This window comes from Thunnus thynnus, chromosome 6 (assembly GCF_963924715.1).
Source record: "Thunnus thynnus chromosome 6, fThuThy2.1, whole genome shotgun sequence".
Lineage (NCBI taxonomy): Eukaryota > Metazoa > Chordata > Actinopteri > Scombriformes > Scombridae > Thunnus > Thunnus thynnus.
Window position 1 is genome coordinate 16,939,199 of NC_089522.1, and position 60,521 is coordinate 16,999,719.

General features: G+C 41.3%; 2 protein-coding genes across 4 annotated transcripts; one reads left to right on the forward strand and one right to left on the reverse strand.

Moving 5' to 3' along the window:
- Nucleotides 1-6,691: 6,691 nt before the first annotated feature.
- On the forward strand, nucleotides 6,692-9,445 carry sp5l (Sp5 transcription factor-like). Its single transcript, XM_067593686.1, has 2 exons — nucleotides 6,692-7,173; nucleotides 7,596-9,445. The coding sequence occupies exons 1-2, from the start codon at nucleotides 7,120-7,122 to the stop codon at nucleotides 8,628-8,630; spliced, it is 1,089 nt and encodes a 362-aa protein (XP_067449787.1). The 5' UTR covers nucleotides 6,692-7,119; the 3' UTR covers nucleotides 8,631-9,445.
- Nucleotides 9,446-10,363: 918 nt separating this feature from the next.
- arhgef25a (Rho guanine nucleotide exchange factor (GEF) 25a) lies at nucleotides 10,364-54,144 on the reverse strand. Of its 3 annotated transcripts, none has more exons than XM_067592203.1 (17): nucleotides 53,467-54,144; nucleotides 52,384-52,519; nucleotides 25,851-26,158; nucleotides 25,196-25,306; nucleotides 21,376-21,497; nucleotides 19,644-19,710; nucleotides 19,137-19,240; nucleotides 18,835-18,904; nucleotides 17,139-17,228; nucleotides 16,517-16,609; nucleotides 16,019-16,069; nucleotides 15,849-15,926; nucleotides 15,528-15,719; nucleotides 15,068-15,248; nucleotides 13,838-14,067; nucleotides 13,547-13,681; nucleotides 10,364-12,391 (listed from the first exon to the last, which is right to left on the reverse strand). In XM_067592203.1, the coding sequence occupies exons 1-17, from the start codon at nucleotides 53,560-53,562 to the stop codon at nucleotides 12,269-12,271; spliced, it is 2,187 nt and encodes a 728-aa protein (XP_067448304.1). In that variant the 5' UTR covers nucleotides 53,563-54,144; the 3' UTR covers nucleotides 10,364-12,268. The 3 variants fall into 3 exon arrangements, with proteins under 3 accessions (XP_067448304.1, XP_067448303.1, XP_067448306.1); XM_067592202.1 differs by having other exon boundaries at nucleotides 10,364-12,394; XM_067592205.1 differs by lacking the exons at nucleotides 52,384-52,519; nucleotides 53,467-54,144 and adding an exon at nucleotides 42,736-43,538 and having other exon boundaries at nucleotides 10,364-12,394.
- Between the last annotated feature and the right edge of the window lie 6,377 nt (nucleotides 54,145-60,521).

Sequence of the window (60,521 nt, forward strand, 5' to 3'; positions counted from 1 at the left end):
CAGTTGTTGTTTTTTGTTGTTGTTGTTGTTGTTTTATAACTCTGGTTTATTCCTATCTGCTGCCTAAGTAAATCCCATCTGAGTACAGTAGATTAGATCAGACGTCAATTTCACTGTGACAGGTGCTAACATTTCCCACAGCCACCGAACAAAGCTATAAGATCAATTGGCAGGGGTCCCTGTATGCTACAATACCCACATTAACTTGATGGCTGTAAATGGCATTGTCAAGTGTTACAGCTAATTATTTACCTTTGTTCATCTTTGTGTAAATGTGTTTGGAGATGCTTCATGATTGATAATCTCATTGTTTCTTTTTTCCTTTTGTCTCTGCATTTGCTTGTTTATTATTCATTCTATGTGGCATTGTACAGACAGGCAATTGTAGGGAATTCATTGTTTTAGGGAATATACACAGCAAACGCTATGAATAAACAATTCATGTTTTTTTCCCCAGTAAATTAGTTATCATTAATTTTAAATGTTGTGTTAGGGAAATGAATTAACATAAACGTCTTGCGCTCAGAAAGGTTGTGACAGTGGATATTGTTTTTTCTCTTTTTTTACCTTTATTGGACAGTGGGCCACAAAGAGACAGACAGGAAACATAGGGAGAGAGATGTTTATGACACGCAACAATGGTCCCTGGGTGCAATCAAACCAGGGACATTGTAGTCATGTGGCAGGCGCAGTAACCATTCAGCTACCTGGTCACTCCCAGACAGCGGATACTTTAAGCACCAACAGGAATTTCACAGAGGATGTCACACAATGACAGAAGCAGCATCAGTGTCTCACCTCTACAGCACCTTAACCAGAATCAGAATCACCTTTATTGGCCAAGTATGTTGACACATAACCAGGAATATAAAGTTCTCAAGTTTCAAATATAGACATATCTAAATAAAGACCACAAAGTTAAACAAATATAAGAAGATAAACAAATCATATACCTTATTATTATGCTACAGATAAAAAGTATGAAAAAAAATATTTATATACATACATAAACAACAACTAGACAACAAACAAGTGTGTATATGTTTAAGTTGTGGTTGTGGTCTGGTTGGTAGTATGCAGTAAAATTATATATTTGTAGGTATGTATAGATTTAAGTAATAAACCCAGAAGGTCTGTTTAACGGTTAAAGGAATCGTTTGACATTTTGGGAAATAGGGTTCTTGCCAAGAGTTAGATGTGAAAATTGATACCACTAATATTTTTACAGTCAGCTTAGTTTAGCATAAATAGTGGAAGCAGGGAGAAACAGCTAGACTGGTTCTGTCTGAAAGTAACAAAATCTGCAAACCAGCAACTCTAAATCTCACTGATTAACACGTTATATTACATTTGTTTGTCTTGTCATCACCTAAGGTTGCCAGGTTGCCATGTAACCAGCAGAGACTTTAGAAAGTTATTGCTCCCGCCTAAGAAAAAGTCCGGCGTATAACCTCCTGTAAAACCACAATTTGTTGTTCTTACACTTTAGTTTTCATACAGATTACCATGACTTGTGAATTAGGGACCTATAGAAGAGTTGGGAGGTGGATTTTGTTACCTTTAATTTAGCCAACCTGCTGCTACCTCCTGGTTCGATCTTCTTATCTCTCTCTTGGCAAGAAATTGAATAAGTATATTCCTCAAAATGTCAAACTATTCCTTTAACTAACTGTAAATGGCTCGATTTATTTCTCTGTTAAACTATGTAGTGAACCCTATTTCAGGCTTCACTAGCAGCAGTGTCACTTATTATATCTTGATTGACTACATGTCTTATCATGCAACTTTAGCCACAAGTCTCTTTTTCAGATCAAACGCCATATTTTATGGGCCGAAACCTTCAAAGCGTGTCATATCCTGTCGAGATGATGAAATGATTATGAAGCACCATGAAAGTGACATTTGGCAGATGGACTGTATTCATCTTTATCACTGTAGAGTTCCTGTACTACTTTCCTTTGATAAAACATGAAACATATCTTCTGCTCAGACTTTCAGTCTGTGACAAGTGTTTTAGCTTCACTGCTGATATATAAGTGAGGTTGTTGTGAATTGAGTCTGTTACAAAAAAAAGAAAAAAAAGAAAAGTGAATGTCAGTTTTGTGGTTTAATTTTTATTTTGTTGATTGTTGAATAAATTCTGCTGTGTGATCAAATGTATTGATTTATTGTAACTTGGGCTGCCACAAACAAGATTTTAGTAGATTAAATTAGTAATGTAAAGGGCATCTAAGTTCATTTTATCTAACATTCCTACAAAGGTGAGGAAGGCAGTGATGTCTTCAATCCATTTCTTTTATATGTACTTCCCAAACCCCCTCCATCTTCCCTGGATCTCTCCTTCTCTCTAACTCTCTCTAACTCTCTCTCTCTCTCCCTCTCTCTCTCTCTCTCTTTCTCTATCCCCTTTCGTCTTTCGTCTCTGGGAGTATGGGTGCATGTCAAGTGATTGTTGAATTGAAATATTGATGTGGAGTATCAAAGCGTGCGTAGCACTCCTGTGTTTCCAGAACTAACCACGAAGCGCTTTGATCAGATACTCCTGTGATCTGACTTCTGAAGTTGTTAAGAGTGCTGGAAAACAAAATGCAAACAAACTTCAAGTGCTCTTGGTATTGATAAAAGTTTTCTTTGACAAGTGGAGATGCCTGCTGTCTGCCTGTGTCTGCCCAAGACTGGAGATTTTGGGGTTTTCGTACATGCTAATGGACATGAGATGAGGGAATTATTATAGTTTTCCACTTCACACACTAAACAATGTAGTATAGGGGTGGGAACACCACAGAATCCTGCTGTGATATCAAGATACAAGAGTAGCGATGCAGAAATATTGCAATTCTATGATTTATGCCGCAATTTTTGTTTTCTTCTGATTCAGCGTGTTCGAATTTACCATTTCACTTTATTTCATTAGCAAACTAAACAGCTAAATTAAGACGCCAGCGAGTGATGAAACCTGGAAGAAAATCTCTTTCAGCGATGAAAGCTACTTTACTTTTAAGCTAAATTGAATTAAGTAGTTATTAATTTATGTTTAAGATGTTTTGGGAGATTTAGGTTCTCAAAAAAAAATCTAAATGACAGACTATATTACTTGGTTGTTGTATTCCTCCAGAATTTATTCATCATTGTGATTAGCAAGAATAAATCATCATCATTTTTCCTCATCTTCTTAGAAACAAATAGACATTTTGCAGAATAATATGAATAATTAGGAGCAGAGGAAACTTTGCAATGAGTGAGAGAACAGTTTTGAAGAATATCAGTTCAAAATCTTGACAGGCCATGCTGCAAAAAGGTGCAAATGGCCTTTTCACTTTTCCTTCTCCCTCCATACTACTAATGGAGAAGGACGTGTATCTGCAGAGATGAAGGGGCACAATAGAAGTAAAAACATGCCATCACTAACACGGAAAGCTGCAACATGGTGTCATGATCGATGTCATGTGAAAATTATCCAGTTGGCCATTGAGCAAGGCACCAGAGGCTACAGACATGAACCTTATCAATTTCTGTCCAGTAAATCTCTCTGCACCTCCCTCTCGAACACTCACACGCATTTCTAACCCAATAGGAAACAGGAAAGAGACTCCTGAATGAGGTATCAAATTGTTGCACTGTAAAGTCCAGCTGTTGATGTTGCTCCTTGTCCCAATGAAACTGAGTGTCATGCTAATTAAGCCCCATCTTGTCCTGTCTTGGATTGCTGAATGGTTAAGAGTGAAGTACTGCACTTAGCAGCAGGCTTTTACATGCTGTCTGTCTCATCCATTAGGCCACATTTGTCACATGAGGGCCATTGAGTCGACGCAGTGCTGTAAAATTGGCTTTTTGACATGGCCACCAGTACAAAGGCTGCTCTCCTCTGTGGCTGCCCTTTTTGGGTGCAGATGGTCAAGACAGCTGGGACAATTTAGTGATCTGAGGCTTTTAAACTGCCCCCCAGGCATGATAAAAACAGCTTGAGTAGCCACTTGCATATTCTATGTTGTCTTCTGAGCTTAAGAGTGAGATAATGTCTGAAACAAAAAAAGAACATTTGTTTTCTACAATAGGCAAAAAAACTGAAAACTCTTCCAGGATCAGAAGATTTTAGAACATTAAGCTATCATAAAAAATCCTTGGAGAGTTGTTAAGTCTGTTTATTTTTTTTTCTTGGATGTATTTCTGTCTTTTTTTCTGTTTAGAAATAGGTGCAGGAGAACATCTGTTTGCCTTGTTGGGATTTAGTCTGTGTCAGTTTTGAAGTTGCTGGTAGCCACCCAGTCAGCGCAGCCTGAAATGTATGACGGCGCGGGCCTGATTACCAGCAATCTCACCAGCTGTTTAATGAACACAGGGACCTCTTTCTCTGGAAATGAGTTTTCCCTTGAAAACTGTGGAAGCCGTATCCAGGTCTATTTAAATGAGGTAACATGGGGAAGGTAAGCACCACCACATGAGCATTGTTTTCACAGTTCAAAGTGAGGAGAGAGTACTTTGCACTTCAAAGCCACTCATCTGGGAGGCAGTACAGTGGGGGTGGGGTGGCGTGGGGAGGGGGGGAGGGGGGGGGTGGTGGGGGGGAGAGAGGGGACAGGAAATAAGAATCAGGGTAATTAACAACTTCTGCTCCGTAATAAACCAGAGACGTAGTATACCTCTGCCTCCGAGATACACTCCTATTTTGATGTCCTCCTTGCTCTTTTTCCTGTACTGCTGTTTTCTTTCATCCTAAATGTTCACTTTAATTTGGCATTAGACTTTTTTACCGAATGCTGTTGAAGTTACATCATATTTATTAAGATTTGCTTGGGGGATTTGTTTAACAAAAGTCAAGGCATTTTGTCTAGTTTATGTATTATAACTGCAGTATCGATCTGCTGAAATTATTTCATTTAATTATTATTTCAAGCCAGAGGCATTAGGAAACATTTAAACAATTACAATTAGTTGCAGCTTTTTTAGCTTTACTGCTTTTGCTAAAATATATATGTGTCCTAACATCCTGTGGCTGTTTCTCTATAAAGAAATAGTGTCATCATTATCTATTTTTTTTTTTCAGAGAAAATAAATCAAACATAAACATACAGATTTTCAGATTTGCTCAGTTTTATCATCACCTAAAATAAACACAATCTGAGTGATTTATTAACAGGCTGCAGCTGAAGAGCTGAAGTCTGCACGTCATTGTGAGTCAGGAGAAATCTTTTGTTTCAAGCTGAGGTGTCTGTCAAGGACATAACATACACTCTGTCTGCTCTGCTTTCACACCAGTAACTTCAAAAACCTTAAACAAATGGTTACAGTTTAGCGATTATCTTCATTGTCTTCCATTTATTTTTAAAAGCGATGAATTCTAACAATTACAGTAAAAGTGGAATACAAGAAACTTTACATTTCTGTTCAAATTCATTAATAAAGAATACATTTTTTAGTTTAATTATTTCTTACTGTAGTTGGCTTCTCCTTGGGGTATGTTTATTTAAGGATCACAGTCTCTGAAACAGGGAGCAGGAGATAAGTGAAGAACTAGGAATTTACATGAGAAACGGGTTCCCAGCCTGGATTTAAACTCTTAACATTGTAATGGTGAACAGACTTACAGAATGAGATTAAGCCTCAATCTGCATTTAATGGAGCAGATCTGAAGTGGCCTCTACTTGAACTCCGAAATGTGAGAATGTCACACAGGGCAGCCTATTTGACATGTCACCTACTGGTGAGAACTCTGAGGCTTTGATTGAGTTTTATCAATTAGCTTTGTGAGGGAAAATACTGTGACTTTCTTCAGAGTGTGTGAGCCTCACGCCTGCCGGTCCAGGGAGCTGCCAGCGTTAAGAAACAAGAAGTTTGCAGTGTGTCATCCGAAGAAAACGAATGATCAAACGGTGAATTAAAACACCTCCAAACTATTGTCTGTGTATTAATTCTTCTCTGTGTGATGTTTTATGTTCATCCTACACGAGGTGAAGCATTTTCAAGAGTGAAAGATTCACAGTACGTAATGCCACCGAAGCAGAATTATGCACATTAACTTCAGCTTCCCATTGAAAAATGCTTAATTCAATTAAACTAAAGCTTAGATTTACTCACTTTTTTGGCCTCACATTGATCTTAGGTTTTAATATTTATCCTACTTTGTTGCATTAAATGATGTAAGTTTTATGAGGACAATAAAAATCACAGTTTTATGAAATCATGTAGGTAAGAACTGATTGTTTTTTACATTGATGGTTATTTATCTTGATATTTGTTGACTGGAAATCCTTTTAATGTTACACTACATCGATGACTGTTGCCATAGATAAAAATCCATTTATTTACTATCTTTACTTGAATTCCCACAGTGGAGATGAAGTAGAATGCAAATACTCCCTGAGTGAAAAATATCTTGACTAAGCTGGCTATATCTAATCTTAGATCTTTTAACAGACTAAGCATTTTATTCTTGTGCAAAATTTAGTCCTAAATGTAGAATTGAAAGTTGCTGAAACACGAACTCTTTGAAATGTTATTTTAAATCATTTAGGATAATAAGCTGTGCAAGGTTTATTTGAATATAAAATTAAAAAATAAATAAATTACAGATATTACAGGAGACTTCTTATCATACCTCAAGTCTTTTTTTTCCCATAACAATTGGAGGAGGAGTCAGTTCTTGGGGTCAGCGTTTGGTTGATATTGAGTGAAATTATGAGTAGCCCACCCCTTCACCTAACAATCCCCCCCTCCTTCCTCCCTCACATCTTCTCTCTATTGACTGGCTCTCCTGCATCATACTGGAGACCCCGTTGAGAGGATCTTTTCTCTCTATAAAGAGAAGATGCAGCTCAGGCGCTTTTGAGATGATCGCAAGGATTTACTGCGCGCCTCTCTACGTCTAACTTCAGATCCTCGGCTTCAACACTAAATGTTCTGGACTGCTAGCACACTAAAAATATTTACCTAGTGGACTGAGGGACATTTGAATGACGCGGGATTTCCCTGTCTGCGCTGCCAAAGTGTCGGAGTCATCCAAGAGCCGAATGTGAGAGCATCTTTTTCTTCTGCGCTCAGAGCTGTAGTTTAGACTTTGTGCGTCGTCGCCTCTCGGCGCAGTTTGTGTTGCAGGTGCGTGGAGAAGGAGCACAAATACAGATGGCTGCGCTGACGATACAAAGGACTGACAACTTTTTGCACACCTTTTTACAGGTTTGTTGTATAATCATCTTTTTGACGCAGTGCCCGCGGAATTATTACATGTTTTTGTGGTGGTGAAAGCGCAGCTTGTGCGTAATGAATTAACATGCTTTAAATGTCTAATCTGTACCAAAATAATTCAACTTCTTGTAATTGCAAAATAAATATCAATCATTGGTATAACAGAAAAATTCGCCTAATATATTACAAAGAATAAAAGTAATAACATGTAAAAATAAATAAATAATAATAAATGTTTTGGAAAATGGATAATTAATTTCAATTCCTTGGGTTACATAAAGGGTCAATTTGTGAACATTTTGTGATAGTATAATTTAAAAGAAAATCCCTTTTTATATTAACAAAGATTCAAAACTTTTTTGTCCTATTGGTGGCCCATGTAGTTTGATGTGTGTTTCTGTTTCACCACACAGGACCGGACGCCCAGTTCCTCTCCAGAGGGAGCACCTAACACCCTCTCCTTCCTGGCCACCACCTGTAGCCAGGCCTGGCAGGTGGGAGGCTCAACGGGCTCAGACAGCTCCCAGTTCCCCTACGAGAGCACCGTCAGCTCCACATCTGGAATGTTTCAGCTCTGGAGCAACGAGATGGCACCCAGCACAGCCCTCAGCACACACCAGATGACCTTCACAGTGCCCAAGGTGCAGTTCCCTGGACACATGCAGTCTGGCCTGGGTCACCATCATCATCACCCCCATCATCACCACCATGAGCTGCCTCTCACCCCTCCAGCTGAACCTCCCTCATCCTACTCCTTCGAACTCTCCCCTGTCAAAGTTCTATCCTCGCAGCCACAGGCAAACAGCACCTATTATCCTCAGCACAACAGTGTGGGACAAAACTTCCCCAGCTTCCTCCAGAACTCCTCAGCCAGGCATCATCTGCCTGGAGGCCATGTGGAGGAAGGGCAACAATGGTGGAGCCTACCCCAAACCAACGCCACCCCCTCCAACCATCCCTTCTCCCTGGGCAGACAGCTGGTTTTGGGCCACCAGCCACAAATAGCTGCTCTTCTCCAGGGGACGTCCAAAGGCCTGTTGAGCTCCACGCGCCGCTGCCGACGTTGCAAGTGCCCCAACTGCCAGGCTAACGGCGGAGGTTTAGAGTTCGGAAAGAAGAGACTGCACATCTGCCACATCCCAGAGTGTGGCAAAGTGTACAAGAAGACCTCTCACCTCAAGGCCCATCTGCGCTGGCATGCCGGGGAGAGGCCCTTCATCTGTAACTGGCTTTTCTGCGGTAAAAGCTTCACCCGTTCAGACGAGCTACAGAGGCACCTCCGCACACACACCGGGGAGAAACGCTTTGGGTGCCAGCAGTGCGGCAAGAGATTCATGAGGAGTGACCACCTTTCCAAACACGTCAAGACCCACCAGACCAGGAAGAGCCGGTCTGGGCAGCCTTCACAGAGCACGGACCCTCTGCTCACCAACATCAAGAGAGAGTAATCTCTGTGGTCCATCATTCAAAAATAATAATCAGCAACGAACAGACCAGGTGACTTTACACTTACTGCCATAGGTTTGCACTAGAGGGTAAGCATCAAGCTCCCCTAACATCCTTTGTTGTCAAAGCCCTACTTCAAGTAGTATGATGAAAATATATCTAGAGACCATTTTGAGACGAGGCACCTTTAAAGAAAACTTGAAGCCTTTTTTCAGTGATTCTGTGAGAGTTTTGCTGCATTCAGTGTACTGTTCAAGATGCCACACAGACAGATTTAACCCGGAACAAAACTGATCTTATGCCTTTAACAATTCAACATTTGTTTAAATTTCAACTGATGTGAAAAATCAAAATTTTTTTCAGAGGTCATGATGTAAATATTTTATCCATGTGAAGGACGTGGATGCAAAATTCCACAAGGTTTACCTTAATATGTTATATATTATAATTCTCAAAATAATAATGTATGCCTTACTGCAGCTGAAGGTTGCTGTGTAAAAATTCTAATTTTTGCTCTCTGGAAAACAGGTTCACAAAGGAAAAATGCCAGTTAATAATTTGATTTTTATTCCAAAACATATCCTAATTTGTCTGCTTCAAGGTAGGGATCTTTTTTGAAATGTAAACATGAAAGTCTTTGATCTACAGATTTATCTCGTCTGCTTTTAAGCAGCAATGTCAAGTACCATTTCTTCAGATTAGCAAACATTTTAAATTTTTAAGTTCTTTGTAAATTATGTATAAATATCATGAACAATTTTATTGGGGTTATGGCCGCATGTAAATTTTAATAAACATTGTCCTTGCTGAAACAATTTCCCTGTTTCCTTAATGTTATTTTCTTGCATCTTTACAACTGATTGTGACGTAAATATCTCTGCCTGACAGTGAGAGTCAATGGTTTTAACCTTCTTTACCAGCTCATTCAATAAATGTGTGAATTTCTCTGAATTCCCCGGAGCTCCTAAAGATCTAACATTTGATTTAAATGTTAATTTGATTTCACTCAGAATACAAATGCTGCTCATTGTGCTCTTGGTGTGAAGGAAGAAGCTCCTAAAGAAGACCTAACATGGTGGGCTGTTCAAAGATTTTCACACCTCAAAGTAAATACTCATCCCATTGACGGGGCCGTTTGTCTCGCCTTCTGCAATCAAGTTCACAGTCATGTGGCTTTTAATGAGTGTTTTCTTTCTCTCAATGGAGAAGATTGAGTCAACAGATGCAACAGAGGGTACTGGAGAGGAATTCCCTGTGAATGGGACCCCTGTTGCTGAGACCCCCCCGGTGGTGACAGGAACTCCCTTTGATTTTGCACCCTTGTGAAAGTTAATACCCCTTTCCCCCCCTCCGTCCCCAGCCTCCATATATCACAGTCGTGTTACGATCGGCCCTGCTTTACTGCCCAGAATGGGGCTTTATTCAGGGACCAGCCAACCAGATGTCTGCTCATCCAGGGGTTTCTTCTCTTTGTCTTTAAGCCTGTTTGAACCTTCTCCAAGGGGGATGTCGAAGCAAGCAAAATGCTTTGCCTTTGTCCTTATCAGCAGTTCCCAAAGTCCACAGCAAAAATAATGCTTACAGTAAGTTGCACTATTAGTTAAATTTATAAGAAATAAGCACATTGTGAGAATGCATAAGGTTTACCGTATTGATCATATCTATCATTACAAAACATTTACAGTATTAAATTTTACAGAACAAGACATTATGTAAAGAAACACAAACACCACACTCTTTTTCAAAAAGACACTTTTTATTTGATATAATACAACAGTTTTGACTCAGTCAAACATGGCATTAACCAACCCTCACTTGGTTTTATGTCCTTTCATTTGGTTCTCTGTAGTGGTATTCTTTTGTGTTACATGCAAAACTGTCTCATCTCTAACTCCCATGAAAACACACCAGTTCACAGTAACTGCAGATTAATTTTTGTGAGATGGCTCCACTCACCTGACGCCTCACCTCTCAGTTGTGTAATCTATTGTTGTTTTTCAGACATATTGATAAGCAGCTCTTGCTTCACTGTGAGCTCTGAAATATGAGGCCTATTGATCTTTGGTGCAGCTGTATGATCCAACTTAACTGGAAGTGAAAGCCTTGTGTGGACCTCTACTGGCCAAAAAGAAGAACTGACCTGATATTGACAGGATAGCCAACCTCATCTCCTCCGCTCTCCTCTATTTGTCACTTTAGGCGTTACAATCCAGATAGTAACACAAATATCTTTGATTGTTTTGTAAGACTAGTGGCAAACTGAAATACGGAGTAAAAGCATGAAACGTCTGAGTGGTGAGCTGCTGTTTTTTGGCACTGTTGTCTGAGGAAGAAGGGGCATGCAGATTCACCATCCTTACTCTGTTTAACCAGCAAAATATTATCTTTCATTTAATCAACTGGAACAGTAACATGTCTTGGCATGCCTGGGTCATTCTTTATCTTACAAGAGGAAATGCATGATTGCCGTTATCGTATGCACTGTACAGTATTAAATCCATGAGGGCAAAAGCTAACAGAGATTATAGTGGTGCACAGCCTTGACATGACAACAGTGGACTAACAAAACAATTCATATTAGTTTAAACCAATGCATTTTTAAGGACCTGAGCCCCCAAAACCACAAGCAACCCACTTCGGCTGGGAAAGAGATATCTGTGTAAAGTAGCAGTGCACCTGTCAACCACCAAGGAGATGTTGCATGCAACACTTTGGGTCAGCACAGCAGTCCCTTTGAATGCACCTATCTAGCAACTCCTCTGGAGTTGCCCAAAAGAGCAAAAAGTATTCTGAAGTGACGTCATACCCAGAGAGAACCTCCAGGGGGCTCCCTCACACCTTTTTTGTCCAGATCAAACAAGGGCCGGTCAAACAGAATAAGAGAGCATACAGGAGCTCTCAAGACTATGGTAAGAAAGAAAGTTCTTCACTTTCAGTTGAAATTCGTGTGGGTAAAGTCCTCATAGCATGTTCACATCAAGTGTTTCCTTTCCCGTTCTTGTCGACATAAACAGCTAACTCAGTCGTCAGCAGGGGAATGACAAAACATATTAATGTAGCTATATTTGTCTTCACAATGGGGCATCAGAAGAAAAAAAAAACTTAAGGAAATTTACCAGAGTGCAAGAAGAGCCGATACCACTCCTTGCACACTCTCATGCACTCAAACACATTCACACTTTGTTGCATAAACATACACACACACACATAACTCCAGTGACCGCCCCAATTAGGAATGGATATTTCTTTTTCAAATAAAGTCCCCTTGCCCTTTGAAAGAGAGAAGAGTATGGTATACAAACTCTCAAAAAGGTAAAAAGCAGAAATTGTCATAACACTGAGTGTCCAATGAGTGCTTCACTCTGAGCCCAGTAACATCCCACTGGGTGCTGTTCATATACACTGAAGGCGGCCAAGACAAGCCACCTCCGGTTGAATGGCTCTCTAAAAACAGGAGCGAAGTCATTTTATAATCCTTCATATGTTCCTTCATATGTTCCTTCATTGTCCTCCAGAAATAATCACTGAACCAGGTAAGGGTTCAGCCTGGCATAAACAGACAGTAGACAAGTCTTCTTGCCTCCATAGCTGTGGTGTTAGCTGTTGTCCTCCTGACCCAGGAGACATAAAGTATCAGAGTTCATAGGTCGTCCTCATTTAGCTGAGCCAGGTTGCTGGGGCGTCGTCCAGCTGAGGGACCCAACACTGGAGCCTGGCTCCCGGAATCAGCAGCCTGACCCCTGCGGCAGCCCTCTCCTGCTCTCTGCTGGGGAGAGAGGGAACATTCGTCACACAGATATAAAGTATTTCCATGTAAAGTACTCACATTACTCCTAAAAACGCATCATTTTCACTTTTATACTCAGCAAGAACAGTATAAATAAAACCTTTACTGCTCTTGACCTGCCAAATATTAAATAAGTATATCTGCAATTCAACGTTTACAGCCTCAGTCTAAAAAAAATGCATTGGCCAAGTTCCTCCAATTCACCCCAGCACAAGTATGGGAAGCAATTATCTGCTTTTGATAGGCATCTCTCTGACTTCCTCGTCTGGCTCAGCCTGCTTCCTGTTTGTTGTGCACCAAGCCTATCCAGCTTGAGTAAACAGAGAAAGAGGTGGAGAACAACAACTGCTGCCCTGCCAACACAGCACCGCTGAGGACAAGAGCCCAGTGATGACAGAGGGAGACATAGCTAATGGTAATGCAAAGCCTAACAACAGGATGCTCTCATAGCTGACTGGCCAGATGGTTGAAACTTCAAAGAACAGACAGGCTTGATTTCTTGGAAAATGTTAAAATTTGTGCAAAACATTTAGATGATGGAATTTCCCCTCTTTTTATTTAACAGTGAGCAGCAGCTGTGATCCATTTCCTTCAAAAATATCCTGATTTTTGTTTATAATAATAATAATAATGACATTGCAATTTGTACTGCACTTTTCATTCGCAGTGAATCTGAAAGTGCTACAACGTTTAAAAAAAACAAAAACATATAACATAAAGAAAATAAGCGAAGATAAAAAAGCCTGAATAAAGTTTATTCCTTCTTTGTCCAGTAGGGGGAGAAATAACTCTTCTTATGGCTCAACAAATCCCTTCACTGTGTGTGTGTGTGTCTAAATAAATGGTTACCATTTTAAATTCTTTCATCTTTTAATTAACATCAAGAGCACATTGGAATTATTGCTATACTTTGTACAATGGCCCATTATTTCCCTGGTGGTTAGATTCCTGTGGCTTGTTTTATAATTAATTTTTTCAACGCTGGTGTTGAATTATGACTGCTAGACACCCCAGGAGAATAACGTTCAGCTATGTGCAAAATAATTACATTTTAACTGCAACATCAATGTCCTCATTTAGACAGCTTAGCATCAGCATGTGTGTGTGTGTGTCTGCATGCATACACACTACCTGTGTACTTTGTGTGTTGGGTGTGTACAGCCCGTTTGACACAGCTTGACAGTTTGACTGATCAGTGAAGGCCAGTTGGACATGTGACGGCGAAACAGTGTGGGAGTCAGCAGGGCACGGCTGGACCACAGTGGGCTGCAAATGCAAACAATTGGTCTGAGTCTTATTGAATCACCACTATAGTGCATGCACACAATAACATTTGCTGTTTTTATTATTCCCTTTAGTCTTAGGTGTTTGGTGAACAGAAAGGACAGTGTCACTGTATGTAGGGCAGAAATAGAAACCTACATCCCGCAGTGAGTATGTCTCGCTGGGTCCGTGGCCCTGGCCTTGGCTGGGCAGGTAGAGCGTGGGCAGGGAGGTGTTGTGAGAGTGAAGGGAGGGCAGCTTATGACGGTCAATAGAGGCGGAGGAGTGGGGCCGGAGGGCACTGGCAGCAGACAGAGGGGGCCTCATGCAGCGACCCAGACTATTGGACTTGCTCTCTCGCCGCTGGTACTCAATAGGTGACTGTAAGGCTGAAAGACACAGAACAGAGACTGTTCATATGAAGCTCTAATACGGCTTCCTTTACAAAGCAATTGATCACGTGGATTCAGCATTCATTTTGTCTATGTTATCTTTAAAGGATAAATGGGTAACACTTTATTTTAACCTCCCTTATTTAGCATTTATGAAAATCTTTGTTTACATCTATAATATCTTCTATGAAGCATTCATAACCGGCGTATAAACAGTTGATTAATGCTTGATAACATATAATATATTTGTAATCACATACAATAATATGTCTTAAATAGTTTTAAACACATCTATAAACTCTTTTAAACCAGTTGTACATGTGTAGTAATTGTAACAATTCAGTATATAAATATCATAAATTTTATTCATTATAAACTATTTATAAAAAATGTCCTTAAATCTTTTTCCAACTACAATATAGTGTGTTATGCTTGTGTATGTATATACTGGGGGAGGTTGGGGAATACCATGACAAAAGTTTTGATTTTCTAAATCAAAATGGTGAGATAGACGAAATGAGATAGTGAGCCAGAATTTAATTTTTTTTAAATGAAATAATAAGTAAGAAAAGTCACTAACTAAATTATATTATCATTATTATATTATATTAATTAATTATATTATTATTATACTGATTATATTATTATATAAAGTTATTATATAATACAAACTTATGATAGCACTTCAAAATTAGATTTAATAGTCAAACAGTTTGAATTATTTATTTTAGTATCTTATAATTGCAATATTTTACTTACTATCTCATAATGTTGACTTAATATAACTATTGTTACATCCAGGATTCCTGACATTTTTGGGAATGGGCTACAAGAGACTACAAGGCCTAACAAAAAAACTCATCTTGACACTGATTCAACTGCTTACAGTGCATGTGAACTGACAAAAAAGTCAATAAATGGAAATATGCCAAGCTGAAACATGATTTACGGATCAGTGGTGACGTGGCGTAGCCTTCAAAGCCCAGCTGGGAATTACCATTGAGGAAGTTGCGCTGGCTTTCCAAGATCTGAACCACATCATTGACCCAGGCCCTGCAGATCTCAGGGGAGGAGGCCAGCAACTGGAAGCGCACCACACTCCCGTCTGGGTTGCGTGATGTCAGCACAAAGCGCGCGTCATCGCCTTCCACAGTGGGCTCCACCCCCAGGCAGCTCACCTGGAACATAACACATCTGACTAGCATCTGCGAGGAGTCCATCCTGCCAAGTTGCATGTTAAATACTTCACTAACACATGCAAGCCTCTAAAAGGTCCCTGCCGTGGGATTATGTAACATGTGCTGATTAAGGAAATAATTAGTGTGGTGTGAATCTGTTGTGTAACCCACAACCTGGGAGTAAGTGTCTTTCTTTCTTTTTTTTTCATTTTTTGTTATTTCATTTTACTAAAACATCCCATGCTGATCTGAGTTTGCTGAAGCGCAGCAGGCGCCCACCTTGATGCTGTTCTTAAAGATGTATCCAGGGAGCGAGAAGCCTTTTTTCCTGTCGATTGGCTCGCTGAAGATGACCAGCTGCTCAAACAGGAAGACCCTTCTTTCCTTAGCTCGGGACAAGAAGCTACTGTCCTGCTCAGTAACGGTGAAGGTGTCTTGCTGGAGAAGTTTGCCCTGGGCTGTGATCTTCCCCTGGTACCACAGCAAAGATAAACACAACAAACAAAGGAAGTGGTTACGGTGCGGTTTTCGCGGGCTGAATAGTTGGCATGAGAAATGTTTTGAAGACTTTGAAGGATGGTCTGAATTCCTGAGAAGTACCTCGAAGCCTTGTAGTCGGCCCACATTCATCATGTCATTGCAACGTTTTGGCACAAAGCACATCACTTCTACTGCTTTCTGTTTAAAAAACAAAGAAAAGAGTTTGTTATCAAGAATACTAACAAAAACCATACAAAACACCACCATAAAGCTTATATTTATGCACCCACCTCCAACTCCTCGGTGTCCATCCCAGCTTTGGTGTAATACTTCAGGAAGTCCTGTTCAAATAAACACAGCATGGTCACCAGAGCATTCCAGGTTTACTGCTTAGAGTATGATGAGCACATCTGGAGGAGTATTTATGGGTGCCGAAACCAACTTTCATTTGCATGCCAAAGGGAAAAGTTTTATATTTAAGGCAAAGTTTTATACCAGAGATGTAATTTTATGATCTTTTGTTTGTTTGTTTCTTTGGAAACAAACAAACTGGATTTGTTTCTTCTTCTCAGACTGGAAAGTAGCCTGTGCAGACAATATGCTCAGTGTGCTGTCGGTGTTTCTGCTCAGAGGGGTGTATGTGTGTGTTTATGTGTGTTCTTGTATGTTTACAACCCTGTGACTGACCCTGCTGTGGCAGACAGCTGCTCAGTGAACACCAGTGAATGTTTGTGTGTGCATTGCTGTTGGTGTGTGATCAACAGCACAGCAAGTGGCCTGCTTTTCACCTTGAGTAGCAGCTGGTACTTCATGATCCTCTGGACAGGTTTGATGAGCAGGTCGTTGAGCTGCAGCCTGTGGCCCAGCTGCTGCCGCAACTCCTGACAGCGAAAGGTGGACACAACAACACCACAGTCAACATGACAGCCACGACAGGAAACAGGGCAGCTAATGGCCAACATGACAATATCTCACAGGGATCATAGTGTGTGCCCATTTGTCTTGTGTCTACTGTCAATGAAAAGTAACTGATTAAAATCTGAATAATAAATGGCAGCTCAAAAGACACCCATAGTATTTTATATAAAGACATAATGAGACATTATTGTATATTAAACGGCTTACTAACTACTGGCCTGAGTGTCAGATGACCAGTGTATCATGGGTATGTGTGTTTGTCCTGAATCAATAAGTCAATTTATAGGATATTCTTTTTTTTTTTTTTTAATTACGATTGATTAATCATATTTAAGATTTGCTGGATCCAACTTCTCATATGTGAGAATTTTCTTATTTGAACATCTTTTGGATAGACTAGATTTCTAAACATAGACTAAATATTGATTGATTTATCAAAACTTTATAGGCTTTAAAAAAGTCATAGCCTTGTTTCTGCAAAGAGATACTCACCTCAAAGTAAGTTTCGATGTACTCGGAGACAATGTGCTCCGACTTGGGCTTGTTCTGACAGTATACAACATACATATGCAGACGCCTCTCCTGCATAACAAGCCAAACAAAAAAACTAAATTAATTACAAAATCATTCAGTCAAACCTTTGATATAGATTAGCCACATTTGAAAAAGAGAATGAGACTTTTACCCAAGCCTCGCTAAAGAGAGAAATTCCTCTTTAATTACATTACAAATAACAAAAAATACAATTGAAAGTGAGCAAAAACAACAAAAAATCCACATGCGGTGTCTGGTAGCTGTTTGGGATGAAAGGGAGCAGAGCAATAATGATTTGTCTCAGAGAGCGCTTGGCCTTTGAAGCTGACTCTGTCTGGTTAGCGCCTACTCTTCTGTGACTAATTGGCAAGGGAGTGCAGATGTGGCAGTCCTGAGAGGCCTAATGGAGTAACGTGTAGATGAGCATCAGGTTATGTATAATTTACCCAGGTTACCCTCTGTGTAACCAGAGCCTTTTAGAGCCTGCCGATATAAGACTGCACCTAGCAACAGGCTGCATGGCTCTGTAACCTAGAGACCGTTGAGCTGCTCCACCTGAATATGGACATCATGTAACACCGCAGAGGAGGGCTGCATGTGAACTAATATGAGGGAGTATAGTGTACATAGAGTTTGTGGGTCCTGGATTCCTTAAACTAGCTTTGTTGCTGCATGTGTTTATATGTTGCATGTGTGTGAGCGAGCACACATGTTGCATATTGGTGACACAGCTCTTGTTAAAAGGAGACTGAGCTCTCTGCTTTTCATTAGTGCCATGTTCCCAATCTGCTTGCTTTCACAGTTTGACACCATGCTTAGATTTTGTTACAAGTTTCTTTATTCCCTCAAGGGCCTTTAAGTTGATTATCCAGTGGGCTGAGTCTTATTGAATTGTTTAAAGAGCTACAGAAAAAGATAGTGACTATAGAAATAAACGAGAGAGACGTCTAACTTAATCATCTTCAGACAAGAAGCGAAGCCAAGTTGGTCAAATTACCCATCATGTCTACCCGATCTGCATGTGCCACCACGTAACCAATAAACGTAAATCTAATTTTGCTCCCTGTAAAAGCCCTGTGACTGTACACCGGCCCAAGCTCTATTCTATTCTAAGAACAATATATTTAAAAGTGAATCTTTCTTGCATGCATGGCTTTGCTTCATTCCTGAGCCAAGATACGTAGGAAGAAGTAGGTCGCTGTTTTGGGTGGAAAAAAGCCTTCATATCAAAGGGTCTGAGCTGAGGGTTTGTTATTCCTCATCTTATTCATGTTGTCTTTTCTGGCTGTTTTTTCTCTGGTGTTTCCTGACCAGTCCAGCCCAGACTGGAAATAAGCCAGTGTGTTGTCCTTGTGTGTTTGTGTGTGCGTGTTTGCTGTGTGCAGTGTTATAAAAACACAGCCCGGACTGAGACGTATCAATAACAGGGAAGTGGAAGGAGAGACGCTGGCAGTTGAGAGAGAAGGAGAGAGGCACGGTATAGGATAAACAGGAGCTCTGCATGTTTTCTTAGCTCTATTTACCCTCACTCCAAACAGCACAAGGAAGCAGACCCAGACGTGTGTGTGTGTGTGTGTGTGTGTGTGTGTGTGTGTGTGTGCGTGTGTGTGCGTGTGTGTGTGTGTGTGTGTGCCTACACAATAGTCATACTCACATGTTTAATGAAGAGCTGAGCCAGTCTCTCTGGCTCTGTCAAACACTTCTCCAGCTCTCCCAGGAAGTAGCTAGAGAGAAAATACACACACACACATACACACACACACACACACACACATACAAGCACAATCATCCCCAAAACGGAAGGTCAGATTTGTCTCCTGACCTATTGTTCCTTTGTCCTCCACTCAGCCACAAACACAGCACTCTGCAAATCACTGTTTGTCTTTGAATGCAACTAGAGTAAACAGATACTTTCCACATGTGGAAATAAAACGTATGTAACAATTGAAGACTTACTCTTTATGCCAGTCAAATATTTGGTGAATGTTCCCAAAAACAATCTTGTCTCTTCCCTTCATGTCCTCCGGCATACCTTTAGAGCTCATTGTGGCCATGTAGCCCTGCAAGGAAATGACAAAGCTGCTGTTCACACCCACAAAAACCCACACCTGGCTCTAAATAACACCATTAAATATAGCTAGGTTGTTATAATGCACTGCAGGAATCACACAGAAACTAATATTGAGCTTTTATTAACTTTCAGATGGCAAGAATTTTCCTCTGAACCAAAATATCTCCAGCTATTTAAGGCACCGGGTGAGGGATTGCCTTGTAACATAATACTCTTCAAGCTAATAATTCACAAAATCTGCTTAAGACTGGAGACAGTGGGTTGGAGGACAGTGTAGGAATTGTGATGATAAGGATTTAGAGCTCTCTATGACAGACTGAGTGTATGACTAAGTTCTCTCTCCTCTGTCAGTGCTGATTGTGAGTTCTGAGCTGGCAGACTGCAAGGTTTACCTCCACTATGAACCCCAGGTCTCCCACGTAGTGCTTCTCTGTCTCAATAAGCTCCTTCAGTACATACCTGTAAAGATACAAATGAGGAAAGATTAGTGTTTGACTTTTGCTACTGGGGTTTTTTTTCACACTTTTTCACACTGCAAAATCTTACAAACATTTTTATTTTATGGGTCCCAGTGTCTTAATGATTTTCTAGAAAGGAACTAGTATGAAACTGTAATTTTGTAAAACGTTTCTTGGAAAGCATGATGTTATTTGGAACAAATTAGAGGGAAAACGGAAAAAAACATTCACTTGGTACACTTCGAATTGGCTAAATCCAATTCACTGTGAGTGTAATCCACTGAGTCTTGTATTCAGCACACAGCAGGTCATCAAAACACGCAAACAACTTTGAGTGTGAAAGTTGTTTCTTTAATTTCTTAACTTAGGGCCCATTTACTAGTGTTTTTTTTTTTTTTTACTTTTTTTGGGACTTTAAACTGCTATTCACAGAGTTTGCTCAGTTGTGATGAAGATGGCTCAGTTGTCATCCCATGACCCAAGTAAGGAACTCATGTGATTACAACTGATGATGACCATGAGATGTGGTTGAAAACTCCTGACCCTCAGTTAGGATGATTTTTTTTTCTCTGTGGTTATAAATGTTAATGGACTGCACTTATATAATGCTTTTCTATCTTGATGGACAAAGCGCCTTACAATTTTTGCCTCTTATTCACCCATTCACACACACACACACACACACACACACACCGTTGGCAGTGGAGCTACATATAGAAGTTCCAGATTTTTTCTTAAAAACTCATACAAATGAGTATGTATTGTGTGTACAGTCTCAGAACATTGTATCTATTTTATCTGTAAGTGGTACCAAATTACACACTTCTTTCCAGGAAACATCTGTTGAAATATATTTAAAATTTCAGGTACAGTAAAACAAAGCGTTACCAAAATTTCATCTGTATGTATCCTAGTGCAGCGAACTGCCTTAAAGGCCTTTTTCACAGCAGATATTTAGACTTGTCATAGCAAGAAAAGCACAGGTGTTACTAATGACATTAACGATGGCTCCGTTCTCTTTGAGTGTCGCAGTAAGTCATGACAGTGTGACAGTGAGCCGGCACACGCAATACCAGGACCCTGAAACTGAAGCAGCTAAATGTGATTCAGCCATCATTCATTTTATTGTTTGCACCTGTGCTTTGACTGTGACACATTCTCTCAAAATACGTTTTTTCTATTGGAATCATCCCCGATGCACTGTCAGTTTTTTTTTTAATTTGTTTTTTTAAAAGTATGTTTTTTTAAGCCAAGCTAGCAGTGTGACTCTAAGACTGGCAATGTCCTCAAGTTTGGTCCACACTGAAATATCTTGACCAATATTGGATGGACATTCATGGTTCCCAGATGATGTATCCTAACTTTTCTGTAACTTTTCATCTAGTGCCACCATCAGGTCAAAATATCAGCTACATGACTTTCTCATCAGACTCAGCTGTACTTTGTGTTTAGCACTAATGCTACACTAGGATGGTGAGGATGGTCAACATTACTTTTTAAACAAATTATTTGATAGGATTGAGATTCTTACAGTGAAATCTTACACACTACATATAACGTGTTTGTGCTTTAACACATTCATTTACAGAACAGCGTAGTCCTGCCATGAGGGTTATCATTGGAGATGAATTGTGTTTTTGGATCTTTGTGTTGATTAAAAACATACATGCTTTTCTCTAAGGCACTCTTCCTCTCCTCCTCAGTGTCAGCCGCAGCTGACCATTGGCTGCAGGTATCGTCCATCAAGACAGAGCCGCTGTCATCTGGCAGAACACTGGTGCTAGTGTCCTGAGGATACAGACAGACGAACAGAGAGACAGAAAAACTGTTTATCAAGGGTCCGGTGCCAGTATTGTGGCTCATGTGGGGAATAAAGTAAGCAAGGGGAGATAAAGAGCAGGAGAGAGATGATAATGATGCAAGTTGCCAAGGTGACCAGGGAGAGCAGAGAGACACGAGGACCACAGATTGAATGATAAGAAGATCGAATTCAGATTGTCACCGTTAATGATCCGTGCGGTGCGCATCAGCCACAGACAGATGGGGAGAGAGAGATTAAAAGATAGAGATGAAGAGTTAGAGGGAGCAACAGGCCCCATAGCTGTAGGAGATGACAAATAAAGCTGTGAAAGTTCTTGATTGAGTTTTGGTTTCAGAGGAAGAGAAATACGATTACTGTGCACCCGTTGGCAATGGCATTACATTTCTGATTTATGTGTGAGTTAATAAATGTTATTTTCTTTTCTTGTTTACCATCTGAGAATTCAACCTCATATGTTAATGCATCACACTGTATCTTTTTTCTTTATTTTCTGAATCGCTATTACAGCAACATATACATCAGCACTTGCTATTGCCTTATTGGCTCCAAATAGAAATGCACGCAGGATAAACCCAAGGTTGCTCTGATCTAATTGATTGTGTTCATGTGTTACATATATGACCTCTTTTTCATGCTTTTTCCTGGAATTGATATCATTTCCTCTGGGGGGGGGGGGGGGGTGCAAATATAGAGTCATTGTGTATGTTGCTACAAAGGCTGCGAGTAAAATCATCCTTAACTCAATGCAATGAATACATGCTTCACATCTGCACACGCTGCTCATGTTTGTGTAACCTATTTCTCACTCACAAAAAGCACACTTATCCCCTTTATATGGTCATTAAATGACTCACTACCATCTCTCTGTACAATTGTATCAACTTACAAAGTTCCTCCTTTTTATTTTTAGCCATGTTCTTTTTAGCCTTTTCACTCTCCCCTGACTGTGTAAACGTATAGGAGCAGCCGTCTGTCTTCACCTAAATCCCTGTGCCCCATTGTCCTAGTCAAGCAGAACCTCCCCACCTTAAACACATACACAAACCTGCACACACACCAGAGACCTAATCCCTCAGACTCCCCTGGCAGGCAGCTGCCCGACGGAGAAATAAATAGATAGAAAGACAGACATATAAGCAAGTGGAAAGAGGGACAGGACTTTCTCCTTTTCTCCTCTGGCCCAGTTCAACTTGCTGTTCACCTGCTGACTCCCCGATAAACTTGTTGGTGTCTACAAGCGGTGAGCTTTGTGTTCTGTCACAGTGGTGTGTGTGTGTGTGCGCGCATGAGAGAGAGAGATAGAGAGAGACAGATAAAGAGAAAGGGAAAGACAGAGGCTCCATAAAGACCCTCCCTCCCCCAGCTCGTCTTGCCCCGCTAGGAGTGCTCCAGCCTGGCTGACAGGTCTCCCTGGCTCCCTGATCACTTCCAGATGTGCCGTGGCAAAGCCCACAGGAAAAATTCCCCTCGTCTCCCTCTGTTGCGAGTTTTGTTTTTCTACCCAGAAGCCCACGAAAAAAAAAAAAACTGACAACAGTTTGAGTAAAAGATGAGGTCAGTTTTTTTTTAGTAGTAAGTCTGTCTTAACTATTCAATCAATCCAGAGCAGAGTTGTAACAAATTGTTTCTTCTCAAAATATGAAAAACTGTGTGTCAAAAAATATCATGCTTCAAGTTTCATGTTAAAACAGTCAAAAAAAGAACTGCAATTTTCTTGATATTGATTTCAAAAGATGATAGACGGTGTATTATTGCAGCTGTTAACATTGTTGTCCAAGATTAGAACGCAAGTCATACAATTAAAATGACTAACATTTTGTATGTATCTGCATCTATTTAAGTATTTCCCATATATTATTTTCTATTTATAGCTGGAACACATAAAGTGCTGCAGTATAGTGTGATATTAAAGGGATTTTTTAGCCTATATAAATAAATGCTGCCTGATGTAGCTGAATGGCAAATCAACCTATTTAGAGTTCATGAGATCTTTTAAATCAGATGTTTTTAACACCAGATGACACCAGTCATACCCAGAAATATTCGCTGGTGGCTTGAAACTGATGCCTTTAAACATTTCCAGCTGTGGCACAGCAACTTCTTAATTTATAATGGGGATGGAGACGACCACTCAAAAGAACCCACCGATTCTTAGACATTTTGTTTTGTTTTATCTGTCTGTTGAGATGACAGACTGTGTAAACTGTTCCTTGAGAAAAGCAATTTAATAAATACCGTGATCTGCAGCTCTGGTTTCCTTTTTGACACCGCAGTTTGTTTAACTGCTGACATACAATAACAAGAACTTTCCATTGACCAAGAAACAATAAACATCTAATCAAAAAGCATTCACTACTGTGGTGCTGGGATCAGATTAGACACAACAGGAAAAAAGGGGAAAAACAACAATGCATATAACACTGGATATGTGGCCAGTGAAGAAGGGGAAGAGAGACAGAAACCACAGCTCTGAGATGACTGACCGGTTGGACTGACCTACATAATTTAATCTCTCTACCTCTACCTCTACCTCTCTCTCCTTCTTTCTCTCTCTTTTCAAAGTTTGGCAGTAAAAACACCAAAGCACTGACTTCATCTCTATGATGTAATCACGTTAATGCCTTTTGATGTGCTGCTGAGACTGAAATTAGGATTTAAGTGTTCTGGTGTCAAGTCACCAACAGGAGACACTCCAAAAAAGCTTAAATTCTCGGATATCATCACTATTTTATATTGATAGAGCTCAGGCACTGCTGATTCATGCAATATTACTGCCGCTAAAGCAAATCCCAGTTTCTGCCATGTTTCCATCTCACAGCAAAAAGGGACTCTCTGAATTATGCCCGACTCGAGACGCTCCTTTGCCACAAGCAACCGACTCCAAGTGTTTGATGGAGAAATGAAAGCATATGTGCGTACATAGTGTTCTTTGTCAGTTTACAGAAGTGGAGTCATCTTTCATTACATCTGCCATTCCGTGCTATTCCCTATTTATCTCCAGGCATGTCCTTTTGTAACATGTTGAATGTGAGTCATGCATCACACAGGTCGCTGTCAGACTCTGCCCTCTGGTCCTCTGGTGCATCGATCTGCTAGGAGAAAGCCTTGCATTCATTTAGACTCCCTTCTGTGTGTGTGTGTGTGTGTGTATGTGTGTGCACATGTGTAAGCTATATTTATTGGTTTATTTGTGTGCAATTGTGCATATGTTTGTATTCCTAGCCTTATGTGTGCATATGTGGTTGCAGAGAGCAGCGCTCCTTTGTGTTTGTTTTGTTTGATAGTTGAGCTCCGCCAGCAGCAGTAGAGTTAGTCATTTCCAGATCTGGCTGGAGGGCCATGGAGACAAAGAGTGCTGATGTCACCTCCCCGCCAGGCTGGGTCCTTACTGAGAATATTTCTGCTACTCGTCTCAGAGACTGTCTACAGAAAACTGCTGGCTAAAATGAATCAGTAGGGGATTTACTCCTCATCATTTGAATCTCATTACAGCCAATTATTGATGCTATACAACACTCATGTTTTCAGGCATCCTATGAAAAATCTGTATTTAAGCTACTGATACAGGTTCTGCTTGATTTTATTTCCATGTGACAAAAATAATGTGATGACAGATACAATAGGTTAGATAGTGTTAGTTCTGCAGTATATCATGCAGACAGACCTGGGTGTCAGGCAGCGACGTGCAGCCAATCAGCGAATCGGTTATGTAGCTGGGGGACTGTAGTGTAGCCGGTGACAGGTCCTCGGGGCTTGCCAGGCCATCATTCCACTCCTGGAACACACACACACACACATATTCACAGTGTCAGAATAACACTATATCAACACGAAATAAATGTCCATAGTATGCTCTGTAGTCAGGCACACAGAGATACAAAGGCAGCTGCACAACAGCAAAGGAGAGCACATGAGTCAGAGAACATTGGCGGTGTGAGTTCCTGCAGGCTGAGCCAGCAGCACTTCTGTTATATAACATTGCCACCTGCCACGATACTTAGTCCTCTGTGGATCAACACAGCATCAAACCTCTGTCTCTGCTGATATTCGTGAGCTGTAGTGTAAACATTGCCATGGTCAGGATGTTGACTTTGGTTTGAAGCTATGACTGTTTACCTCAGAATTACTTCAAACAAAGGTCTTGTGATAAGGCATGGGAATAATTCCAGTTAATGAGTTTCCTTATGAGGTGGTTCATCTCAAATGTGTAAGAAGTACCTTGTACCACAAATCCGGCAAGCAAAGCCTTGTTTGATTTAATCATTTGACCGGAACAAATAATACATCCTTGTTACAACTTCAATTTTTTTACTCCTCACCAGTTCCCTGTGGGTGACGGGGAGGATGGTGAGAGGCTCATCAGGCCTTGGAGGGCTGCCCAGATCCTGGCTGTGGCTGTGGGACGGAAGAGGTGGAGGCTTTCCCTCAAGTTTGCGGACCTGACGCTCCCCTTTGGCGGTGGCTCCAGCACTGAGTTTGCGGACAGGGTTTGTGAGCCACTTCTTCAGGGTGCTCACGGAGCGTCTGGAACCGGGGGAGCTGGGGGCCGAGCTGCCTGATGCCTGTGGGGGCAGCGACGCCACAGAGTTGGAGATGCTGCCTTCGCTGCCTGCTGCCGAATATGAGTCTGTAGAGAAGAAACAGAGAAATAGAGAGCAGAATGTTATTGGTAAAACAATGAACATCTCAGAGTAAAGTAATGTGGAGGTAGACAACTGATAAATAAGGGGTTGATGGATGACAGGGCAGAGTACAACCTGACTTCTCATGTTCAGACTTCTAAAGTCAATTAATCAATTAATCTATGGACAAAAACAATGTTGCAAACTGAGCGTTTGTTTAAAGTAAATGAGGGCAGTTGTGCAGGTCACTGAGAGGTGACTGAGGGCTGGCAGAAGACATGTAAACACCAGGAGAGAAGAAGCAAAGAGAGAAATCACAACAAAGAGTGGATATATAAATAGCCTCCCTCTTCAGACCCAGCTGTGCAGCTGTGAGCCACACCATAAAAGACGTACTGTTCTGTCTGTCAAGCCAATCGTTTTTATATTTGAGCTGTGCATCCAATCGCATGACCAGCACACACTCTGATGCAAGGCAGACAGCAAGAAATCAGGATGGTCGACGTTTGATGTGTAAAATACCCCAGACCAGTAGTTACAGGTCAGCTGCTGCACAGTGATGTCAGGAGGACATGGGAAGTAAGCCGGGGGGGGTGAGCTGGGACCGGACATCCACTTTAATCCTTTGTAGAAGGGAAGATCCTTGCTTGGGACTGTTTGTTTTTTCTGTCTTGTCCCCCATTCCCATCCTGTCTCATCCACCCAACCCTTCCTCCTGCCTTCCTGAGATAGCTTTTCCTCTGTGTCTGGAGTGTTTTATCACACAGTTCAGTCATGCTTCACATCCATCTTCTTGCCCTCAACCTGACCTCTGACCCTTGATCTTCACTCTCCTGCAGATGGAGAAACACTCTCTCCTACTACGGCTCACAGTTTGCTATTTTTTGAATACAGCAGCTATTTCATACTAATTCAAAGCTGGTGGAAGAATCAAATGACTCATCTTTAGTTTCCAAGAAAATACACTCCCTGTTTCATTTCTTTTGAATTTGTGATTTGGTCATGCATTTGTTTGCAAGAAGACAACACTGACCCCATTTCAGTCTTCCTTATATGAGCCAGAGAGAAAGATCTTATCACAACATTCAGCGGTAAGACCCAGACTGCAGGAGCCACACTGTGGCCCATTTTGTGAGTGTCCCAACTTCAAAGGCAAAGCCAGAATAAATTCACAATCCCCTTCAGCGACTGAGCTTCTCCACACTTTATTCATGAAATTACTTTCCCTCAGAAATACAATAGTAGCCACTGTAGCGGTCAATGAGAATGAGCTGTGTAAAAAATGTCCTCCACTCTATGCAGCACAAACCTCAGTCACAGTGTTTGAGAAATAGCTAACCTCAGAGCAAAACCATCGCTGCCTGCGCACACAAATTTAGATAAAATACAACATTTGTGGATTCTAGTTGTGGACAAAAAAGCCTTGTTTGTTTGTATATTTCCACCACAGAGACATGCATTTCCTCTGTGATCTTTGTCCAACTTGTCTCTCCATACATTTTAAAGGCATCACGCATGTGTGTATATGTGTGTGTGTGTGATCCCAGGGTGGCCAATTTCCCCATCCTCTCCTTCGCCGCTCCCACCCCCATCCACATGAAAGACTGGAGAGTTTAAGGAGATCTGAGCCTGGCAGGATGGGGGGTTGAAGGGAGGGCAGAGACAAGCAGCAGAGAGGGGCACAATGCAAGAAGAGGGCTAAACCCTGCGGGGAAATAGACAGACCAACACTTGTCTCGTAGACAGTGAGACGACGTAAAAAAAAGAAAGTCTGAGTTCAAGCCTTTGCTCTTTGTGAAATGTCTTAGCTGTAGAAGACAATAGAATATCAAAAGCATCTGAGAGTCACTGTATTTAGGGTTGGCGGTGTAAAAAGCCAGAGGCAAAGCATACACCGTCTCTGAGGGAGAGAAGGTAGAGGATGTAAAAATGATGCTGACCACATGTGATATGTGTACCCCTCAACCCCGGCTGCCCTGACCTCTAACAAGAGCCAGGCCCAGAGGTTTGTGTTTCCCAGTGTTCCCTGCTCGGGTTCAGACAGGCCAGGGTTTAGGGGTCACAGTGCAGAGACACAGCCAGTAACACTGTTTCTAACCATCTCCAGACATCAGCTGAGATAGCTTATCAAAAAAAAAAAAAAGAAAGAAAGAAAAAAGGGGGGCATCGAGGGGAAGGCTGACACCCTCTCAGTGCCTGGAAGCAATTAAAAGTGAGCAGCAGTGCGGCTTCATGATTTGAAGCTCGACGTCAGAATGACACAGTGCCTCTGTCAAATGTACAAATTTACAACGTGCAAGGCGTACATAATTTACTGGCTTCATAATGAGGATCGTTATGTCTGCATCTGTCACCATGGCAACTCTGCAGTTTCCCTACTGATCATTCTGTATATAGGTCAGTTTCCCTGTTGACCTTGGAAAGCTTAATCTCAGTACTGTTATGAAACCTCAGACGAGCCATTACACGCACGTCTATAACAGCTTTTTTCTTTCTTCACAGTAACAGCGAGGAAACCGTAAGACACAAAGGGAGATGATGAGCCTCCCCTCAGAGTAGCATGCCTCCACTCTCCCCACACACTGCAACATGAGAGGAGTTGATACCATTATACACCTACAACATGAAAACTGGAAGAAAAAAAAAACCTTCCCACTCTCCCTCTGTCTTGCTGCATGCTGATAGTGCCCGGTGACATTCATCTCCATAATGGGGCTTCTAAGAAAAGATTACCCCGGCTGATTTTGTTAATGCAACTTGACTATTGTTTATGTGCTTGTGATAATTAACAGTTGAAGGAACAGGACAACAGGGCTGAATTAAGCCGGCCTCATCTGCGGTGATCAGTTAATGCCGGGCTTTCACCAGTCGCCCACTCACTGTCTGAAATACTGAGCGGCTCTCAGGTGGGAGGCTCGCCTAAAAAGTTGCTATATGTAACTTTAGAGCTGAGTGGGATTCGTCTGCAAACTACTTCCAGACTGTTACTTCATGTTGTTCACTCACGAAAACTTAACAGTGTCTAATTTAGGCAGACTATGGTTCATTTATCCATAATTTGATTAGATCCACACAAAGTGATTTATCATCTTGTTCTTTTGAAACGCAACAACTTTTTTCTTGCACTAAAACAATCTTTTGACTCTACGTCTGGTCTAATCATTAGATGTTCATCTCATTTTCATGAACCCTGTGTGCTCACCGAAGTTTTAAACTTAATTGAAGATGAATTGAATTATCCAGTGACTATCTGTGACCCAGCTTCCCCAGTCATGTGGAAAGGGAAAACATCCGCTGAGATATTCTCGTGAAAGTCACAAAGGTTTGATTTAGGTATGATTGAATCAAAGGTAAATTTCCTGGGAATTTATGTAACAGAAAACTGGAGAGAAAATAAGGGCAAAGCAGCTTCGAGTTAGTGGGTGGATGATGTGGATGGATGTGCTGTAAATGTTTCTCCCTGAAGAAGTTTGGTCCAACTTCCCTTTATTGATCAGATGATAAGTGAGTGCTGCTGAGCCGACGAATCAGGCTAAAAGCGTTGGCTGTAATGGAGCAAACTTCACAGCTGTTCCACTCCGGAGCTCTCTGTCAATCCTTCAGCCTCTGGGGACCACATAGGCAATTTAGGTATGACTGGACTCATACACACACACACACACACACACACACACACACACACACACACACACACGCAGGTGCCCACACATTTGCACATACACACACATGGCCCGTTTTTTCTAGGGTAGCTGTCCACATGGGTAGTTGCCACTGTCATCTAACTGTCAAAGCGAACAACACACAGCACATCAGAGACAGGCGACCTGCTGGTCACCACAGTGCCAAACGTGTCAAACATCCAGCTGAGTCTGAGAGACTCTTAGAGCTGCCAGTCAATGCCAGCACCTCAGAGATCACAACCCTAGGGGTCTGAGTAGCGGTCAACACACAGGCACCGGACACCTGCCTGCATCATCACATCATCACAACAACTCTCAACACAATACCATGCTTATCCTCGCCGTTCTCTCTCTCTTTTTCATCGCCCTCTCCGCCTTATGTTCTTCAGCCCGGGCTATACCTGTATATTACATTTCACCCACTCAGAGGAAATGGACACTCTTCCCATCAACTAGCAGGATCTGGGCTGCACTCAGGCACTCAGATGCGCAGACTGAAAGACCAGGGAGACAACGAGGCACTTAGTACCTGAACCATATGACCGGAAATCCTCTAACTGTCCTCTAATGAACTTTTACAGGAACATATTGCAAGGATTTTTACCATTGTATACTTGTCAACTGTGATCCTCATTGAAAAGACCATTTTTGGACCTTTTCAAACTCATTTCATCCTGTTGGCCCCAGGCTGAGTTATGTGTATTTTATTTGTGTGGCTTCTGATTAATAAATACTGGCACTTGGCTGTTCTCTCTCCTTTTTCTTGTACTCCCTCTTTCATTCCTCTTCGTCTTCCTCTACTAAAGCGTTCCTCCCTCTTTCTCCCACTTTCTTGCTTCCCTCTTTTGCACTTTAACCCTCTCTTCCCTTCTGCGGCTCTCTGCACTGCAGTGCTTTTTTAGACTTTGGCTGGGTTCTGCCCTGGGATCACAACACACAGCTCCCTCCTTTGATGCAATGCCCTGTTCTGCCCCAAAGCTGCTGAGACCAGCATAAGCTAGACATGCAAAACCAACTGACAGAGAAGACAGTGGCATAAGAGGAAAGGAAAAAGTACTTTCTCTTCTCCTCTCTTGTGGTGATTTCAAGAGATTAGTTTAATAGTATGACTTAAGCAACTGTCTCCCCACAACCAAAGAAATCTTCTGAATAGATCAAGCTGGCACGTCCTTCACAGTAGTGAATATGAATGTGTATTTTAATGAAAAGTGGAAAGAGGTAGAGGCTAAGAGATGGGATGATAGGAGAGCAGGGATTATTCATGATTTAGGTAAGCAGCAAATGAAGGTTAAGCAGGAGAAAGGCAGACAAATGCCAGCCAGATTGAAGCTAAAATCTTGAGAGTAGAGGAAGAGACGGTGAAAAGAAGAAAAAGAGGGTGATTAGAGAACAAGCTGCCTTTCGGATTTACTTAAGTGCATATGAGCATGAAGTGTGCTAATTCTAAATTGTATGCATAGAAATATGAACATGTATGCAACAGTGCAGCTGTTGTCGTCCTTGTGTATATGTGAGTGTGTTTGCGTGCAATAACTTCTGGAGCGACACATTGTACTCAGACAGACAAGTGAACAGAGATTTCCTGTCCTCCTACTGACCTAGTTTATGCAGACACACACATGCACACATGGCCATGATTCCAGGAGCGCAAAAGGAAATACATGGTAGACAGTAGTCAAGTGACACACAAACAAGCCATCAGGGTCAGGCTCCCACCATCGGCACTCACAGCCAGACTCTGTGGCATATTTTTCATCAGCATAAAGCATCAAAGCAATGTCAGTCATAGACAAAAGGGTCTGAATAGATGACGCTGGCATTAATCCTTCTGACTATGGACCAATGTGGAAAAGTGATTCAGACACTTCTCCTGATGAGGGCTTATGAAATGGCCCTGAGTGATGGATAGATAAACTACCAGTAGTGGCATTGACTGTTAAAATCAGGTCAACACAACTATAGAGATGCATTTCAAGCGGCGAAGGTTGTACATTTATATCACAGTTGCTCAACCAAGGTTTCAATCATTCCGCCAGCGCCTACTTTACATCTGAATTGGATCATACTTTGTCAAAAAAAAAAGGATGCATCAGCATGATCGGGCAGTTGCGATCCCACCACAGACATTTTTTTTTTCTTCAGCTGCTGCTGCAGGCTTCTGGCAGTGTGAGACTGGAACCATGTTTGTGGTTTGTAGGCCTGAAAACTCCAGACATTCCTCTTGAACCATTTCAGAGAGAGACTAGCCAAGTTCCTGGCCATACTGAGATATTAACGAAACAGAAGAATACGGAGAAGGAAAGTTTCATTTTCACTAATCACAATTCACTTATTTCTTTAATCCCCCCACAGGCATACATAACATGTGCCAGTCTCCTATAAGTGTGTGTGAATGATGTCTACCTGCTGTGCTGGCGTCATCAATCGTTACCTCAATTTTTCCCTATGTTGTGCTTGGGGTACATATTATTGATCGCTATTGAGCGGTGTCAGGCACAAAATCAAAAACCTTGGCGGCACAGCAGTAAGTGAGCACTGTCTCAAACAATTTAGAATCACATCAACGCAAACACTGAATGGCTTCTGAAAATTGGGTTGAATTTTATATTTCTTCTCTTAAAGATCTTTTTATTTGACTGTACTGAACAATGTTTCCATAATCAGAACAGAGTTTTGATGATCAGGAGAAGTCATTAAAAGGTCAGCATGATTTCGGCTATGTTGTACTGCCAAAGTATACAGTGATGAGAAAATCACATACAGGTGTTCATTCTTTTGTAACTCCTACAGTTTTTTTCTTTCAGGAGCAACAAAATGAGCAAAGACCTGGTGTTTTTTGACTTGCAGCCTGGCAAACAATATTAACATTACTCATTGAGATCTGACAGGCACATGGATAAATTTGCTCAGACACACATCATGTCATGTAGGCTGTTCAACTTGACTGATTTATCCCCAGCGTTAGTTTTACATGGGGCTACAAATTCTCGCAAAGCTGTCCACAGTTCAGTGAATGAACTGCTATGATTTTGGTCAGCCTTATGGTAGTTCTTTGATTGTCCAATATCATTTTGGGATCCTAACAAAGATATAAAATGTAACCCAGTAATGTGTTGTGCTTTTTTCACCTCCCTCTTAAGAACTTTGCAGTTGATGTTGATGCAGTTGCAATATACCAGGCAGTGCTGCAGCCTTTGAGGATATACTCTGACTCTACAGTGCATCTGTAAAAGTTGCAGCATATCCTAGGCTGTGTCTGAAATCACTGCCTTAGTGCACTATATTTACCCTCTGCAATTTCATTTCAGTGTCCGAATTCTGAGTGCATATATTTGTCAACTACTTTGTGCCCTCAAAAATTCCACAATGGGACAATAAGAGTAGAGTCCATTGCATGCACACTACTTTCTGCTAGCAATCTCATTGTCCCACATTTTAAAAATACAGCTGTCAGTGAGGACAAAATAATGATTATTAGTAAGTGTCAGAAATCAAAATTTACAGCTCACTACTGAGTGAATTATTGAGTGTCTATTTTATGGGGTTAAGTGAACAAGGGAGTGAATTCAGCCACCTGTTGAGCTTTCTTAGCCTACGCAGGAAGAAGAGCTGTTAACTTGCTGTATTGATGATGATGTCAGTGTGATGGATCCACAACATGTCCTAATATGGACACCAAGAAACCTAAAACTGCTGACTCTTTTCACTGTGGCCCTGTTAATGGAAATGGGGGCATGTCCTGCCATTTCTTGCAACCCACAATTATGTTTTGCTGATGTTGAGATGCAGGTTGTTGTCATGGCACCATGACACATCATCATTTCCGGTGATCAGGCCAACGACAGTGGTATCGTCAGCGAACTTAATGATGGCATTAAAGCTGTGCATGGCCTGTCATCTGTGAACAGGGAGTACAGAAGGGGGCTGAGCACGCAGCCCTGGGGGGCTCCAGTGCTGAGAGTCAGTGAGGAGGAAGTGGTAATCAACAGTACTCTTTCAGCCAGGGTAGCAGCAGGCAGCGCACATGCACACTAACACACATAAGGTACTGTTGATCATCAGAATGATTATCTGGGCGCACACACACACACACACACACACACACACACACACACACACACACTACAAAAAAGTGAGACAGAGAGTGGCTCACACTTCTGTTTAGGGGTAAACAAGGCTGCCATTAAGCCTGAGGTGGCTGAGAACACAGAGCAAATTAAAAGCGATTGTGATTCCATATGGCAGCTGTGGCAGTGCCAGTCAGGAGGCCTGCGAGGAGAGCTGGAGACAGAGCTGTGGTGCCTGCTGGGCTGTGGGGACGTGGAGCCTCTCCTCTTGGCCCCAGTCTGCCTGACAGCTACTCTCTGCTCTGGGCTCTTGCTGTTTTTCACACTGGCTGTGTACAAGGTCACTTCTCTGAACGCTGAATGAAATGTACTTAAACTCAATGAGTCAAATGTGTACGTTCCTAAATATGGCATCGCATATAATCATGTTTTTATTATCCAAGCATTCAACACATTCTGACATACTGTGCAGTATACTTGAGCTGAGCATATGAGGTTCACATGCCCGGCACACAGTTGACCTGAGGATGTGTACCTGCTGTGTTAAGATGTACTGGTACAGTGATTCTCACTCAGACTTGATGAGCTTTCCAGACACATATTCTCATTCCTTTCCATGGCTCTCCACCTCTCCCCACTCTCATCGCCATAGCAACTAAACCCAGATGGAGCGAGTGAGGGATGGCCGCACAAAAGATTAGCTATCAGCAAGACATGAAATCAACCTACACATGTGGGCACACACGCACACACGCATGAAGTGTAATAATTAGCATAGATTAGCATCAATATTTATACAGTAACCCACCACTAAATGTTGCCTTATGGTTATTTGTAAAACAATGCTGTGTGCACAAAGGATGCCTTTGAAAAGCTAATTTCAAATTCAAGAAAACGACTTGCACCTGTCAGCTTTTGTCTATTTCAGATCAAATCCTGCATTTGGAGCAAGAGCTCTCCATATGGTCATTATGTCTTATGAATACGCAAAATCCATTCAAGTGTGAGCCTCAGGTCTTCCTGAATTCTGGATTAGCTCTAACAAATTATGTAGTCTGACTTCAGAGAGATGTCTAAATCCGTGGATAAGGACTAATTTACCATCACCTCTGGATAGGTTAATAAAATCTAATGATGGAGGAGAAGAGAAGGAAAAGAAAAAGCTGCAAAAAATATTGCAGAGGGGTTACTGTGGTCTATCCATTGGGGAGAGAGAGGTATGACATGCAATTCAAGTCCCCTGACAGAATCAAACCAGGGGCGATGCAGTTATATGGTATGTGTCTTAACAACAACAAGGCATAAAGACTGGTTTTAAAACCAAAGTATTAGCCGCAATAGTCTAGCTGCAGGCTATCTCTGAGCTAAGAGCCGTGTGTCTACAGTAACAATCAGTGACACCTGCTGACAACAGACAATCAATCTCATCTGCTGACAAAGAAGAGGAAAACAGCTCAATGTCTGGTGAGCTAACAATGCTGCAGAGCCGGCAGAGACCAGGGGAAAGGTTTACTAAAGACTGCAGGAACCTCTTGAAAACATATTCATTTTTTTCTGTTGCTTTCTTTCCCAGTATGAACTTCTTGTAATTGTTACAAGTTTTCTGCTGGAGTGAACAGAGCCAAGAAGCTTTAAACATTTCCTAGGTCAGCTATGTTTTTAAAAAGAGTCTTAATTTACCAGGAAGTCATTGTGATTTAGTCACGCTTATACTCAAGAACTGGACACAACTAATGAGCCGTAAGCTTTTACAATAGCGCCTGATCACAAAGGGCAGAGAGAAAAACAACAGGGGGAATTCAGGTCAGAAGTCAAGACAACAACAACAATACTGTACACTTCATATCTGCTATCTCCAGGGTTCTAGCTCACAGGGTTACATATGCCACAAACAAATTGGTTAGGCCCTTATATCCACTGTTTGGACTGTAAATTTGATTTAGAACAAGGTAACCTTTTACAGACACAACAGACAGTTGTTCTCAGGGTCATTTCATATACAGTAGAAGCAGCTCATATAAATTGTAGTCAAATCTCATGTGCTTCTTCAACACAACACACCACATCGTTCCTTTTCTATCGTTTGCTTTGCGCACTGTTTTGGAAAATTTCTTAGCAAGGCCTCTATTACATACTATCTGTGGAGAACTACAGAGAGGAGCAGCCAGAATCACAGTATTTTTCTACTTTGACAGCCTAAGGACAGAGTCACTGAAGTAATCATTATAGTCAATCTGTTGCTAAAACTTCTAGAGTTAGCATGTGCCAATCTTCCACTATAGCAAGTCACATTGTATTACAACAGAGTGAGAAATTGTAGAATTTAATCGAACCTAAGGAGGAGAGAGAGAAACCACCTAGTCCTAATACAGTGAGACATAACATCATAGACACCCCTAAAGACTACAGGCATAAAAAGACCCATATGGGCTGAAAGTGGGGGTAGAATCGCAGGGGGATGTGGCTCCTCTCCCCCTCTGCGCCGTTGGAGAATTCTTTCTAAACAAGGTATGGAATGCACTCCTGTGTTTCATAATTTGTTCCCTCATTCTCCTCCTCTTCACGTTTACAAACAGAGCCCCGAGAAGGAGAAAAAGAGAGGGAAAGAAAGAATAGGAGATAGGAGGAGAAGTGCACGGGAGCCCTGGAAATATGTCAGGGCAAGGCCGTTTAGTAGAGCAAAAGGAAAGGAGAATGAACTGTGAAAAAAAAGGGAGATGGTGAAAATAGTGAAAAGGGGAGAAGACATAATTAATAACCGGCTGACTGGCTGTGTGCCGACCAGTCTGAGAGAGAGAGCTTGGGGAGGGGAACGAAGGCAAGAGGAGGAGGAGGAGGGAGAAAATGAGAATGCCCTAGGAATGATCTTAATGCTCCACTTGGTGTTCACATTCCAAGCCGGCAAATCATGCAACATTCAGCCCAAAATTCATCCAGCTCGGAGACTGGGAGCACTGGGTTGCTACAGGTCTCCTCATCCTCTCGCTCACTCGTCGCTCTCTCTCCGTTTCTCTTTTGCATGTGTGAGAGAGAGACAATATGGGGGAGATCGTTTGTACAGCAGAGAGGAGACAGGGGGTTGGGTGGGAGGGCATATGACGAGGTGGAGGGTGGGCCAGGGTGCAAAGTTTAAAAATATCTCAGGCTGCTGAATACAAGGCTGGGCCACAGCAGTCCAGAAGCATACCTTCAATTTCAGCTATTTTTGTTGCTTTTTCCATAATGTCTGAATGTCTGCCTTATAAGCTGACGACAAAAAAGGTTCTCTAGCTGAGACATAAAAAGACACACTGCGTCTGTCACAACAATTTTCCCTTGCATTTGCCAACAGGGCTGCTTTCTGTCAAAAGCACAATCAACTTTATCAAAAATATTCAGGGGTTTAGGGGTTGCAGGTTAACTAGGGGAGACCTTGAGGTTTATGCCCCTATGTCTGAGAATAACCACACAAACGAGGCTGTCACACATCATGCAGTCAGACTAGTCTGAGGAGGGGGGGGGGCAAGTGCATCAAAATAATTCCCCTACAATGACTAAGTATTTTGTTTTAAATTGTCTGGAAACTGCAGCAAATGAGCCATGTGTTGAAGCTGAACATTGCCAAAGAGCTGAAAAGTACATGGCTTGGACAAAATAACAGGAACACTTTAGGCAATTGGATATAGAGCTGAAATAATTAGTCAGTCAACAGAAAAATAAGCAGCCTCTATTCTGATGATAGATTAATCTGTTGGTAGGACAAAACAAGCATGATGACGTCACCTTGAGCTTTAGGAGATTTTGATGGTCATTTTCACCATTTTCTGACATTTTATAGACCAAACAAAAAATCTATTAAATGTCAAAATAATTGTTGAATCAATAATGATTCTCTAATTTCATAAATTTCACAATCTCAAGTTGAATCAACAGCTCTCTGACATACAGTACAAATCAATAGTTCAGACACACTTTCCCATTCATTTGATGAGAAAGTGTGTCCCAATTTTTGACTGGTACTGTAGTCTCCACAAAAAATGTACATGTAATGTACACATATGTACTGTTTATTCTATTGGGTTGTGTTGTAGATGTTTCTGTTATTCTGTCCATTTCTTGTATATACAGTGTTTGTAAAGGACAGTTAAATGCAGTATGTTGTCAATTATACAAATGATGCACATTTGCCTCAAAGCCTTGTAATGCAAATGTATAATTTAGAGCTATAAAACTGACTTGAAACTACCATATGTATGTGTCTTTGGATGAGAGTTGGCTATATGGTGGATACAGACATTCACGCACACACACACACACATACACACACACACACAAGCATTTGAGTGTAAGGCAGTTATAGTTCCATTTATTCTTCTTTTGTGAATCAAAAATGTCCTTTCTCTTTTCTTTTTTTTTACGCTTTTCTGTGTATGTGTATGGTTCTCTCTGTCTTTGCCATTCAACCATGTAAATATACTGTATGTATATGTGTGTCATTGCTAGGGGGGATCCTTGTCCTAACTCACTGCATGCATGAGTCAACAACAGCCCCCAACACATAAATACACACACACACCGATGCACAGGGAACACATATAGATGCACAATGTGTTCCTTTTACTTCTTTAGAGGAACATAAAGGAAAAGTGAAGGAAAAAGGAGACATAAAGTGATAGAAGTAGAGGCATCGATAGTTATGCAGGGAGAGACAGATATTTTGAGTCCACAGATGGAAAAGTTGTTGTTTTTATTGTTGCTACAGCTACAGCTAAGTCATCTTTAACCTAAAGTCCCAGACACAGGTACAGCTGCATGCTGACTCAGTGGGGAAACAGAGCAGGTCAGGGACATGTTGAGAAAAGGACACATCCAAAAAACTGGAGATATCTGTATATACGTGTGTGTGTATGAGAACAGAGAGAAAGTGAAAGAGAGAGAGTGAAAGGAGGCAACCCTGTTACTATCTTTATCAGCATGTTGATGTTTTTCTGATTCAAACTCCTCTTTCAAATGCATTTTAAACTGTTGCAAATGTAAGCCAAACCAATTTGAATTATTTGAGTAAATCAAAATAAATAAATAAATATATTTTCTATGACACATTCAGGTTTTATATTTTTTAGACCACATTTCAGAGACAGAAGTGTAAATGCTTTTTCAAATGGACATATAAGAGCCAGTTCAGTTACAATGTGATGCAAACTTGCAAAAATAAATCCTATTATATTCAAAACATATTGTAAAAGATATTCATCCTTATCTTTTTTGTTTTCTCTGTCTCTCTGGTAGCCTGCATTTGTGTATGTAAGATTTACCTCAGGGTGCATCCCAAATGCCATTAGGTGTGTGGGAGGCTGTGCCATGTTAAAGATGCAATGTAGAAAAAGGTTGTGTTGGCTTTGAATGCAGAGCTTTATATCATGCTTACATGACCATGTAAGCATAAGGAAAAAATCGTCCGTGTCATCACTGGGAGTCTGTACAGGCTTTTTTTATGTGAATTCCTTCCTTTGGTTATAAGTCAGAATTTGATCCTCGAAATGGAGAGAACACTCATTTGTTCAGTGTCTTGCTGTCTGCTCTGATATTACCTTTCCCTCACACATGAAAATCACTTCTCAAAACACAACTCTGCTATCAGATCTGATTTGGTAAATCCACATGTTGCATTTTATCCCTCTGGGCTATAAAGGCAACTGACTGCATACAATATCAGACAATGGCACACCATCTATTTTTAAATGATTTGTCAATGGTCTTTGCTGGGAAGCAGCCCTCACTAATGGCCCCCTGGCAGCCAATCTGCTAATGTGCCATGCAGAGCAGTGTTAAGATCAGAGCTAGAATGATACATGCTTTTCTCTTTCATTATACCCATCTCTCCACCTGTCCATCTCTGTGGCCTTCTCTATCATGTTGAGTACTGTTCAGATCAATAATCCCTCCCTCCCCTGCACTGCATGGGCTGAAGGCTCATGTTTATATATTGTCATATATTTCCCCTAACTCTATTTTTCATGCCCTCTGGTGCTTGTCAGTCCTATAATAAAAACCTACAACACACACCTTCACACATTAATATTTGCTGCTTGTGCTCCTGTTCCATTGTATATTCATTAAGAAGTGAAAAATGTGGGCTATGATTGTCAGTATAAGGCCGCAGAAAGTCATTGAGTCACTTGTTTTTCTGTCATACTGCAGCCCCCTTTCTGCATAAAAGTGAATGGGTTGGAAGTGAGACTGATGATCATCTTTGGAAAGTCATTTAGTCTGAGTGACAGCAGCTGAAATTACTTCAAAATTAGCCATTTTTTCACTGATTGCTACATGTGAGCATCGAGTGTGTGTCTGCATGTGACTGAAGACATACCCTGCATGGGGATACGCATGGTGTGACATGATGGCATACTGTAATGTGTCTCATCATCCAGCGTACAAGTGTTATTATGCCTAAGTAGGGAATGAATCATGCAGTACACTATAATTTCCTCTTGTGACAGTGAAGTGTCTTTTTTTAAATCGATGAATGGTGTTGATGCATTGCCGTTTTGTCCCATACAACAGACCAGGACAGCCTGTCACCAAGATAAAAAATGGAAAGAGGAAAAAAAAGAGGAAATTCTTTGCTTTCTGTTGATATCAGAGTCAGGTTAGGAACCTGCTCACATCAAACCATTCAAAGAATGCAGTACTTCAGCTAGTGTTTCATAAAAAAAGCTCAGAACAATATCTTGGGACCACTAGAGGTGCTAAGGACCCAGCCCCACATTGTTCAGTGTTTTTCCTGTAAACACCACAACAGAAACATCAGGTCCTGAATGTCATCTAAGCCTGTGCTCCCATTGTGCAACGTTGTCATAATCCTGACACAGAAAGATACAGTAAAAAGTCAAATGTGTCAGAAAAAGGAGCAGAGTTGCAACAACACGATAAAAAGGAGATAAAGAGGAAGTGCTATTTTAAAAAGCCCTGTCCAAAACAACCAGCCATTTTCCCACTGACGTTATGTTAATTATAGAAGCTTCTTTACAGTAGATGGACGTCAACATATTAGCAGGGGCCAACTAGAGGTAGCAACATAGAAATGTACTTAACATGCTATATGAGGGGCTGTATTTAATAGAGCACACAGCATCACATTCATAGTTAAGTTACTCTAAGAGACTGCTGTAGTTTTATAATGTGGCTTCTCCAGAGGGGGTAGAGCGCTTATGTTTCTCCTTCTGACTTCTGACTATAAAATATAAAACATCTCATCTTCCCATGTTGGAACCAAAAACAGCCTCTTATTGTACTGTATGTTTATTGAGATTTCTTTTAATAGCCTGAAATGTTTCATTCCTCCAATCCCCCACATGTTTATATATTATGATCTAAGTGTGCGCGTATTTGCTATGATAACATGGTGGAGGTGCAGCAGGGAGCTGCAGGCTATGGAAAAGGAGAATATCCATTACATAAGAGATTAAACTGAAGGAATCTGAGGTATGTATCCAAGAACACTGGCCAATAATACGAAAGCCTACTTCATGAGCCCCCCTGTGTGCATCGCTTCGGTGGGTAGGTCCGACTGTTTATCCCTTTGATGTAGGCTTGTAAAAGGGAACAAACACGCAGTGAGGCATTGCAGCGTATATTGCCATTAGACACCACTGTTGTTTTAACTTTCCTCCGAGCCACAGTGGCAGAGGTCATGTGTGTGCACAAGACAGTGACAGGGACAAAGAGAGAGAGAGAGAGAGAAACAAGAGACAAACACATAGAAAGAGATTTTCCTTCTCCTATCTATATGTCATATCATACAGTGAGGTCTGAGTTTTGTATAAACTCTAAACAAATGGCACAGGCTGTGAATGACTGCGAGTGTGCACCAGCTCTGTTGTTATTACATATTATGCCACCCGCTGCTTTTACTCAACCACACTATTCTAATGGACTGCTGCTATTCCTGTTGCACTTCATTATAACAAACAGGAGAGTTGGAGGGAGAGAGAGAGAGAGACAGAGAGAGAGAGAGAGGGAGAGAGAGAGAGAGAGAGGGATTACTGCTGTTTTGTTCAGCTCTCACTGTTTTGGGTAGTGGAATGTTTCAGAGTGGCTCAGTCCCCCTGTGTGTTTCATCCATCCACGTGCTGCACATACCCAACTGAAACACACTCATCACGACCAGGACAGTCCCTTTCCAAACCCCATATGCACACAGACAGCCTTTCTCTCTCTTTCCTGCTCAGTTTTTTAATGGAAGAATGTGTGATGCATGTCCTCCTTCCTGTTCCTCACTGTGCAGTGATCTGTAGGAAGAGTTTTTTTTTTTCTTTCGCCTGCTCAGATGTGTATGTGACACACATCTGTTGCTTTAGCTGGAGGCGGAGAGAGCAGGCGAGAGGATTGGGGCTTACACTTAAACCATTAGCATACGCTCATAGGAATGGCAGGAGAGATAAGAGAGGTAGGTGGACATCTGAGTAAGTGTGGAGGAAAGGAGAGGAAAAGGGAGGGGAGGAGAGGAGAGGAAAGGAGAGGAAAGGAGAGGAGAGGAGAGGGGAGGAGAGGAGAGGAGAGCGGAGGAGAGGAGAGGAGAGGAGACGAGAGGAGAGAAGAGGAGAGGAGAGGAGAGGAGAGGAGAGGAGAGGAGAGGAGAGGAGAGGAGAGGAGAGTTATGACTTCAGTTCAGCATGATCAATAAAATGCACACACACACAAAAAAACTAAAAAAAACAGAGTCTCAGAGCCATTTTTCCGGTACCAACCCAATGGCAAGAAAACTTAGAGTGGCAATGACATACTCAATGAAAATCAACTTTTTTTAGGTGTGTTTGCTGTTTAAGTGTGTGTGTTTTTGTGAGTAACACTGACCTCTGACTCGGGCATAGCAGCAGCCACACTTGGCCAGGACTTTACGAAACAAGTGTTGGCAGCCACAGCCTCGGTGGTGGCGATGGTGATGGTGGCCCCCTTTCATGCTGCTGGACCATGAGCAGAGGTGGGCATGGCCCGGCACTCTCTCTCTCTCTTTCTCTCTCTCTCTCTCTTTCTCTCTTTCTCTCCTCACTCTCTTCTCTGTCTCTCTTACTGTACCTCTCTCACCCTCACACAAGCAGCAGCCTCAAAGTTTTAATCCCCAAAAAGGTGTCAGTTGAGCCTCCTCCTCAGTTGACTGCAGACAAGAGTTAAAAAGCCCACATCCAGACAGAGAAGAAGAGAAGGAGCCCACAAAAGCCGAGAAGAAATCCACACTCACAGGTTTTCAGCTGGTGATAAACAGTCAAGGAAACATTCCAGCGAGCTTATCGTTTATGTTGACTGTGCTCCCTTCCCTATGTCTCTCTATCGCTCTTTTTCTCACTCTGTTTTCTTTTTGGTGCTGAGCTCTCGCCTCTGTGAACTGCCTGGTCAAATGACAGACTGGGAGACTGCTTCGTAGAGAGAGAGAGAGAGAGGGAGAGAGATAGCAAGGGAGAGAGAGAGAGAGAAAGAGAAAGAGAGAGAGAGTAAGGGGAGGGGTGAGAAGGGTGGAGTCTGCGGCTCTAGTTGCTGGCTATTCCAGGATAAGGTTCCCACTCCCCTAATTTTCTTTCTTCCTGTCCTCTCTTTCTCTCATCTGCCCCCCTCTCCCTCCCTCTCAGCTGTTTTTCCTTTGCTCCCTTCTCTTTCCTCTCTTGTCTGCTGTCCCTGTCTTGTCTCTTATCCTCTTTTCTACATGGTTGAGTTTCATTTTGGCATAGGTAATGCTTACAGGGGCTCTTAGATATCCAACTCCGAGACCAGATGAAATGCCACGCTCTCTAGTGTCCACTCCGAGCTGACCCTGGAAATAGTAACACCCAGGTCTGTAATGATACATAATGCTATTTACAGAGAGAGAGAGGCCATGTTAGGTTGGAGGTGTCATGTATTTTCCAGTAAGGCGATCACAGCGTCATCACCATGTTTGTGAGTGTGTCATACTTTCTGACAGTTTAAGAATGTGTGTGTTCACTTCATGGATCGCAACAGTGGGCTTTCCTGGCTGGGACAGCTCCAATATTGACTTCTTTTGATCATTTATGATAGTCGGGGCCAGCATAGTGAGCTTTTTTTTCTTTGTGTTTCCATAGAGCGGGCAGGCGGTCTCAAATTTCACAATCATGGCAATGGCATTCTTTGTGAGTGTGTGTGTGTGTGTGTGTCATTTAGCCTGACAATTCATTGTAGTCAGACAGTCTAACCAAAGAAATCTAAGGGCTAAAGAAAAGCTCAGCAAATCTAAGTCTTTGAGCTAAACTAATCCCTTTAACTATAGACACAAAGATGAGGCTGATATTCATCCTTTCATCTAGGTGTGGGCATATCACAGTATTGTATTACTGATATGATGTCGTAACAATTTAATTTAAACATTTACAAACAAAATAACATAATGTTTGTTGTTGGCTTATCATGTGAAATACATAAATCAAGGTTCTTCATCATACTGATGCAAAAATCCTGTAAATCCATCACTGTGATAATGTTATACATAGAATAGCAAAATCTCACATTTCTATCATCACGGAGTGTATATCATCATATCACCCAACCACAACAGCAAACAAGTGTGTTTCCAAAAGTTTCACTCATCAGCACCTTTCCTCGGTGTACTGTACACTCAATGTCTGTGACTGAATGAGTGCTCACATTATCAGACAGTGCATACATGGAAATTTATGTCTGGTACTAGACATGAGTGTGCATATCTTATAGAGGGGTTATGTGTGTTCTGTAGCCCACACGCAAACACACAATCTGCCAGTCTGTTTAAAGCGCTCATCATCATGATCATGATTATGTTGCCTTTTTTTTAATAGTTTCTTGTTTTCTCATGTGAATCAATTTGATGAACCTGGAAGCTGCACAAGTTGTGTAATTGCCAACATAATGGGGCACACTAAGGGCATCATATTTAGTCGTGTGCTTTACATCAGGGCACATTAAACTCAATCAGCACAAAATTATGACTCATCAGCTTTCCTTACAGATCAAATCAGAGTCTCTTGAAATGTCAATTGGTGGGGCAGGCTTATCTGAGGAAACAACTCAAGATGTAAACGACAGCGGAAGGAAAATGAAAAAGGCTGGTGATAACGCTATTGTAAGATACTGCATGTTCTGGGACCCAATCGTTTATTTTCTGACCAACAAACAGTATTTCTTAGGCCGGAAGCTTTTGAGGTTATGAGTCAGAATGCAAGCTCATCCCACTTTTGCAGCGCACATCACGCTATGCTCCCCTCACACGGGCTACAATCTGACTATGTGGAAATTACCACCTGATTACTGCAACAAAGACGAGCAGCATCACAGCACTCTTTGGGGACATCCTCTTCGGGGGCATCGAAACAAGAGAAGGCTGAGTATGGGTTGGCACTGAACCAACATGCACGCGTACAAACGAGCGTGCACACCCCTGAGGTGCACTGTCAAGAGCTTCAGCGGTTGGCATGGCTGTCTCTCCAGCATTCATCTTTTCACAATGACAGGGCGGTGGCAGACTGCTGTCAGGATGTTCCTGTTGTCTTCAGGGGACAGAGCAAACAGAGAAGCCTGGCTGCCTCACCCATTAGCCACACAAGAAGAGTACACACATGCACACACACAGTTGCATTAGACTCTGCTTGCTCTTTCTCACACCAACTCTCTGTTTCTTTTTCCTCACTCACAAACATACAGAGCAAACTAAAGCAATAATGTGTAAGAGAATAAGAATGTTCTGCACTAGAGAGAGAAATCCCACAATGACAGATATATCATCTATTCTCAGGCTCAGACAGCACACTGGTTTGCCACATATAACACTCACACTGCACAGATACAGATAGATCACAATCCTCCCCCTCTATGCCTCCCGGCCTCCCTCCATCTCTCCCTTTCTTTGCTTAAAATGGATGCTTTAAGCGACTGTGATTGAAGGGGCAATTCACCGGAGGAATATTGAACAGCGCTGCTGAATGTCTCCACTTGTCTGATGCTGATATGGCTGCCAAACACCGTCTAAGCATAGGAGCACAATTCAAAGCCAGGCTGAGAAACAATGGATTTGACAGCAGCACAGAGGGTTTAAAAGAAGCAAGATGAAACAAAGACACCAAGACAAGAATCCGGGGGCAAAGCATTACAAATTGAGCGAACACCGCCTGCACTATCAGTCTACACAAACACAGCGGAGAGATAATAAAGAATGCATTGCTCCTGAGATGCATTCAAAATTCATGAAGTGAATGCAGGGGAATCTTTTCATGTGCTCTTAAGTTAGAAACTGCCAGACAGAATGTGTTTCTGCAAGGCACCCAGTAGGGGGCATTTGTACTTGTTGCACAGGGTTGATTATAGTGGAAGTGTTGGTTCACCAGTGCTGCTTCTTGTACTTTGATATATCGATATTGTCTGCAATAACAGTATCACAAATGTTATGAATATAAAATAATGCTCTGATATTATCATAATACACATAATGGCAAAATCTGACATACAATTAGTATATTGAATGCTGATTTTTGCGACTGAGAGCCTTATTTCAACCCTGAAACAAGTATCAACCCTGACATTCAACAACTACAGTCTTACTTTCTCAATATGGAATGAAACCTTTGAATAAATGACCAACAAAATTGGCCAAGGAGACATGTACAAAGCCCCGAATGTTAGCAGAAATATGGAAAAAATGTTCCTCCCCTGGCTTGAAGGGAGGAGTGGTGGATGTGAGGTGAGGCGTGCATTAACACCCATTCATCTCTCTCCTTTTATCTCTCTCCTTCGCTTCCCCACTCCTTTCCTCTCTCTATCTCCCACACGAGACACACACACACACAGGTCAAAGATGTTTCATCTGAACATGTGTGCCTGTGCAGTTGTGGAGAGAGGGAGAGAGAGGACGGCTACAGTGATAAAGGATGAATCAAATCTATGCATGAATGTTCACGCTGGACTCTTTTTAAAGGCCTAAAGATTAGCACGCTAGTAGATACTGCGTGTTTTTATCAGAGCCAGGTTGGCCAGGCAGGGAGAATGTATCGTCTCTCCTCTCTATGCAGTTTAGGACACGAGTTCAGGCTGGAATCATGAACATGATTTATGAATGTAAATCAGCTCATTTAAATGCACACAATTTCCTAATGTGCTTCTTCTGTGGTGACATTATTAGAATACAGATTAACAAAGCAAACACAACACACTTATTTATAGTGTCCAGAATTGTGTACACACACTCGAATTAAGCTACAGGAATAACAGGCAAAAAGACAGAATTCATATGACACAAGCATGCACACTAATAGCTACAGCAAGTGTCGGTTTAGCAGAGATGCAGTTGCGTATTTGCAGTGTTTTCCCCAACAACCTCCCCACACTCCCACCCCCCACTGACATTAGCCTCTCCTCACCCCATCAGCCAGCTGAAATCCTGCCAAAATATGCTCACTTAGATTTCATTTTTCTTCCTCCTTCTCCCCCACTTTTTCTCCCTTAGTTCCTCTCTCTCTCTCTCTCTTTCTTCCTCCCTGCATCTCTAAGCTGAGCGCCAATTAAGGCAAACTGGCATTGTGGACAATTCAGTGTGAGTGGGAGGTTTTTGTTTTTTGGCTTAAATCCCATTATGGAGTAGAAGTCACAGAGTAAACTGTCTTGTTCCCTTCTCTTCTGTCCTGCCAGTCTGCAGAGAGCTGCTGTTTTTGTCTAATTACACTAAACTACACTGCTGGCATACACCAGGGAGACAGATGGATGTGTGTGGATGCATGTGTGAGCGTGCGCACTTCACCACTAGTACCACTCGGTTCCTCCCACTGTTGTACCTCATCATGCAGTGCAGCTCTCAGGCAGCAGGAGCTCTGCACTCCACAGTGGGGAGGTTACACCACCGGCGGAGACTTGTTTCTCAAAACTTCCAAGATACTCACCTACCACCCACAATTATAAGCGTACACACCAAACCACACCTTGTACACCCACACATTCACACAAACACATACTCCTAGGCAAACTCCAACTATTCCATATCCAGATCTTCTTCCTCCAACAAACTGTGGTGTTATTACTTAAACTGGAGGCTGTTAGAGTTTTCCTCCTCTACCTGACCCCACAGCTGCCCTCCCTCTCTTTATCTCTCTGGAGCTGCTATCTGAACCTTGCTCTAGATGCAGCATGCTAGCACTGAGGCTCTGAGGCTGCTGCTGACTGTGTTCAAGGCTTAAGCCTCAGCTAAAATGCCACCCAAAGGAGAAAATGTTAATTAAACGAAGGCAAACCAAGGGACCACACATAGAGAGGCACTTCTGCTTTATCTTTGATTAATAATTACTGAGACCAGCCATTTTATTGTCATGGGAAGGAGATTTTCTGTTGGAAAAAGAGATTTGGAAATGGTGTTCCTGCTACACTGTTCAGCGTGTATAATTGATTTTGGTTAAGAGTGTACGTGGTGCATTTGGGAGTCCTTTAATGTGTGTGGATGCATGTTTCAGTGCACATACGTGTCCCTGTGAGGTCGTGCGCCAGCTGCCTCCTCCCTTCCAGGTCAGTCTGGGGTGTAAATGCCAGCTTTGCTGTGGACCGGTGACCTGTGAGGTGCCTGAGTAACCTGACTGACCTGCACCTTCCTACCTCAAATTTATAACAGCCAGCTTCAGACCTTGATCAAAGTTGCCAATTCAAGGCAGGTTAAATTCATTAATTCACATATAAGTGAGGTTAATGGTCACCATTCAACATGAGGGCTTGTCAGAAAGGGTCTGATCTATAGGTCAAAGGTGCAGATAACAGAATTGGGGCTGGTCTTTGTTCATTGTTTGCAAAAACAATAAGGAAACTTGATTTATTCCAAAGCAGATATGGAATATCAATCAATCTTGCCATCATACTGTACACATAAGAACCCTGATGATTTGTAGTGCAAATGCAATTTCCATAGGATGTAAGGGTCTGAAATACAGTGCAGCTCTTCTGCATTTAAGTGGGTGAGATATCATGATTGTGTAAACATACTCACGCACATAATTACACCATCCATCTGTATGAAATAATGCTGTTTAATCTCTGGTCCTTGCAATACTATATGAAGCAGCTTCAGGTTGATCTCTGCCCATTTAAGGTCACACACACAGTTCAGTCCCAGGGTCCTTTGGGATCACCACTTCTCCTTGGATGGCACAATCTCCCAGCCTCTTACAAAACCCAATATGGACAAGGGCATGCATTTTCTGCATAGTTTACCTCACATCCACTTATGAGTATGGTGAAAGATGTTATTAAATTTGTACTAAATGAGTTGCTGAGTACCAAACTGGGTGCGCAAGTCTTCTGAACATAATCATGTTTTCAATGGTTCCACTTTTAATCAGGAGACAAAGTGGCATAAGAATTTTTTAATCTCTCCACAAGCTCTCTCTAGGCTCTTGTTTTGATCTCTAGTATTTTAAATTGGGAATCCTTTAATTATTTCAGGATTTAAATGGTATAAAATGGGGAAAATCAGTTCTAAAAACATCCAGTTTTAATGCTATAAAAATAGTATTCTTGTGTGCTACACAGAAGAATTGGGGTGTAGAGAATATTATGTAAGTGTTCTTCATATTATGGTCCCATAAATTTTCATTATTACCTCTGTATATCTTACAGAATATCACATTCCCTAGATATCACATTTCATTGCCATAACTTTGTCTTTCTCAGAACTAATAATATGCATGTGTTTTTAAGTCACGTATGAGCTCGTTCAGAGACACATGCTCACATGAAGAGTATGTGCAGGCAGTTGTGGGTCGAATGCAACACTGCTAGTGTTACTGGTTCAGTGCATTTTCCTGTTGATGTGGCTTCAAGCATTTCACCTTGAAAAAGACAACATCATAAAATGCAGAGTGCGTGGACACACATGGCCATCCATCACTGATCGGTGTTACAGAACACACACTGCCTGGGGAGAGTTAGACTATGAGCTATATGGCTGGGAGTCTGAGGAGTCATGAAACAGAGAAAAACTGATAAGATTGGAGAGAAATATGATCAGCAGCTTTGTGTACTTGGATAAGTTGCCAGGTTTAAAATACCCCTGCAGAAGACATGGCTTTGAGGAGGATGAGAGACAAGATAAAAAAAAAAGGGATTGGAGAAGAAAAGGGAAGAGAAGAGAGGGAAAAGTGGATAAGAGGGAAACAAAGTCGCAATGTAATACGATTCACTTCTCTCCTTTGGAAAAAATACAGAAAAGCAAGAAGAGGAAAGAGGAGCAAAGTAAGCTGGGATGGAGAAACGGGATGAATTAAAAAAAATCTGAATCTGAATCTGAATTCGTGGAGGTTGGCACTGTCTTGTGATTCCTGTGAAGCCACTAGCAGGCGTTTTGTTTCTAACACAGAACAGATGGCCCTTATGGCCCCATGAAGCACATCTTTAAAGAAAGTAGAAGCCTCTCCTCTTTCCCTTCTCCTCCACAGACACAGCAAGAGATGGAAACAACACTATGACCTCTGCCAGTCAAACCATGACCAAATCTAATCATATGTCTTCTGTTCTACATGTTTGACTGAACACTTTAATTATTACTTTTATGTTAATCATAATAATGATGATCAAAATATTTCTATATAGCAACCCTTGCACATGTGTTGAAGCTTAAAGTATGTTACATTAAAATATTACAGGAAATGGGTTCATTTTAAAAAAAACTGTTTGAATCATAAAACGGAATTATACAAATCATAAAAAATGTCAAAAAAATCTCATTAATCTTTTAACAAGTAAGTTTGGTGAGTAAGTTCTAGGCTGCAAAGCCTGTTGATTGGCATTATGACATTATGATTGTATGGTGTGTCAGTTTTATAAGTATATAGGGGCACATATGTCATTATGTCAAGATTACAAACCATAAAAATTCAGGGTTTTGTGAACACAAAACTTTTTGTCCTTTGCATTGACATCTGTGGGTTACAGGTAGACGATACAAACAAAAATGATATTGCAAAAACTATTTAAGATCTATTATTGATAAAATGCTCAAAATTTATTGAAAACTGTAAAAAAAAAAAAAAAAAAAAAACTTAAAAACACATTTTTAAAAAAAAATTTGCATAAAAAATGGCTGTACTGTTTTTTAAATATTTCATTCTCAAAAATGACTGAATATGCACTCAAGTACGCTGCAACAGATTCTGATAAAATAAAAGTTGTTCATTTACACAGTAAAACCATGAACCGTGATTTTGTCTCGATATGGACAATATATATGGAGAGCTGCTAAATAACCTACTCTGGGCTTTGGCATAGTCTGTGTCTTGTTGTTGCAGTTCAGATGTTTTTCTGCCTTGTGTTTCATTGATTTTCCATCCAATTTCCCATCCGCAGGAAATTGGGCTATGCAAAAACAATTGAGCAAAGGAGCTTGTCTGGGTCTAAAATGAACAATCTGCCTTGGGGTAATCATCCTTCCACATCGCCCTAAACGCATTTCTTTACCTTTTTTGCTTTTCTGAGCCATGAGTTGTGTGCTAAAACAATATTTGGCAGCATTAACCTCAGCAGCACACCCTATCCATGTAAGACCATTACAGATAAGGATCGCTGACAGCTTCCTCTGGCCCCACTACCCTCACCTCACGCACACCTTCTCTGTGCGCCATGTACTGTTCTGCACAAAAGTAAGTGGTCCAGCCACATGGTACACACCACCCAACCTCCCATATATATATACACACACATACTCCCTCTAAGCCAAACACAGAACCAGCTACAAAGCTCCTTTTGTTCCATTTCACTCAAGGAAAATGGAAAAGCATGCAAACCCTTAGTGCAACCAACAGTGTTGGGGCAGAAGAGGAAAGGAAGCAGCTGAACGTGTTTTCTTGCCGCATCTGGAAAGCATTGCATGTGTACACACTTACACAAAAAACCTCTTTCTCTCTCTCAAGTACTTATGTATGGTACATTACAGCATGGTAATTTACTGCTATCAGTGCTAATAGAGGATGGGGTGGGGTTTCATAGGAATAAACCGCCAACACTCGGGCAACTCCAATCTGATACTTTCCCTGAAGTTATTACTGCCTAATGACCACCATCAGATATGGCAGATGGGACTCAAGCCTGTTTTGATCCTGTGTTCACATATGGCTAACATGCACGCAACAGGCTGAGCCGAAAGCAGAGACCTGAGCAGTAGCTCACATGGCACGTACACACTTGCAAATTCAAGCCTGTGTATAGTCATAAATCATGAATGAAGAAACCATCACTGTATATATGTAAACAGCAACACAGATTGTAGCCAGTAGTCTCTCACTGAGTGATTAAGTGGCTGAGCAGGATCCTTTAGAAGTCACTGCACCGAAATCTGAGACCTTCCACAGAAAGAATCAAAGCTGAGCCCGGACGTTTGTGTTTCGGTGAGTCTGTAAGCTCTGACTGGTTTGGTGAGGGCCAGTGTTTGGACTTGCATTGTGGGTTTGGGGTCACAAAATGGTCTGTCACGCTCAGTGCAGCTCTTTCAGGTCTTACCTGTTCTTTCTCTCCGCTCTGGGTTTTCTGTGATGGCCTGCTGCTCCCAGTCCAGCCCCTCTGGCTCCCACTGGACCTGGACAGGCCCCTTTTCCTCCTCGCTTGATGGGAGGTCCGCCTCACCACCCTCTGAGAGCTACACACAGAGATGCCTTTGTCAGCTGCGGAGCACTGCTCTCAAGGAGGAAGTGATGGCAAGATTGTACAGAGTGCTTACGGTCACATCGCCACAAAACATTATACCAGCAGCTATATTTTTCCACAATTTCCTGCATCTTTTTCATCACTGTCTCCATTACGCACTGAACAAGAATGCAATGGAAATTGTTGAGGTCCAACTTTTGCCACAGAGCTTGGATAAGAACTGCTTCTCAGACCGCAGTTTCAATCTTTATTTAAAACCCATCAGCACCAGACGACAGGTTAAACAGAGGCAAGCGCAGTTATCACTCCTCTGCAGGGGATGGAGGCAGATTATAATCATTGCTATGGTTTTTACCGTTATCTGCCATGGCGGAAATGATTTATCAAGATAAACAAACCCACTGGACCTTTTGCTGTACTATGAACTCTGTATGTCTGAATTACCAGATGCTGTGTCACAACCAGCATGCGGACGCCTCTAAAAGTAGAGAGAAGAGAGGTGGAGACAGATGAAGGGAAGGAAGGAGGACAATGAATTTGCAGGGTTGCAGTGAAGCTTTAGACCTGCATGAGTCAGACGGTTTAATCACTACTACTCTGCTTCCTCTTCCTCGGAGACATCCAAGATTCCTCCCAAGCACTGAACAGAGACTAGCAATCTCCCTCTATCCATCCCTCTCTCTCTCTCTCTCTCTCTCTCTATTTATGCTTTTGTGCCTTGACCATTTTAGGTTTAAGACTAAGTTATAGCAATGACACAAAATAAACTTGGTATGCAGTGATGTAGGCCAGAGATAAGCGGGACATCATGCTCCACAAGCACAGAAAAATACATCCATATGTTCTTTTCTTTCCTTTTGGATTTGTGGCATTATGTTTTCCGATAAACAGCCAGTAAATACACAAACAGAGCTCAATGGAGCCAGATGAACAACTCACCCACTGTTGATTGGGCATAGCCACGGACGTAAGCACATCAGCCATGGCTCCCAACATCTGGTCAGTGCGTCCCTGATTCTTCTGTAGAGCCTTCATTCTCCTCACACCGACAAACACTGTTTCCTCCTCAGATTATTCTCCTCTGCTGCTTCGACCTTTGATCTCCAATTGTCACACAATCTCCCGGTGTCCTCTATCTGTCTTGTCTCCCTGTTTTCTGCTCCTTCAGCTCTTGTCTCTCAGCGCACTGTGCCACAGTTTGGAGCTGAGCCACCACAGCCCGCCTCGTTCTGCCCGTAACACACAGGAAACCTTATGCGTATGAATAATTGATCTTGGAAGAGAGGGGCATGTTTCTGTCTGGACCTAGGAACATGCAATTAGGCAGGCACTCCGTAGCTCTTCCCTACTTCTCTTTCCTTCCCCACTACATACAGGTGAGCTGGTTTTAGGTGTCTGTAACTCTGGTTTACTCCAATGCATGTATCCACCTTGCCCTCTCAATATGAGGCTCCCCTGGAAAGACAGATTGAAGATTTACTTAGGCCTTCTCAGGCAGAGTCCTCTTCTCTGTCATTCTTCTAAATGAGAAGTCCTGACAGTGTGGAAGTATTCTCTGTGCGGTTTTGTTGGTAAAATTGATCCTCTCCTGTCCTCCTCTGTGAATGCTGAAACGGTGAGCTGTGACTTCAGGACTGAGCACATCACCCTCCCTGAAATCCTCCTTTCTTGTTCTTCATTGGCTATAAGAGGATCACCAACCCCTCCCCAAACCCTCTCCTCCCTCTATTACTCTTTCTCTTCTTTCATTTCTTCTTCTTAGTCTTCACCACCTGGACTTTTCCCTCAATCTCAAACTATTTTAATCTTCCCTATATCTCTTCTTGCCTTTCTCTGAGCTATTCTGGCATCCTAGACTCTCTCTTCATCTATGCCCAAAGTCTCAGGCAGTGACACATGGATTGTGTGATTTCTTGAGCAGCGGGGCATCCCCAAATAAGGTATGAACACACGGCCCATGAAGCTCAACTATTTAAGAGACTGTCACTGTTTGCACACATATCAACACACTCAACTTCTTTAACCGCCTAAAAAAACTATTGATCAAACCAGTATTGTGGGTTTGTAGTTACTTGTAAGATTAATCGCCATTAAAAGTTAGGAGGATTGCAACATTGTTTATTGACAGATTGACATTGCTGACCACATGGAGAGTCTGTGTCATGGAAAGAATTGTATGCATGTGTGTGTGTGTGTGTGTGTGTGTGTGTGTGTGTGTGTGTGTGTGGGAGATAGAGGGAGAGAGAGAATAAATATTTAAATATCACTGGAGTACACCATACATAAGCAAAATTCATTCGTGTTTCAAAGCCAAAGTGAAAATTAAAAGCAAACGCCGAGTTTGTGGAATCACCTGAAATTAAGAATGAATTTGTCTTAATACAAACAGGTCACATAATAACTATAACTGCTGAAGTTAAAACCCCTAATAATCATGCTATTCTAATGTCAATTTCAATGACCATTAGAGGGTTTTTTTAAGTTTCAGTTGCATTTAATAACTCACAATTCCTGTACAGTTAGCTATTTATTTTATTGAACCTGGGTCGCATTACTCCAACAAAAAAATATGAAGTTAAATTCTGCAAACTAACTGCATGATTGAGTTAACAAATGTTAGACAAATGTGCATATGTAACTGCGTAACATGCACACTGTGACTGTACAGTTACTGTTTGAGTAACAGCAAAAAGAAGGAGGAAGTGCCAAAGTATTTACGATAATCCTGTAAACTGGAACAACATGAGGGAAAAACACTATTACATTCATGTACATTCATAAAAACACATCTTCATTGGTTATATATTAGATCAGATAAACCACTCTGTCCCTTTAAATCTAGACTCATAATTATTATATAACATAAGATGAATATCTGTAATAAATCTAACGGCAATCTGCTCAGTAGTCGTTAAGACATTTCCCTCAAAACCACAAATGTCAACCTCATGGTGACACTAGAGGAAAAGTCAGAGGATGATGTAAGTCAGTAGGATTCATCCTCTGGGAACCATGAAATGTCTGTACAAAATTTCATGGTAATCCATCCAGTAGTTATTGAGATATTTGAGTCTGAACCAAAGTGGTGAAGCAAACGACAGACAGACACTGCCATCCCTAGCTGGGCTCAGGTTAATAAGGGGTTAAAAAGTCAGCGATGTAACCAATCCTAGTAAGTTCTGAAACAGCAGGTTAATAGTACCTGTCTGCAAACTGAGTGATAGCTCAGAAGCAAACAGCTGCTGGCCAGATTAAATGACTTTTATTCAAAGTTGTTGATTTTATGCTACTGAATGCAGACAGGACTGAAATTATTATTTGCTCTAATCTTGTTACAGCTCATCTAAAGCAATCCTGGCTCGCTCTTTTACAGATCTATCTTCAGTTTGGAGGCAATTTGCCCAGAAAAGCAGCAATTTAGTGTTTTGTTTTTGTCTTTGCTGTAGTCATTACTTACCCGTTATTATCTTAATCATTTTCTTTACAGTTCATCACTCACATTTTTATCTTGTAATACATTTTTTTCTTATAGTTTGAGTCATGAGTGTCTGGCTATACTAATATTCCTGACTGATTCCTGAAATTGATTCAAATTCATGAAAGCTCATAGCAACTTTATCTATAACTTTCGATAAAAATGGATGTTTGGACAGAGCCTGAATGTAGCTGCTGCTACTCAAAGGATTAATGCTCAGTTTTGATGCCAAGCTAAGCTTGAAGAAACATACAAAGCTTTGCAAAACAGGCGTGTTTGCGACAAATCAGAGATTCTGACAATATTTGTCTTTACATCACCTGGAAACTATGATCTATGCTTTTATTTAACCTGTAAATTCAACTGTCGGAGCCCTGAGTATTTCCAGATTGCAGACAGCCCAAAATGCTGCAGACCGTTTTAGCTTCACGTTGTTGGCTATACAGCAGATTTTTCTTTTATTTAGATTTTATTTTAGCAATCAAATTTCATGCACATTTTGGACAACTTCCCAGCTATGTCTCAGAGTTTTTTACCTCCACTGAGCCAAAGTGCAGCCTGAGATCCTCATGCTGTCCTGTTTTGGTCATACACAGTCTAGGCTGGCTAAGGGTGATCGAGCTTCCTCCATGAGAGCCTCTATGAGATCTGAAGACCTGCCCAGCATAATAAGGGTTGAAATGTTGGTTGTAGGCAGCCATCTGAGTAAAGTAAATACCATATTATTAAAAAAATACATAAAAGTCAGGAGTAGTAAACATAAAAGTAGTAGTCAATGTACTGTAGTAATGTGAGACACCAAAAAGAGGGTGTCTCTTACAGTTTTCTTAAGCATGCTATCTACAAATATCTAACTTTAAGAGAGATGCCTAAAAGCATAAAACATATCTTCATTTAATGCTTGGTTATATTAGTAAATGTTTTGCACCATACAAAATAGGTTAGCTTTTTTTCTAATCACCTTAGATGTATTAATTGATAATTAAGTGAGGTTATTTGTTTCTGTGTGTTTAACATGTTCAGATAAATGTCTGTTTGACTCAAAGTTTAATGACTAAATTAGATGTTTGCAATGGAGACTGGTGCACCTTTGGACAGTGTCTGTTTATTTATTAAGGAGTGGCTGGACCACTGTATGTTCATAATGTGAAAGTGAAAGAAAAAATGTCCATGAATAATAATACAATGATAGCTTATGTAAAATCTCTCATAGGACTTCACACAGATTGGAGACCTTCTCTTATTAACTTTCTCAAATATTTGATTGAATACTTTTGAATATTTCAGAAGAGGCATTCATACCACAGAACTTGGTCTAACAACTGAATTTATTCTTTTAAATTAGAGCCTAAGATTGTAACTCTAACGTGTGACAGTTACTCTTTAGTACCTTAACCATAAAATCTCTTGTAAAACGTCACAAAGGACTTGTATTTATGTGATTCAATTTAAATTCTACTTTCTCTCTTTTTGGCTCATGTGTTTTCATTGAGCCATGACAGACTTCTAGGTTTCACATTATCTCTACAAAAAAGAGAAATTGGGCACTTGTGATGGAAGAATTAAAAAGTATAACTTTACCAGGGCTTAGTGCAATTAGTCACTGGCAGTCATGAAGACCGCAGAGAAATGAGCAGCAGAGGTGGAGTAAAGATGTGAGAGCATGAAGGGAACACTAAACTTGGCGTTGGAAGAAGATTGCTTTCAACAACCACGTCATGTTCATACAAAGTTTCTACATCATTCATCACACCGGCCATGACTGTGGACACATCAGAATCACTTTCTCTAAACCAAGGCTGCCAGAAGTGACAGACAATTGACATATGTAACTGCTTTTCACATTTTAAAGTATATATATGGCACTTAGTTTTAGAAAGTAGGAATCCTATTCTGTGTGTGCAGTGAATTTGATTACTCAAGACCAATGAAATGTTTGCAAATTACATCATCCTTTGATAAACATCTCCTATGGCTGCCAGACATGCAATCACGTGGTGATGTTTATCTTGACGATTCTTCATGATTTTCACCGCGTGCCATTTTTTAAAGATAGTCAATATTGCAAATGTAATGTATACTTAACTGTTTCAGATCAAAACAAAACAACAAGTGATCAGATTTATACTGCATTGCAGAAATACTCTAACCCACAAGAAACCAAACACTGGATAGATTTTGAGTTTCTCTGTTGATCTGTGTAAATAAAAACTGTTTTTGGTAATTGTTGAATTTTATATGTAGATGCATTTAAGCATAGATATGAAAGAATATGTTAAGGGAGCCGTGGTTTTGCAGGTTCATACTTCTGCATGTTTGTTTGACCTGCACCCGCTGCAAATTAAATGTTAATCCCTCCTGGGGCAAAAGTTTGAGATATTCTGGCTCTGAACAATTTGTCTCCTTAGTGTGCAGTATTTATTACTACTGCCTTATTTACCTGCCCTTGAGTCAAAGTACAATCACCACAAACTTCCACTTCCTATTGTAATAACTAATAACTTGCCTTGCATGAGCAAGATTAGCTCTGTTTCCTCCCTGCTTCCTTCTATTCACTTAATTCCTGATGTTTCAGATGCTTAAGAACAAATAGTAGAGTTGGATTCTGTCTTTTAGCCATATAGCTGCAAATAATATTGCAGGGTGCTCACAGAGCACTAGTAAGACCGGTCCTGGAGAGACTGCCAGCAGTCTAATATTAGCTGAGCACATGGCTGTCTTTAGAATCAGTCACTAAGCTGGCTAAACTTAGTTCATTGCTTCCCAAGCCTCTTTCCAAGTTCTTTTGCTCTAGTACTGACCTCTGCTGGGTATACTGGCGTCTGGGGAGAGGTTGGGCTGCCTTTTGCACTGTTGAGTGAATGACTCTGAGAGGAATTTGAAGAATAGGAAAGAAAATAACCCATGACCCTAAAAGGAGAGTGTGATCAGGAGGTGGGAATCAGAACAAAATGTTCTTTAATTTATTCATCGGATTAGTAATCATTTGTAACATTGGTTGGATTTTCCTTGAGGAAGCCAGAGCAATGACTGTTCTCTAAGACAAACATAAACCTGCTGATAAAGTTTGCTGTGTGTGCTGTGCTGCCCTCATCTGGTAAAAGTTGCTTTATCATTCTTGTATAGCTATAAAAGGATAAAGGAGAAACAGTGAGAACACACACACCACCTCTACCTCGCCCTTTTGTGCCAAACAGACTTCCCTTTCCTCTGTATTATACCTTATCATTTTCATTTCTATTTTCATAAGCTATAATTCTTTGCCCCCAAGCATGCCCTTTTTCCTTTTCCTGTGTTTCATATCAGTGAGGAGTCAAACCCCACCTCAGGCTCTTGTGTCTAAACACAGCACTTTTTGAGTAATGGGCCAGGTTAGTGTGATGTTGTACATCTGATCTGATGGTTCACAACCTAAGAGGCAGCTTCTGATAAGGAAGTGGCTGGGGCATTTAATGGGATTTATTTTAGGCATGATATTGTTGGCGGTGTTTCAGCTTTAGATGGCAAAAACATGCCACTTATTGTTTAATTCTTCAGAGGAGATGAGCAACTATAATTCTCAGGCTCAAGTGTCCAAATTGTCGTAGTGGCTTTACCCAGCAATTGACATCTAATATCAAAATAATTTGGTACAGAGCATTTGATAGATAGATAGATAGATAGATAGATAGATAGATAGATAGATAGATAGATAGATAGATAGATAGATAGATAGATAGATAGTCTGTCTGAATATTTTGTTCAACTACATTAGCTCATGTACAAGCGCTGCATTTCACAGTTTGATCAGAAGGAGGCAGTCTACATCCCTCCAACAGAGAAGTTGAGCTGTTGCATAACACGTGCAACATTCACATTAACAAAGTCACCAATTGGCCTTACTCCAATTAAACATCAGGGTTAATCTGTTTAGATGCACCTTTGACGTGATTGAGTCCCTGATGCTAGGAATAAACCTGTTCACACGATATTCCTGTCCACATATGGGGCTCAGTCCTAAAAAAAAAAAAAGGTTATTGGTCACAGTTCAAACAGAGGGCTTGGACCAATGTTAAACTAGTAAAAAGTTAATTCAAGAAGCTTAATCTGGTTTAATGTAATTGGAATATAAGATTACTTGGGTTATTCAAACTTGTGAAATTTGTGTTGACAAAAAACTACATTGAATCAAATTATCTATAGATAAAAATGAGGGTACTGAACTTCTGGGTATGTTAAACACATAATATTATGTTAGTGCAGCAGAAAAACTTTCTACATTTACTTTGCTTTCTTTCTTTCTTGCACTGTAAGCATGCTGATTTGGCAAATCAGTTGCTTGCTCTGACTGTTTTAGCATCTGTGTGGGTATACAATGAGTTGTGTTTGTGTGTGTGTGTTTGTGTGTGTTGTGTTTGGTGTTTGTATGGCCATGTGTTTCCATGCATGTCTGTGTGTCATCCCTGTCATGGGAATAATTACTACCAAGGCCCCCTGGCTTAGAGTAACAGCAGGGTTAGTTTGTTGTCCCAGCAAATGG

Coding starts and splice junctions, on each gene's coding strand:
- arhgef25a (XM_067592202.1), bottom strand. CDS start 53,562: ATGAAGGCTCTACAGAAGAATCAGGGACGCACTGACCAGATGTTGGGA. Junction 25,307..25,850: donor CCGTCACCCACAGGGAACTG/GTGAGGAGTAAA, acceptor TGTGTGTTCCAG/GAGTGGAATGATGGCCTGGC. Junction 16,070..16,516: donor AGTACCAGCTGCTACTCAAG/GTGAAAAGCAGG, acceptor TTATTTGAACAG/GACTTCCTGAAGTATTACAC.
- sp5l (XM_067593686.1), top strand. CDS start 7,120: ATGGCTGCGCTGACGATACAAAGGACTGACAACTTTTTGCACACCTTT. Junction 7,174..7,595: donor TTTTGCACACCTTTTTACAG/GTTTGTTGTATA, acceptor TTCACCACACAG/GACCGGACGCCCAGTTCCTC.